General features: G+C 40.4%; 1 protein-coding gene, 9 non-coding genes and 4 pseudogenes across 10 annotated transcripts; 10 read left to right on the top strand and 4 right to left on the bottom strand.

The window, feature by feature from the left end:
• Positions 1-10,040: 10,040 nt before the first annotated feature.
• On the top strand, positions 10,041-10,149 carry LOC134329642 (5S ribosomal RNA; annotated as a pseudogene).
• An 8,364-nt stretch (positions 10,150-18,513) lies between these two features.
• On the top strand, positions 18,514-18,632 carry LOC134329754 (5S ribosomal RNA; annotated as a pseudogene).
• Positions 18,633-19,534: 902 nt separating this feature from the next.
• Positions 19,535-19,608, top strand: trnan-guu (transfer RNA asparagine (anticodon GUU)). Its single transcript has one exon. It is a non-coding gene; the product is annotated as a tRNA-Asn (tRNA).
• A 195-nt stretch (positions 19,609-19,803) lies between these two features.
• On the bottom strand, positions 19,804-19,876 carry trnak-cuu (transfer RNA lysine (anticodon CUU)). The gene has a single exon. It is a non-coding gene; the product is annotated as a tRNA-Lys (tRNA).
• A 644-nt stretch (positions 19,877-20,520) lies between these two features.
• trnai-aau (transfer RNA isoleucine (anticodon AAU)) lies at positions 20,521-20,594 on the top strand. The gene has a single exon. It is a non-coding gene; the product is annotated as a tRNA-Ile (tRNA).
• A 4,878-nt stretch (positions 20,595-25,472) lies between these two features.
• LOC134328907 (histone H3-like) lies at positions 25,473-25,993 on the bottom strand. The gene has a single exon (XM_063010148.1). It carries the CDS (start codon positions 25,986-25,988, stop codon positions 25,494-25,496), a length of 495 nt encoding a protein of 164 aa, XP_062866218.1. The 5' UTR covers positions 25,989-25,993; the 3' UTR covers positions 25,473-25,493.
• Positions 25,994-34,289: 8,296 nt separating this feature from the next.
• On the top strand, positions 34,290-34,362 carry trnam-cau (transfer RNA methionine (anticodon CAU)). Its single transcript has one exon. It is a non-coding gene; the product is annotated as a tRNA-Met (tRNA).
• Positions 34,363-34,901: 539 nt separating this feature from the next.
• On the top strand, positions 34,902-34,974 carry trnam-cau (transfer RNA methionine (anticodon CAU)). Its single transcript has one exon. It is a non-coding gene; the product is annotated as a tRNA-Met (tRNA).
• Positions 34,975-35,644: 670 nt separating this feature from the next.
• On the top strand, positions 35,645-35,717 carry trnam-cau (transfer RNA methionine (anticodon CAU)). The gene has a single exon. It is a non-coding gene; the product is annotated as a tRNA-Met (tRNA).
• A 542-nt stretch (positions 35,718-36,259) lies between these two features.
• Positions 36,260-36,332, top strand: trnam-cau (transfer RNA methionine (anticodon CAU)). Its single transcript has one exon. It is a non-coding gene; the product is annotated as a tRNA-Met (tRNA).
• Positions 36,333-36,585: 253 nt separating this feature from the next.
• Positions 36,586-36,658, top strand: trnam-cau (transfer RNA methionine (anticodon CAU)). The gene has a single exon. It is a non-coding gene; the product is annotated as a tRNA-Met (tRNA).
• Positions 36,659-36,910: 252 nt separating this feature from the next.
• trnam-cau (transfer RNA methionine (anticodon CAU)) lies at positions 36,911-36,983 on the top strand. Its single transcript has one exon. It is a non-coding gene; the product is annotated as a tRNA-Met (tRNA).
• A 14,157-nt stretch (positions 36,984-51,140) lies between these two features.
• On the bottom strand, positions 51,141-51,249 carry LOC134329767 (5S ribosomal RNA; annotated as a pseudogene).
• A 2,821-nt stretch (positions 51,250-54,070) lies between these two features.
• On the bottom strand, positions 54,071-54,179 carry LOC134329745 (5S ribosomal RNA; annotated as a pseudogene).
• Between the last annotated feature and the right edge of the window lie 927 nt (positions 54,180-55,106).

Raw genomic sequence — 55,106 nt, 5'->3', positions numbered from 1 at the left:
TCCAGAAGGCCATCATTGACACCCTCAAGCAAGAGGGTAAGACACAGAAAGAAATTTCTGAACGAATAGGCTGTTCCCAGAGTGCTGTATCAAGGCACCTCAGTGGGAAGTCTGTGGGAAGGAAAAAGTGTGGCAGAAAACGCTGCACAACGAGAAGAGGTGACCGGACCCTGAGGAAGATTGTGGAGAAGGGCCGATTCCAGACCTTGGGGGACCTGCGGAAGCAGTGGACTGAGTCTGGAGTAGAAACATCCAGAGCCACCGTGCACAGGCGTGTGCAGGAAATGGGCTACAGGTGCCGCATTCCCCAGGTCAAGCCACTTTTGAACCAGAAACAGCGGCAGAAGCGCCTGACCTGGGCTACAGAGAAGCAGCACTGGACTGTTGCTCAGTGGTCCAAAGTACTGTTTTCGGAAATCAAGGTGCCAGAGTCTGGAGGAAGACTGGGGAGAAGGAAATGCCAAAATGCCTGAAGTCCAGTGTCAAGTACCCACAGTCAGTGATGGTCTGGGGTGCCATGTCAGCTGCTGGTGTTGGTCCACTGTGTTTTATCAAGGGCAGGGTCAATGCAGCTAGCTATCAGGAGATTTTGGAGCACTTCATGCTTCCATCTGCTGAAAAGCTTTATGGAGATGAAGATTTCATTTTTCAGCACGACCTGGCACCTGCTCACAGTGCCAAAACCACTGGTGAATGGTTTACTGACCATGGTATTACTGTGCTCAATTGGCCTGCCAACTCTCCTGACCTGAACCCCATAGAGAATCTGTGGGATATTGTGAAGAGAAAGTTGAGAGACACAAGACCCAACACTCTGGATGAGCTTAAGGCCGCTATCGAAGCATCCTGGGCCTCCATAACACCTCAGCAGTGCCACAGGCTGATTGCCTCCATGCCACGCCGCATTGAAGCAGTCATTTCTGCAAAAGGATTCCCGACCAAGTATTGAGTGCATAACTGAACATAATTATTTGAAGGTTGACTTTTTTTGTATTAAAAACACTTTTCTTTTATTGGTCGGATGAAATATGCTAATTTTTTGAGATAGGAATTTTGGGTTTTCATGAGCTGTATGCCAAAATCATCAGTATTAAAACAATAAAAGACCTGAAATATTTCAGTTGGTGTGCAATGAATCTAAATATGAAAGTTTAATTTTTATCATTACATTATGGAAAATAATGAACTTTATCACAATATGCTAATTTTTTTAGAAGGACCTGTACTGGGAGAGAAGAGCGGACTGATCACACATGCTGCACAATTTGTAGCAGCTTGTCACAATCTGAGGGACAACCAGTGAGGCTGATCACAAATTATTATTGATTATTATTGATATTACAGTGCGTTTTTTATTTTTATTTTTTTTTTATTTTACCATATAATGTTATTTTTTTACAGTTCTCCAAAAGTGCCACAAGAAGGCAACATCTAAAAATTTTTTTACCACGGTCACAAGAAAACAGGCCACAAATAAACACAAGGCCAAAATTACAGTGGTCTGTCTACCTGCATGTGCTCTTAACATAGCCGTGTAGCTGTATTTACTTAGACAGAATAAGAGAACAACCAAACACAAAAACACGTGTCCCTCAGGCACGTAACAATATCATATCACTATTTTTTTTTTAATTCTCCAAAGGTGCCACAACAGGGCGACATTACAAATATTTTTTTTTTTACCATGATCACAAGATCTCATATTACCACATAATATTACTTGTTTTTGCAATTCTTTAAAAGTGCCAAAAGAGGGCTACATTAAAAGATTTTTTTTAACCCATTTGGTCACATGAACTCATTTGACCATATCATGTTAATTTTTTTTACAGTTTTCCAAAACTGCCACAAGACAGCGACATTACAAGACTTTTTTTTTTTTACCATGGTCAAAAGACCTCATATTACCACATCACAGCGCTTTTTTTTTTGCAATTCTCCAAAAGTGCCACAAGAGGGCGACATTACATTTTTTTTTTACCATGGTCACAAGAAAACTGGCCACAAATAATCAATTAATTAAAAAATAAAATTATACACTCTAGCTTTGTCTTTACATTTTCATTTTCAGCATTTAGCAGACGCTTTTATCCAAAGCGACTTACATTTTCCAGTCAAAGCAATTGAAGGTTAAGGGCCTTGCTCAAGAGCCCAACGGTGGCAGCCTGGCAGTGATGAGGTTTGAACCAGCAACCTTCTGCTTACTAGTCCAGTAGCTTAACCGTTAGGCTACAACTGCCCTTGAAATTCTTTTCTTTTTTTTTTATATCGAAAGTCCCGCCCCCAGTCACTCCACCATGTCTCTAATTGGTTGCAGTAGTGAACAGGCTCGTAACAATATCATATCACTATTTTTTTTTTACAATTCTTCAAAAGTGCCACAACAAGGTGACATTACAAAGATTTTTGTTTATTATGGTCACAAGATATTATTTTATTGCATTTCTCCAAAACTGCCACTAGAGGGCGACATTACAAGGATTTTTTTTTTTGTACCATGGTCGACACACCTCATATTACCATAATTAGTTTTTATAACAAATCTCTAAAAGTGCCACAAGAGGACGACATTTCAATTTTTTTTTTTATTATGGTCATAAGAAAATTGGCCACAAATAAGCACAAGGCTAAAATTACAGTGGTCTGTCTACCTGCATGTGCTCATAACATAGCCTTGTAGCTGTATTTACTTAACCAGTGCTTTGGAAGTATTCACTCTATCTTTGTCTTGACATTCTTTTCGTTACTTTTGTTATTCGTGCCGGTCTCTTGCGTTTTTTTTTTTTACTGGAAGCCCCGCCCCCAGTTACTCCACCATTTCCCTAATTGGTTGCAGTAAAGAACAGGCTGCAACCAATCAGCAGCCACTTGTACTGCTTATCTCCAGTCATTCCACAATGCCTCTCATTGGTTGCAGTGGAGAAAACGCTGCAACCAATCAGCAGACACTTGTACTGCAATAAAACAGAAAAAGAAAACAACCAAACACAAATACATGAAAACAGAAAAAAAAAAACGTGTCTCTCAGGCACGTAACAATATCATATCACTGTTTTTTTTTGCAGTTCTTCAAAAGTGCCACAACAGGGCGACATTACAAAGATTTTTGTTTACCAACATGGTCACATGATCTCATTTGACCACATCATATTACTTTTTAAAACAATTTTCCAAAAGTGCAACAGAAGAGTGACATTTCAATTTCTTTTTACCATAGTCACAACAAAACTGGCCACAAATAATCAATTAATCAAATAATAAAAGTACACACTCTTGCTTTATCTTTAAATTTTCATTTTTAGCATTTAGCAGATGCTTTTATATAAAGTGACTTACATTTTGCACTCTAAGCAATTGAGGGTTAAGGGCCTTGCTCAAGAGCCCAACGGTGGCAGCCTGGCAGTGATGAGGTTTTAACCATCAACCTTCTGCTTACTAGTCCAGTATCTTAACCGTTAGGCTACAACTGCCCTTGAAATTCTACATTCTTTTCTTTCTTTTTTATATCGAAAGTCCCGCCCCCAGTCACTCCACCATGTCTCTAATTGGTTGCAGTAGTGAACAGGCTCGTAACAATATCATATCACTATTTTTTTTTTACAATTCTTCAAAAGTGCCACAACAAGGTGACATTACAAAGATTTTTGTTTATTATGGTCACAAGATATTATTTTATTGCATTTCTCCAAAACTGCCACTAGAGGGCGACATTACAAGGATTTTTTTTTTTGTACCATGGTCGACACACCTCATATTACCATAATTAGTTTTTATAACAAATCTCTAAAAGTGCCACAAGAGGACGACATTTCAATTTTTTTTTTTATTATGGTCATAAGAAAATTGGCCACAAATAAGCACAAGGCTAAAATTACAGTGGTCTGTCTACCTGCATGTGCTCATAACATAGCCTTGTAGCTGTATTTACTTAACCAGTGCTTTGGAAGTATTCACTCTATCTTTGTCTTGACATTCTTTTCGTTACTTTTGTTATTCGTGCCGGTCTCTTGCGTTTTTTTTTTTTACTGGAAGCCCCGCCCCCAGTTACTCCACCATTTCCCTAATTGGTTGCAGTAAAGAACAGGCTGCAACCAATCAGCAGCCACTTGTACTGCTTATCTCCAGTCATTCCACAATGCCTCTCATTGGTTGCAGTGGAGAAAACGCTGCAACCAATCAGCAGACACTTGTACTGCAATAAAACAGAAAAAGAAAACAACCAAACACAAATACATGAAAACAGAAAAAAAAAAACGTGTCTCTCAGGCACGTAACAATATCATATCACTGTTTTTTTTTGCAGTTCTTCAAAAGTGCCACAACAGGGCGACATTACAAAGATTTTTGTTTACCAACATGGTCACATGATCTCATTTGACCACATCATATTACTTTTTAAAACAATTTTCCAAAAGTGCAACAGAAGAGTGACATTTCAATTTCTTTTTACCATAGTCACAACAAAACTGGCCACAAATAATCAATTAATCAAATAATAAAAGTACACACTCTTGCTTTATCTTTAAATTTTCATTTTTAGCATTTAGCAGATGCTTTTATATAAAGTGACTTACATTTTGCACTCTAAGCAATTGAGGGTTAAGGGCCTTGCTCAAGAGCCCAACGGTGGCAGCCTGGCAGTGATGAGGTTTTAACCATCAACCTTCTGCTTACTAGTCCAGTATCTTAACCGTTAGGCTACAACTGCCCTTGACATTCTTTTCTTTCTTTTTTTTTCATATTGAAAGTCCCGCCCCCAGTCACTCCACCATGTCTCTAATTGGTTGCAGTAAAGAACAGGCTCATAACAATATCATATCACTATTTTTTTTTTTTTGCAATTCTTCAAAAGTGCCTTAAGAGGGTGACATTAAAATATTATTTTTACCAATTTGGTCACATGAACTCATTTTACCATGTCATGTAAATTTTTTTTACAGTTTTCCAAAACTGCCACAAGAGGGCGACATTACAAAGATTTTTTTGTACCGCGGTCACAAGAAAACTGGCCACAAATAATCACAAGGTTAAAATTACAGTGGTCTGTCTACCTTCATGTGCTCATAACATAACCTTGTAGCTGTATTTACTGAACCAGTGCTTTAGAAGTACAGTGTATCACAAAAGTGAGTACACCCCTCACATTTCTGCAAATATTTCATTATATCTTTTCATGGGACAACACTATAGACATGAAACTTGGATATAACTTAGAGTAGTCAGTGTACAACTTGTATAGCAGTGTAGATTTACTGTCTTCTGAAAATAACTCAACACACAGCCATTAATGTCTAAATGGCTGGCAACATAAGTGAGTACACCCCACAGTGAACATGTCCAAATTGTTCCCAAAGTGTCAATATTTTGTGTGACCACCATTATTATCCAGCACTGCCTTAACCCTCCTGGGCATGGAATTCACCAGAGCTGCACAGGTTGCTACTGGAATCCTCTTCCACTCCTCCATGATGACATCACGGAGCTGGTGGATGTTAGTCACCTTGAACTCCTCCACCTTCCACTTGAGGATGTGCCACAGGTGCTCAATTGGGTTTAGTCCATCACCTTTACCTTCAGCTTCCTCAGCAAGGCAGTTGTCATCTTGGAGGTTGTGTTTGGGCTCGTTATCCTGTTGGAAAACTGCCATGAGGCCCAGTTTTCGAAGGGAGGGGATCATGCTCTGTTTCAGAATGTCACAGTACATGTTGGAATTCATGTTTCCCTCAATGAACTGCAGCTCCCCAGTGCCAGCAACACTCATGCAGCCCAAGACCATGATGCTACCACCACCATGCATGACTGTAGGCAAGATACAGTTGTCTTGGTACTTCTCACCAGGGCGCCGCCACACATGCTGGACACCATCTGAGCCAAACAAGTTTATCTTGGTCTCGTCAGACCACAGGGCATTCCAGTAATCCATGTTCTTGGACTGCTTATCTTCAGCAAACTGTTTGCGGGCTTTCTTGTGCGTCAGCTTCCTTCTGGGATGACGACCATGCAGACCGAGTTGATGCAGTGTGCGGCGTATGGTCTGAGCACTGACAGGCTGACCTCTCACGTCTTCAACCTCTGCAGCAATGCTGGCAGCACTCATGTGTCTATTTTTTAAAACCAACCTCTGGATATGACGCCGAACACGTGGACTCAACTTCTTTGGTCGACCCTGGCGAAGCCTGTTCCGAGTGGAACCTGTCCTGGAAAACCGCTGTATGACCTTGGCCACCATGCTGTAGCTCAGTTTCAGGGTGTTAGCAATCTTCTTATAGCCCAGGCCATCTTTGTGGAGAGCAACAATTCTATTTCTCACATTCTCAGAGAGTTCTTTGCCATGAGGTGCCATGTTGAATATCCAGTGGCCAGTATGAGAGAATTGTATCCAAAACACCAAATTTAACAGCCCTGCTCCCCATTTACACCTGGGACCTTGACACATGACACCATGGAGGGACAACGACACATTTGGGCACAATTTGGACATGTTCACTGTGGGGTGTACTCACTTATGTTGCAGCTATTTAGACATTAATGGCTGTGTGTTGAGTTATTTTCAGAAGACAGTAAATCTACACTGCTATACAAGTTGTACACTGACTACTCTAAGTTATATCCAAGTTTCATGTCTATAGTGTTGTCCCATGAAAAGATATAATGAAATATTTGCAGAAATGTGAGGGGTGTACTCATTTTTGTGATACACTGTATACACTCTATCTTTGTCTTGACATTCTATCCTTTTCTTTTTTTTAATCATGCCAGTCTCTTGCTGTTTTTTTTACTGGAAGCCCCGCCCCCAGTCACTCCACCATATCTCTCATTGGATGCAGTGGAGAAAACACTGCATCCAATCAGCAGCCACTTGTACTGCAAAAGGGCAGAAAGACAAAAAAAGGGAGAACAACCAAACACAAATACATGAAAACAGAAAAAAGGCACGTAACAATATCAAATCAATATTATTTTTTTTACAATTCCCCAAGTGCCACAACAGGGCGACATTACAAAGATTTTTTTTACCATGGTCACAAGATCTCATATTACCACATCATATTACTTTTTTGCAATTCTCCAAAAGTGCCACAAGAGGGCGACATTACAAGGATTTTTTTACCAACATGGTCACAAGATCTCATTTTACCAGATCATGTTAATTTTTTTAAAATTCCCCAAAAGTGCCACAACAGGGCGACATTACAAAGATTTCTTTTACCATGGTCAACAGACTTCATATTACCATATCATATTAGTTTTCATAACAATTCTCTAAAAACGCCACAAGAGGGCGACATCTCAATTTTGTTTTACCACGCTCACAAGAAAACTGGTGTCCACAAATAAACACAAGGCCAAAATTACAGTGCTCTGTCTACCTGCATGTGCTTATAACATAGCCCTGTAGCTTTATTTACTTAACCAGTGCTTTAGAAGTATAGACTCTATCTTTGTCTTGACTTTGTTTTCTTGTTTTTTATTGGAGAAAATGCTGCAACCAATCAGCAGCCACTTGTTTTTTTTTCTGTTTTCATGTATTTGTGTTTGGTTGTTCTCTCTTTCTGTCTTTCTGCCCTTTTTCAGTACGTGTCTCTCAGACATGTAACAATATCATATCACAAATTTTTTTTTTTTGCAGTTAGCCTACATCAGCAAATAAAACTTACCTTCACAGTGGTGTCTTTTAGTGGTGCTTTTTTCATTTCCTTTTAAAATCCGGAAATTGTGGAATGACTCCACCACACTGTTTCCAGTGCTTCCTGCTTCAGAGTCTAATCAAATATCATCAAGAGAGTACATGTCTGTTCAGACATCCAGTATTCCAAACTATATTTATACAGTGCAGTACAGTCTCGGTCTAATTTAAAAACACAAGTAATCTTTGAAACGTTACCTTCACTCATGCCACGCTTATCAGCATGGCACAAGAATTGGATGTCCTTGTCACATGAACTGCAGAACGTTGTTTGAGAATACAGGCTGAATCCACAAAATGGACAATACATTGCTCTGTAGGACAACAAATAAAGCATTATTAGGCAGGTACCCACTGTGGTTGGACATTTTAACAGAGGTCTAGTTAACAGACAATAGCCACTTAACATGAATGGTATAGCATGTTGTTCAACACCTCTGTTGACTGAACATAATCGATTATCTGTTTTACTAACGTTAAAAGTGATGTCGGTTACGACGTAGCTAGCTTCACAATAATAATAACGTTCGATGACAGTCTACATAACTATGTCCATATAAACACAGTGAACAACGTTGATCATTTGTAACAACATTTAACGACATTAATCACAGAATCATCATTAATCACATAGCGACAAAGTTATCACCTACTTTTCAAACTTGACTGCTGCTAGCTTCCGTTGTGGCTTAACTTTCATTGTGACTTAGCTTCCGTTGTGATCTATAGATCTATAGATCTATCTATCTATCTTTTTAGCAATTCTCAAAATGTGCCACAAGAGGGCGACATTGCAATATTTTTTTGTACCATGCTCTCAAGAAAACACAAGGCCAAAATTTCAGTGGTCTGTCTACCTGCATGTGCTCTTAACATAGCCTGTAGCCAGGGATGGACTGGCCATCGGGAGTGTCGGGAGTTTTCCCGGTGGGCCGCTCTGTATGTGGGCCGCTGAGGGAGTGAAAAATAAATTCTGTTTTAAATATTCCTGAATAATAATCCTGAAGTGTGCATTGGCCCACCACAGTATCCTCACTGCATGTCCATTGGCCAATCACAGAAATGTCCCTCCCCCAGGATAAACCGTAATCACAAGCACCGGTACAAAAACTATGAATGAGTGCGAGATGGAGAAAGGGTCGAAAATGCGTAAAGGAGGTGCAGAAAAAGCCCGTGATAAAAAGCTGCAAGCAGATGCAGAAAAGTGCAGGAAACTGGACAACCTGTCTGGCAGTGAGGAACTGCAGCATAGCCAAAGAGCAGAAAAGGAAAAGTTAGTGTTCAGTGACTCTGCTTCGTTAGTAACGCCGTTTAAGAAGAGACTGTGGGCCCATCTCAAATGTCGCCTATGCCCTACTTAGGGTACTTCCTAACAGTACAAAACATTTCTTTTAACAGTCACTGAATGATTAATAAGTAGTTATCTAAGCTACTGTTGGATATCAGGGGCTTTAAACCAGCCGTTTTAAGGACGATTTTTGTAAAAGTTCTATGATATCATGTCCAACATAGTGCACTACATAGGGCGGTGGATATAATTTGAGATGGTACCATTAGTCTCTGCTGTTCAGAAAAAGTAAACACTATCTTGTCCTCTATAATACAGAAAGGAAAATGCAGTTGTTCAGGACTTTTAGAGTGATTATGTTCATAGCGCACATGGTTAATTTCCCTTGTCAACATATAAAGTATTTATTTCTTTGCTCATCGGAGCAATGCACTAATTTGGAACAAACGTGAATCACGTGTGAATAAAAGTGCGAAAAAAGCATATTTACCAGTGTTAAAGGTTTAATGAAAGGACAGGATGGGGAAATCCAATAGAACCATTTAAGAAATTGTAAATTTTATGTGTGTGATAGATGGATAGAACTATTAATTTTAAAGGAAAGTGTTAAAAATATATATATTTGTTTGTAGTTATTTTTTTATTATTTTAATTTTTATTATAGTGAGTTATTAACTTTAGTGGTAAGATAGATGAAAACTATTAATATCAATCATCTAACATTTGATTAGGGGGTGATATGTGTGGCGCAATGTGCTTGTAGTGGGCTGGTCAAGAAAAAAGTCCAGGGCTGAATTTTGTTCCCAGTCCAGCCCTGCCTGTAGCTGTAGCATTAAGGCGCTTTTTACTTAAACAAAAGTATCAAGTGAAGGACCAAAGCAATTCATTCATTTATAGACGGTGGTGTTTATGCTGTTACGCTTTAACCTATAAACAGTTTTACAGGAAAAGAAATGATGTCTAAAATAACAAAAAACACGACAACAAATAATCTAAACATACTGAAGTGAAAGGCTGATATTCAGATGGACGTCTTTAAAAGGGAAACTATTAGTAGCATTTTTCACTTATGGCCACACCACCCTGAGAACGCCCGATCTCGGAAGCTAAGCAGGGTCGGGCCTGGTTAGTACTTGGATGGGAGACCGCCTGGGAATACCAGGTGCTGGAAGCTTTTATTTTATCCTCACACATCTTTACTTCAACCTCCTGCTAAAGGAGCCGAACATTTTCTTTTTTTCTTCATCATCAAAGCAATACGTGAAGAAAAAGGCCAGCTGTCACTTTCATTCTGAGTAAAACACTTATCCATCCTGGCTGTACGAAAGGAAATTATTTTGTCAACATAACTTTAAAAAAATTAACGAATAACTTTGTTTTCCTGCTTTTAAAATGTAAACGAAAAACCAAATTAGGATTTTTAGCATTTTAGTGACTTTAAAAATGAAGTTCAAAATTATGTCCAGACATCATCCCCATCTAGTGGTGCTAGAAATAAGTTACATCTTGTAGATGTGGTATAGATTTGTGACATTATTGTTATTATTTATTTATTTATTTATTTATTATTACTGTCTTTTTAATTATTTGTTGTTGTGTCTGTTTACATAAAAGTCTCAAGTGGAGGACCAAAGCACTTCATTCATTTATAGACGGTGGTGTTTATGCTGTTACGCTTTAACCTGTAAACAGTTTTCAAAAAAGAAATGATTTAAATATCAACAAACACGACAACAAATAATCAAAAATATAACAACAACAATAAAAAATAAGTGAATAATACACTGCTCACAAAAATTAGGGGATATTTCAAAATGAATATGAAGCAATAAAAAAAAAGAATCATTCGATTTTTTTTTTAAACAAGAACATCAGAAAAGCAAACGACGATTTGGACACGATGATTGTCAGGCTGCAGACTGAACCGTGACTCATCAGAGAAGAGGACAGTTGACCACTCATCACAGGTCCAATGACGATGCTCATCAGCCCACCTTCTACGTGTTCTACGGTGTTCATTCAGCAGATAACTGAATGCATACCATTGGTCACCGGACATGCAGTCCAACATGATGGAGCCGATTTTGTATGGTCTGGGTGCATATCCATCGTCTAGTGGCAGCAAGAAACTGTCCCTGCAGCTCTGTTTCATTGCTGCGCCTGTTCCTTCTTGCCAATAAGGTCAAGTAGTGGTCATCTCTTGCTGTTGTGTGTGTCTGTCGCCTGTGTTTGACCACCTTCAAGACGTCCTATGGCTCTCCAGGCTTCGCAGTTGGGCAAATCGTGTTGCAGGGGCATTGCAAGGGCTGGGAAATTGCAGGATGTGCACTTTTAAGATCAGGGAACGTGCAGATACTCCAGTACTTCCAGCCTTTTTTATAGTGCATTTTCACCAATGAAATAAAAGTTGGTTTGCATGATCGAACAACTTTCTTTGACTTTTTGACTCGTTTGCTTTTCTGATTTTCTTGTTTAATAAAAAAAAATCAAATGCTTCTTTTTTTTATTGCTTCATATTCATTTTGAAATATCCCCTAATTTTTGTGAGCAGTAGATAGATAGATAGATAGATAGATAGATAGATAGATAGATAGATAGATAGATACGTACGTACGTACGTACGTCTCCAGTAGTTTAACAAAGAAGAGAAACTAATACAAATAAAGTAAGTAAATAAGGTGCATTTATACAGCATATGGTATGCAACAAAAAAAAGTATGTGCAAATTGTGCATCTTGCAGTATTGTATCTATTCTTATGAACAATATTTAAAAATATATCAGAATAAATTTAGAGATAAGGATATTGCTATAGTTTTAAATATATACAATGTAACGGTTATTGGTATATATATATATATATATATATATATATAATACAGTGTATCACAAAAGTGAGTACACCCCTCACATTTCAGCAGATATTTAAGTATATCTTTTCATGGGACAACACTGACAAAATGACACTTTGACACAATGAAAAGTAGTCTGTGTGCAGCTTATATAACAGTGTAAATTTATTCTTCCCTCAAAATAACTCAATATACAGCCATTAATGTCTAAACCACCGGCAACAAAAGTGAGTACACCCCTTAGTGAAAGTTCCTGAAGTGTCAATATTTTGTGTGGCCACCATTATTTCCCAGAACTGCCTTAACTCTCCTGGGCATGGAGTTTACCAGAGCTTCACAGGTTGCCACTGGAATGCTTTTCCACTCCTCCGTGACGACATCACGGAGCTGGCGGATATTCGAGACTTTGCGCTCCTCCACCTTCTGCTTGAGGATGCCCCAAAGATGTTCTATTGGGTTTAGGTCTGGAGACATGCTTGGCCAGTCCATCACCTTTACCCTCAGCCTCTTCAATAAAGCAGTGGTCGTCTTAGAGGTGTGTTTGGGGTCATTATCATGCTGGAACACTGCCCTGCGACCCAGTTTCCGGAGGGAGGGGATCATGCTCTGCTTCAGTATTTCACAGTACATATTGGAGTTCATGTGTCCCTCAATGAAATGTAACTCCCCAACACCTGCTGCACTCATGCAGCCCCAGACCATGGCATTCCCACCACCATGCTTGACTGTAGGCATGACACACTTATCTTTGTACTCCTCACCTGATTGCTGCCACACATGCTTGACACCATCTGAACCAAACAAATTAATCTTGGTCTCATCAGACCATAGGACATGGTTCCAGTAATCCATGTCCTTTGTTGACATGTCTTCAGCAAACTGTTTGCGGGCTTTCTTGTGTAGAGACTTCAGAAGAGGCTTCCTTCTGAGGTGACAGCCAGGCAGACCAATTTGATGTAGTGTGCGGCGTATGGTCTGAGCACTGACAGGCTGACCCCCCACCTTTTCAATCTCTGCAGCAATGCTGACAGCACTCCTGTGCCTATCTTTCAAAGACAGCAGTTGGATGTGACACTGAGCACGTGCACTCAGCTTCTTTGGACGACCAACGCGAGGTCTGTTCTGAGTGGACCCTGCTCTTTTAAAACGCTGGATGATCTTGGCCACTGTGCTGCAGCTCAGTTTCAGGGTGTTGGCAATCTTCTTGTAGCCTTGGCCATCTTCATGTAGCGCAACAATTCGTCTTTTAAGATCCTCAGAGAGTTCTTTGCCATGAGGTGCCATGTTGGAACTTTCAGTGACCAGTATGAGAGAGTGTGAGAGCTGTACTACTAAATTGAACACACCTGCTCCCTATGCACACCTGAGACCTAGTAACACTAACGAGTCACATGACATTTTGGAGGGAAAATGACAAGCAGTGCTCAATTTGTACATTTAGGGGTGTAGTCTCTTAGGGGTGTACTCACTTTTGTTGCCGGTGGTTTAGACATTAATGGCTGTATATTGAGTTATTTTGAGGGAAGAATAAATTTACACTGTTATATAAGCTGCACACAGACTACTTTTCATTGTGTCAAAGTGTCATTTTGTCAGTGTTGTCCCATGAAAAGATATACTTAAATATCTGCAGAAATGTGAGGGGTGTACTAACTTTTGTGATACACTGTATATATATAATATCTCTCTCTCTTTCTCTCTCTCTCTCTCTCTCTCTCTCTCTCTCTCTCTCTCTCTCTCTCTCTCTCTCTCTCTCTCTATATGGGGTCAGAAAGTATTTAGTCAGCCACTGATTGTGCAGGTTCTCCTACTTAGAAAGATGAGAGAGGTCTGTAATTTTCATCATAGGTACACTTCAACTATGAGAGACAAAATGAGAAAAAATGTAGGATTTTTAAAGAATTTTTTTGTAAATTATGGTGGAAAATAAGTATTTGGTCAACTGTCAAGTCAGCAGTCTTCCCCATGATTGTGTAGCCTACAGAACTTGACTGAGAGACCATTTAAAGGCGTTTGCAGGTGTTTTGAGTTAATGAGCTGATTAGAGTGTGGCACCAGGTGTCTTCAATATTGTACCTTGTCACAATATTCTAATTTTCTGAGATACTGAATTTGGGGTTTTCATTAGTTGTCAGTTATAATCATCAACATTAAAAGAAATAAACATTTGAAATATATCAGTCTGTGTGCAATGAATGAATATAATATACAAGTTTCACTTTTTGAATGGAATTACTGAAATAAATCAACTTTTTCATGATATGCTAATTTTATGTCCAGCACCTGTATATATACTGTATATACAGTATATATGAAATTTCATGATGGGGACCCCTGCCCTAGAGCAACTCACTCAATTTTAGAAAGTGAATCCTACATTTAATAAAATGTTCAATAAACAGATTAAGTAGTTTTTTTAATCAAATTCTATTTATAGTTCACATGAAAAGAATACATGTCAAAATAAATACATACCATGTTGTCCTCTTGTTTATCCTCTTGTTTATCCTCTTGTTTATCCTCTTGTTTATCCTCTTGTTTATCCTCTTGTTTGTCCATTCTCTGTAAAGTTTAGTACACATTTGAAATATCAGTAAAATTATTTTGCTTCAGGTCAACAAACAAACATAAAAAAAAAACCCAGATGAACCTAAATGTAAGTGCGTGTTATCACAGAGCTCATGGTGCACTTTACCCTCCCCCACCCCACTTAGTTACACGCGGGAATCTAAATTTTAGGAACACCTGAATTTAAAGGTATCCAGTACAAAACCATCACTGACTGTAGACTCAAACTGCTAAAACACATGATTACATTCACACCTGTGTGTGTTTTATCTACATTTAAACCCTCATTTGTTTAAATACCAAGTCATGCACACAGCAAAATCGCCAGTGTTGAATTTCCAGAGTTACAGACTTCAGAGTTGTGTAGTGTTGATTTCAGAGTTGATGTACAACCCCTGGCAAAAATTATGGAATCACCACTCTTGAAAGATGTTCTTTCAATTGTTTAATTTTGTAGAAAAAAAATAAATCACAGACATGCCACAAAACTATCATTTCTCAAACTGTCAACCCTCTGGCATTAAGAAACAATACAAAAAGAAACAAATATAATAGTTGTGGTCAGTCACAATTGCTTTTTTTTAGATCAAGTAGAGGAAAAAAATATGGAATCACTCAAATCTGAGGAAAAAATTATGGAATCATTAGAAAACACTGCACCATTATTACTTTGTTGCACCACCTCTGGCTTTTATAATGGTTTAAACTCTCTGAGGCATGGAGTTGACTAATGACAAACAGTATTCTTCATCAATCTGCCTTCAACTGTCTCTTGCTGTTGCCAGATCAGCTTTGCAGGTTGGAACCTTGTCATTGACCATTTTCTTCAATTTCCACCAGAGATTTTCAAATGGATGGAGATCTGGACTATTTGCAGGCCATGCCATTGACATTATATGTTTTCTTGAAGGAAAGTTTTCACGTCCTTTGCCCTATGGCAAGATGCATTATCATCTTGAAAAATGAAGTCATCATCACCAAACATCCTTTCAACTGATGGAATAAGAAAAGGGTCCAAAATTTCAATGTGGACTTTGGCATTTATTGAAGACCATCTCCCCTGTGCCTTTACCCGACATGCAGGCCCATATCATCAACAACTGTGGAAATTAACATGTTTTCTTTAGGCAGTTATCTTCATAAATTTCATTGGACAGACACCAAACAAAAGTTCCAGCATCATCACCTTGCCCAATGCAGATTTGCGATTCATCACTGAAGATCACTTTTATCCAGTCACCCACAGTCCACGATTGCTTTTCTTTAGCCTACTTTAACCTTGTTCTTTTCTTTTTAGGTGTTAATGATGGCTTTTGTTTGGCTTTTCTGTATGTAAATCCCATTTCTTTTAGGTGATTTCTTACAGTTCAGTCACAGACATTGACTCCACTTTCCGGCCACTTGTTTCTCATTTGTTTTGTTGTGCATTTTCTGTTTTCAAGACATATTGCTTTAAGTTTTCTATCTTGATGCTTTGATGTCTTACTTGGTCTACCAGTATGCTTCCCTTTTACAACCTTCCCATTTTGTTTGTACTTGGTCCAGATTTTAAACACAGCTTACTGGGAACAACCAACATCTTTTGCGACATTCCACAATGATTTATCTTCTTGAAGGAGTTTTATAATCCTCTCATTTGTTTCAACTGACATATCTTGTGTTGGAACCATGATTCATGACAATCTGCTTTGTGCAACAGCTCTCCGAGGTGTAAGCACTCTTTTTAAACTGAAGAATAATTAGCAAATCTAATCTGCTGCAGATGTTTTGCTGCAAATTACAGAGTGATTCCATAATTTTTTCCTCAGATTTGAGTGATTCCATATTTTTTTCCTCTACTTGATCTAAAAAAAAGCAATTGTGACTGACCACAACTATTATATTTGTTTCTTTTTTTTATTGTTTCTTAATGCCAGAAGGTTGACATTTTGAAAAATGATAGTTTTGTGGCATGTCTGTGATTTATTTTTTTTCTACAAAATTAAACAATTGACAGAACATCTTCCAAGAGTGGTGATTCCATAATTTTTGCCAGAGGTTGTAGATGTAAAGTCAGAGACGATCGCTCATCTATTGCTGCTTTTTTTAGTTGGTCATCTTCTAGACCTTCATCAGTGGTCACAGGACACTGCCCACGGGGCGCTGTTGGTTGGATATTTTTGGTTGGTGGACGATTCTCAGTCCAGCACTGATTGAGGTGTTTAAAAACTCCAGCAGCACTGCTGTGTCTGATCCACTCATACCAGCACAACACACACTAACACACCACCACCATGTCAGTGTCACTGCAGTGCTGAGAATGATCCACCACCTAAATAATACCTGCTCTGTGGAGGTCCTGATCATTGAAGAACAGGGTGAAAGGGGCTAACAAAGCATGTAGAGAACCAGATAGACTACAGTCAGTAATTGTTGAACTACAAAGTGCTTCTACATTGAGTGTGTAAAACAGTTTTTGCTGTTTCTCACGTTTTGTGAATCTGGCAGTTGTTTAACATTCATTTCATGATGAATAGACCACTTGAATGGTGTTAAAAAGACTTGAAATAAAATCTTTTTACATTTAACTTAAAATGGATTTTTTTTTTACTTTCTTTTGTAACGTGATTTGAACTGAACAGCATATATATTTGCTACCCCATTGCTGCCAGCTTGACACTGATAAATTCTGTAATGACTTTAAGTCTTGATAACCTGCTATAATAAACATACGAATAAAAAAAAATTAAAGTTTCTCCTCGCATTTACAACAAATATGTTTTTTTGGAGAAAGACATGTTAATACTGTAACATCAAATTAATCAATTGACAGGAAAATTTATGATGGTCTGACATAACATTTGATAATGAATAAAAGATAACTTATTGATATATTGGCAAACAAAACTTTTTTACACTTTATCAAAAGATTGAGGGTAAATTGCTAATATATTCAGTCAGATATGTTAAGTTTGTTTTGTGTTTTATTAGGATTTTAACATCATGTTTTACACTTTGGTTACATTCACGACAGAAACGCTAGTTACTCATTACACAAGATTCATCAGTTCAAGTTTTAATATCAAACAGTCATACACAATTCAGTATCTCCAATTCACCTCACTTGCACATCTATGGACTGTGGGAGGAAACCGAAGCATCCGGAGGAAATCCACACAGATACAGGGAGAACATGCAAACTCCACATAGAAAGAACCCCGACCGCTCCACCTGGGAATTGAACACACACACATACATTATATATATATACTGGCTGGTTAGCTCAGTTGGTTAGAGTGTGGTGCTAATGACGCCAATGTTGTGGGTTTGATCCCCGTATGGGCCACACACCCCTTAATGATTAATGGTAGCATGGCTGAGAGAGAGTCAGGTGAGCATGTTCTGTGTTTCAGGACTTTCTAACCTGAGTAATTTGATCTCTGAAAGTGAGAATATCACCCTGTTTTTCTGGCTTCATTTCACCTAATGAACGTGGCATGACCTTTATAAATGCTTACAATCAATTTTGAAAATGGCAAAAATAAATAAATAAATAAATAAAAAGAGAACTGCTGTGTAATTTAGTGAATTATTGCACTGCACATGGCAGAAGACTAAAAGAAATGTAGACCGTGTAGAATAAAAGTATTAGGAAAGTATGAGGTTAAAAGCATCAGCTTTTATTTATTCTTAAATCATAACAGTTGACCAGATAAAACATGAAATATCTTGAGTTCATAGGAATAAGAATCAGTGTAAATGTAAGAAACTCTGTGTCTGTTTTATTGGCATTTTATTGAGCAAAACTCATGAGAGTTTAACAAGACGTGGTGCTTTTAAAGATGTGAATTTTCCTAGATTTCCCTAAACACCATAAATCTTTCCTTCTGACTTATTATTATTTCATTATTATTTATTATTTTTTTTAATTAATATTAACATAAAGAGTAAAACCCTAACAAGACCACTATTTATCAATAAACACAATTCATTAGCCATCCTTTTAAGATGTGTGTTTACATAAACAACACCTGACATTTAATGAACCTAAACAATGTTAAGGTTTTAATTACTTATTTATTTATTTATAAGGCTGAACGACGGACGTCTATAAGAAGCAGCTTGTTTACAGCGTCTCTCTCTTACAGCCACACCACCCTGAGAACACGTGATCTCGTCCGATCTCGGAAGCTAAGCAGGGTCGGGCCTGGTTAGTAGTTGGATGGGAGACCGCCTGGGAATACCAGGAGCTGGAAGCTTTTATCCACACACACCCACCTTCACTCCAAACCTCCTGTTACACACTGACCCAGCGGCTTTTTCTTCATCAAAGCTACACAATGACACAAAGATCAGCTCAAACTTTCATTCTTACTACAGTAAAACACATTCAACTGACTTTTAAAGTGAAGTTGAACATGTTGTACAGACATCGTCTCCATCTAGTGGTGCTAGAAATAATTTACAGCTTGTTGCTTGGGTACAGATTTTATAATATATAAAAATTAAAGAGTGTTTATGGCTCTTTTGTCCCAAGTGTTTTTGTAACGTGTTGTAGACCTGCAATGGCGACTGTTTTTGGTATACAGGAAAGAAAAGGCCGAATGCATGTGATAAAGTGCTATATGGCAACAAAGCACTGTATAAATATTGGACAGAACACATGATGGGTTATTTTACCTTGTTGGGTTGTGCAGTTTAACCATTGTGCTGAGTTGTGAGGTTCTTTTTACCATGGGTCAACTATGTAACTTTACTTTTTTTTAAATGAAAGGTTTACATTGCTGTGTTCAGGATTTCCACTTTAGTGATATTTAATGTTAATAGCTGTTCTGATCTAAATGCTGCTGCCTTTGACCTTTAAAACTGAGTAATTTCTGAGATCATTAAAATAAGTGAAATGTTTATTTTGTAATTTGGTTTTATATTATTTGTACAAACATTTGTTTTATGCAACTTTAAACCTGTAATAATAGATGAAAAATTTAAATGTGTCTTTATTTGCTTTAATTAAGCTAAAGTTTTTAACAGGGACAAAAATGACAGTTTATGTAGCAGGGCTGGACACGTAAGTAAAATGTTATACTGTTTATTAGCATGAAGTAAACATTAGCAAGTCATGTGACTCATGTGTACCGTCATGTGAAAGAGCTATGCGCGTGTCTCTGTGGCGCAATCGGTTAGCGCGTTCGGCTGTTAACCGAAAGGTTGGTGGTTCGAGTCCACCCAGGGACGAGTGTCTTTTATTGCACAACCTGCCTGTTGATCAAACGGATATGAGACACAACAACAATGTGTAGTCCCACAGAATAGTGGAAATAAGTAACTGAAAACATCCAGTAAACAACAGTCCTACAAGCACAAATATCCACCTGATAAGTCACTGGAGACCGGCTGTTTTGGTTTCTGTAGATGTTAAATGAAGATACTCGCCCAACGTGGGGCTCGAACCCACGACCCTGAGATTAAGAGTCTCATGCTCTACCGACTGAGCTAGCCGGGCTTATGCAGCAGGTCAGCTCATTTTAATCCACTAACATCACGACCAGATTAAGAACTAATTCACAGTTTACAAACAAACACAATTCAGAATAAGCAACAGAAACAGACACAGATTTACTGTCACTTTTAAACTACACAATTACTGAACCCGCTCCACTATGCTTTACACCTCTGTGTATATTATCTGGAAACAGATGCTCTTCATATAGAAATATACTTTACATTTGCTTGTAAATTAAAATATCAATTCAGGTTGTTTTTAGTTCAATTGAAAAAATATTAACAGTAGCTCAACTTCCTAAAACCCAGAATCTACATGTATAAATCCTACATTCAATCCACAAAGTTCACAAACTACATGATATTATGAGTGAAAACTTGATGTTTGGAGCCTCTCTGGTGTGCAGGCTGGTACTGTGTATCAGCACTACTTACTGTGTGCAGGACCTGAGTCGTATCTGCTCCACTCACTGGTTGGTGACATTAAACTCAGTCAAGAACTTTAAGAAATATATAGTTTAGATAGTTCACACATATAAGAACCCACAAAACCTCTTAGATGTGTATTAAGAAAGTCTGTTTCAGCTGTTGATTTGGGTCAGTGTAGAATTATGTACAAGGATCTAAAGAGAGAACAGATGTACTGGCCGGTTAGCTCAGTTGGTTAGAGCGTGGTGCTAATAACGCCAAGGTCGCGGGTTCGATCCCCGTACGGGCCACACCCACTTTTGGACTTACACTAACAAACAAGTGATCCTTCTCTAACTAGCAGGTCCTATTAACCTGGACTTCAAACATTGTCTCTGACAGTGTGAGATTTTTTTTACTGCCCCTCTCATTCAGGTCAGAAACATGCCATTATCTCAATTTACCAAACTTAATGACCCTTCTGTAAATGGTTTAATGTGCACACTGCTGCTACTGGCTTGTTTTTCTTTTCTACAATGTAAGTTCAGACCTTCAGGTTCATGTTATTTGAGATTTCTACATAGATTTCTTCCTCATGTGCAGAAAGACGCAGTTCAGTTTGAGAAGCTCGCAGTGTGAGAGCGAGTGAGTCTGCGCGTTCAAATGAATCAAACGAGTCGATTCCTTAATGAATTCTTTAAGTCAAACGACAGGAATAGACTCGAAAGAGTCGATTCACTAATTTGATTGTACTCAGCAATGAGCAGTTGGAAGCTGAGGGAGTCGATTCTTTTTGATGAAGTCAACATTTGATATGTTATACACAATACTTAAAAGAGTCGGATCACTATCGTTAGCTGTCATTTAAAAATACAAAGACATTGCTGTCAATCAACTAGAATTACCGTGTCGGATTTATTTGTAAATAAATCCTAATACAGGACATGCTCTTATTCACACACTTGTTTGTTCTTCTCGTTTTGTCACGCAAGAAAAAGTTTTGGTGCACGTACAAATAAACTATATCGCACAGGACAATAGTCTGTGTTATTATTTAAGGTTACTCATCTCAGCTGCACTACCATTTACTTTAAAGAATAGTTTCATTCATGGTGATCTCTCGTTAATTTAAACTTTACAAACTGCAGCCATGTGATTTTAAAATTAACAAACAGTATGTAGAACAAGTTTAACCTATAGATCAGTCCATTACACTAACAACACATTGGGGGAACAGATTTACCTGGAGAATATGGTTCCCCACATGTATATCACTGTATGTGTAATTATAAAACACTACAGTGATGCTGGTGATGTATTTAACTGTTGTCATTATGTAGAACAAGTTTAACCTATAGATCAGTCCATTACACTAGCAACACAGGGGGGAACACATTTACCTGGAGACCTGGGGAATATGGTTCCCCACATGTATATCACTGTGTGTGTAATTATAAAACACTACAGTGATGCTGGTGATGTATTTAACTGTTGTCATTATGTAGAACAAGTTTAACCTATGAAACAGTCCATTAAACTAACAACACAGGGGGGGAACACATTTACGAGACCTGGGGAATATGGTTCCCCACATGTATATCACTGTGTGTGTAATTATAAAACACTACAGTGATGCTGGTGATGTATTTAACTGTTGTCATTATGTAGAACAAGTTTAACCTATAGATCAGTCCATTACACTAGCAACACAGGGGGGAACACATTTACCTGGAGGCCTGGGGAATATGGTTCCCCACATGTATATCACTGTGTGTGTATTCATTAAATGGTGGAGAAGGTACACAAACCATGTAGTTAAAGTAGAGATATCCAAGGTAAAATATTACTCCAGTAATAGTAAAAATACTCTTTACCTCCACTTGAGTAAAAGTACTTAAGTATTTACCTTCAAATGTACTTAAGTATAAAAGTAAAAGTAGCATGATTTATTATGGCTCTAATGTTTTATGATCATTTCTGTAACAAGACTCTTGATTAATCAACTTTTAGGTGAAAAGACTTGTGTCATTTATTAATCTGACACTAATGTTTATTAAAATTATCATAAGAACAAAACACTGATTGGTGTGATCGCTTCACGCTTCCTTTATTTTGACAATGTTATATTTTTATTCACACATAAACCAAAAGGAACCACAGATTGTTCAGAATGTAGTGGAGAAAAAAGTAAAACATTTGACTACCAAATGTGGTGAAGTTAAAGTAAAAACTCACCCAACTAGTTACATTTACTTAGTTACTGTCCACCACTGCTAATGTATGCCTTAATGCAGGAGCAATATATTAATTATTTTAGTAATTAAGGTACAAGTGTCATCAGTTATTCATGAGATTCATACAGGTCATCAGGATGACCATCACAAATATTACCTCATGTCATGTTTGTGGTGCTTAAACTGAAAAGTGGTGCTTAAATATTCCTTCTTTAATTTTATGTTCTGTTGTGGATTAAATAACTAAAGATTTGTTATGAAATCACTGAAAATACTTGCTAAGTAGTTGAAAATGTACAACGGTTCCCTATGAGTGTCGCCACTCTGTTCTCTCTACTGCTCTGGATACACTTAAAACATCGTCCTGTTATTATTGTTAGGATTTAAGTTTTGATTAAGCTGACAGTGTAATGGTCAACTATTATCATTAAACAGCATTAAGTGGCTCCATTTATATGCATTCTGAGCAAGCGTTGTTCAATTGTTTTATTTAGACACAATGCTGCGCAGCTTATACTGATGGCTTTTAGTCTTTACGTATCATTTGCAGATATTAAATTATCTGTTTTTTTGTGCCTCATGTGTGACATTCTCATTGGACTATATGTCCATGTTTAGTGATGATGCTGATGATGATGATGATGTCATAATGTCATAATTACAGAAGAAGAAGAGCAAGAATAAAAAATCACAGGATTGATAGCCTAAAACAAGAACTAATACAACAGAAAAAAAAGCCCTACTACTACTACTGCTAGTGCTTATGATTATTATTCCACATATGGTGTGGTGCTTGGAAAAGTTAAAAAAAATAAATACATAACCATACAATAATAATAATAATAATTTAACCCTTGTATTGTGTTAGAAAGCTGCCCACATCTTTAGTGTTAGCGGGTCAAATTTGACCCGATTTAAAACAGCCTCAAAAAATACTCAAAAACAATAGTTATCATCCAATGTTGTTTCTCACCTGATAGATAACTTAGTTTGTATTTAAATCCATGTAAACACTGTTTTTAATTTTATTTTTTTGGCTCCATAAACTTTTCATCTCACAATATACCTCATTTTCAATAAAAAAAGCTGTTTAAATACATTGTAGTGAATTTCCTATAGTGAAGAAACAATGTAAGGATATTATCTGAGTCTAACAGACTAATATCAGAGCACACTGAGCAAATATTGTTTGTATTATTTTTTTTTTATCTAAACATTATTATCTACTGTATAGTGACATCAGTGCTGCTATGGGTCAATTTTGACCCGTATAGATTTTTTCCCTTTTTCATAAAACCAACTTTATTTTACTCAGAACAGCAGGTGTAAATTGAAAATTAAACTATAAATTGAACATAAAAACAATATTTTGTGTGTGTGCATGTGTGTGTGTGCATGTGTGTGTTGTTTACATGCATATATCACAGTATGTGATTGTTTTAGTGTGCTCCTTGCAGATGTGTTTCTTACATGTGTGGCAAGTGGTGCTAGTTTTTCTGTCCTTTTCTGTCAAGAAATGTTGAGATCTTTTTTGTATGTTTATATTCGGCCTATTTCTGCCCTGCAGGCGATGGTCTGTGTTTTCCTTTGGACTTATAAAATCATTCTACAGAAATCAACATGCAGGGTTTCTGTTGGATGTTTGTCCCATTTAATAGAACTGGGAAAATTGAGTGGACTCCATACTTCACTCCCGTACAGTGCAACAGGCTGTATCACACTAACAAATAATTTACTCCATTGAGGTGGGAATGTCAATGTTATAAATCTCCTTCTGATTGTGTACAGGCCTCTGCCAGCTTTTTCCTTTAGTGCATTCACTGCCATGCTGAAACTCCCTGATGCAGTAATGAGTACAGCTGTGGTCTAGTGGTTAGGGTACTGGACTAGTAATCAGAAGGTTGCTGGTTCAAGCCCCACCACTGCCAGGTTGCTGCTGTTGGGCCCTTGAGCAAGGTCCTTAACCCTCAATTGCTCAGATTGTATACTGTAACTGTACGTCGCTTTGGATAAAGGCGTCTGCTAAATGCTGAAAATGTAAATGTAATGATGAGACCAAGGTAAGTGTACTGCATTGTGTGCTCCAGGGCAGTGCTGACCATGGTAAACTGGTGCCATGTATTCCTGGGTTATCTTAATTTGGGTTAGATACATGTTTAGGTTTTCCTAATTAGGGTTAAAAACCTGTTGGGGTTATCATAGTTTAGGTTAGAAATAACTTGGGGTTATCCTAATTAGGGTTAGAAGGAAGTTGGGCTTAAATTGGACTCAACAGATATCATCTGTGCTGCCTAGGAACACAAGGCGCACCTGGAGGTGAAGAACCACACCTGGGTCCTCATGCCTTCAGATCAGGTAGCGAGCACAATGAGTGCCAGCCTGAGTGTGAGTGCCAGCCGGAGAACCTGCAAACGGAGACAAAACCCCGTCAGAAATGGGAGTCGGTGCTGCGGGACTCAGAGGACAAAGGTTAGGGTTACACACACACACAGTGGCGGCTCAAACACATGAATTACCAAATTAGAAAAGGCATCATTGTGAATACGGTTGTTTTATTACCATTATTACAATAACCAGTCTTATGGTAAACATTCAATATTCTGCTTATGCCTTATGCGTTACTCTACTACTCATAACGACTATATTACTCTTATTAACTCAATGCTTTATAGAACCCCATAAACATACACCACTATAAACATTATTAATCATGTGTTATAAGACACCACCTGCCAATCTTTAATCTGCTGTACTTATGTAACCGTGTTAACCATCTCTACACACACAAAAAAACACTTTAAACAGTTTTTCCTAATATTTATAACTGATAAATATAACTAAATTATAACTCGGAACACGCACACACAATGGAATAATTAATAAATAAAAAAAGTTATGAAAAGTGCCCATTTCAGTGGAAGCATGTAAGTGGCTCTTAAAAGAGCCTTTGGGGATAACTGGATGGAGTGGGTTCGTTTAAGCTCGCTCTCCGCGAATACGGCGGGCCAGCTGGATGTCCTTAGGCATGATGGTCACCCTCTTGGCATGGATGGCGCACAGGTTGGTGTCCTCGAACAGGCCGACCAGGTAAGCCTCACTGGCCTCCTGCAGAGCCATGACGGCAGAACTCTGGAAGCGCAGATCGGTCTTAAAGTCCTGAGCGATCTCTCTAACCAGGCGCTGGAAGGGCAGCTTGCGGATGAGCAGCTCAGTGGACTTCTGATAACGGCGGATTTCACGCAGAGCCACGGTACCTGGCCTGTAACGGTGAGGTTTCTTCACACCGCCAGTAGCCGGGGCGCTCTTGCGGGCAGCCTTAGTGGCGAGCTGCTTCCTCGGCGCTTTACCACCGGTGGATTTACGAGCGGTCTGCTTGGTTCTTGCCATCGCGTCTGGAACTCCGCACTTCACCAACTGTAGGACAGAATATGTTAGCCCGCCCAACACGCTCTTGAGCCGATCCGCGCTCATTGGGCGTCTTGATGAAGCACTTTTCTCATTGGACGATCGTGCTTACATCAAATGTCGCTTACTGGTCGGCGTTCTGCTGCTGCCTCGTTTCAGAAAACACAGTATTTCCTCCATGCTGTTGGCGGGATTTATAATACTTTCCTTTTGTTTCTTTGTGCTTTTAAAACACAGCCTACAATCGCATTTAAAGTATATACCTTTCTAAAAAAATATTCTTGATTAGTTCGTTAATTTTGCTTATTATTGTTATTATTAGTATTATTGTAATTTTTGTTCCATGTGTTCTACACAAACACGTTTGTTGCACCACTTTTAATCGTCTAAATTGTTGGTTTTGCTACTGCAAGTGATATATACTGTATAAATATATATATGTAAAGATAAATAGAAAGGGAAAAAATAAATCGTACAAATTACCTCCTTCCAATGAACAATGCACACTGAACTTTGACCTGTGAAGAGAAAGAGAAACAAAGAACATATACACAAACACAGGGGTTGAGGAAGGATGAGAGGGACTGACAGTAGAAGACAGAAGCCCTGTGTAGGTCTAACTGCGAAACTCATCTCCTTCGCTAGAATGCCAAGACTGAAAACAGTTTCGATTGCCAACTAAACAAAATCTTCTACCTTGGCACTCAGGAGCCATGCATGCAATCTTTGTTTTATTTTCTTTTTTGAATTTTTTGTAGCAAAGCCAGCAATTTCTTGATACTTGCTCTATCTGAGGAATGTGGGTGACGTAAAACGATGAGGCTGCCTTCTTGGGGCTCTTGGTGGCTTTTTTAGAGGCAGCAGCGGGTTTCTTGGCCTTCTTGGGGGACTTCTTAGCTGCGGGCTTCTTGGCTGTTACCTTCTTGGGTTTCTTTGCGGCCTTTTTCACTTTAGGAGCGGCGGCTTTTTTGGCCGCGGGTTTCTTCGCCTCGATCTGCTTCTTGTTGAGCTTGAAAGAGCCTGATGCGCCGGTGCCCTTGGTCTGCACCAGGATGTTCTTGGTCACCAGGCTTTTGACGGCGAGTTTGACGCGGGAGTTGTTCTTCTCCACGTCGTATCCACCTGCAGACAGAGCTTTCTTCAGGGCGGCCAGGGACACGCCGCTCCTCTCCTTGGAAGCGGAAACAGCTTTGACGATCAGCTCGCCGACGCTGGGACCCGCTTTCTTGGGTTTGGCCGCGGTCTTCTTTTTAGGAGCCTTGGCGGGGGCCGAGCTGGCCGGTGCTGGAGCTTCTTCTACCATCGTTGTTGGAGCTAAAACGGCGCTAAGAAAGAGCGAGTGAAGCGCTGTGCTCTGTTGTACAGAGACTCCTCCCTCTTACGAGAGGGGGCGGGGCTTTATAGCACACATGAGAACTGTGTAGACTCAACTCGGCCAGCGCAGCGTCTGTGTGCTTCCGTGACACATGCGCACTTGTGTTTTCTCATGGCAAATAATGATTAAAATACAAGTCCTGATATAAAATGCGAGATAATAAAGTGCACGTCGGCCGAACATAAGCTCTCTCGTTCATGTAAAAGCCCGCAAAGGGAACCTAACGATGCTCTGTTTCCTTGTGTTCTGCTAAAACAGCACACCGCTCCTGATGCGTAAAGCGACGCAGCGCACATTTCACATCTTATTACACGTAAAAATATGCTGAGGAAACCCGATCTTCTTGTAGACACAGACTGAAAAGGATAAACCAGACCTTGGTGTTTTCCACATGCATTTATAAGCGGATGTGAGCTTCATTTTCTACTAGAAAAATAGGCTGTTTAGTGCGAAGTAAAACACAGCTACCAAGCAGGACTAGGTCGAGTCCAGGGTGCTTAACTGTCATAGCTGAAAGAACAAATGGAAAAAATAATAATAAACATAATAATTTAGAATAATGATGAAGATAATAAGAAGAATATTACAATACACTGACATTTATTTCTGTTAGTTCTACTCATTTGTGCTGTAAGTTCTACAGAACATCCCCGTGTCAGCTTTAAGTTCACATATACTGACTCACATTTTTAAAACAACACATGGATCTCTATCTCTCTCACACACACGCACACACACACACCTGTAAAAGCTAGCAACAAACACAAGCATTGTCCATGTATATATTACACATTTTTAAACACTATTTAACCCACAGGTTTTATTTACCTTCAATAAAAACTCCTACACCGCTGCAGGTGTTTTAGTTGTACATTTTTCCCCCTAACTTGTCTCTAATGCTACTTTCACAAGCACTGAAAGGTTTCTAAAGCATTTTGTTTGTTTTATTCCAATTTAACTTAAATTTTATCATACACTGCTCTATTCTCCCACTCTGTCTTATATCCTAGTATGGGTTATTTTTTGGGCTACATTGTCATGTTTCTTTGTCCCACCTAATTGTACAATACATTTTACATGTTTAAAACTGCAAAATTATTAAAATTACACTTTAGTTGCAGAAAAAAATCATGTGTAATACATCAAATCAATTGTGGACCAATTTACTGAGGAAAAGCTACAGTGGCCAAGAAGTGCAAAACAATTTAACATTTTAGAAAACAAATTTACAAGAGCTGAAACACTTTTACCAATGCCGAAACAAATTTACAAACGGCCGATCTGACGGAAAGGGTAGGTACAATACACAGGAAGTGCTCATTGCTTACCTGTTGCCAATCAAACTGTTTTGCAGGGATGAAGTGAACGGAGTTTGTGATGGTAACGCTAAACAATAGTGATGTGCAGATGAAGCCACATTAAAGCTTTTGAAGTTTTTCCTGATTGTGCTGAAAATAGCTGAGTGGGGGAGGAGGGGGGTGGTTATAGGGTTGCACCTATACAAAATATAACGTGTCTTACACCGTCATGAGAACATTATCAATATGTTTTATTTAGGGTGTTTAACAAATATTATTGTCATTCTTTATAATAATAAGTCAGATCCATATTTTAGGCAAAACAAGGCACTCTGCCCACTGCGCTACTCATACAGCGGTGTATTAAACAGGTTGTTATGCTGATAAACCTGCTCACACACACCGTTACTAAGAATTAAAGCGAATACTTAATATAATAACCAAACGCTTTCTAATTTCCACGGTAGCAGCAGTATCCTTCTGTTTCATACAAAGCTCATCCTGTATCAGTTCAATACGGAACGTGGCGTTTAGTCTCCAAATAAAGAACGATTCTGTATTTTACGGGGTGGTTGGTAACCCTACACTCTAAAAAGAAATGTGTTAAAAACGACACACACTATGTGGAATTTCAACACGTGAGGAGTGTGCTCAGGGACGACACATACTGTATGTTGTGTATATATATACAGTGTATCACAAAAGTGAGTACACCCCTCACATTTCTGCAAATATTTCATTATATCTTTTCATGGGACAACACTATAGACATGAAACTTGGATATAACTTAGAGTAGTCAGTGTACAGCTTGTATAGCAGTGTAGATTTACTGTCTTCTGAAAATAACTCAACACACAGCCATTAATGTCTAAATAGCTGGCAACATAAGTGAGTACACCCCACAGTGAACATGTCCAAATTGTGCCCAAAGTGTCAATAGTAGGTGGTATAGGTGGTTTAGACATTAATGGCTGTATATTGAGTTATTTTGAGGGAAGAATAAATTTACACTGTTATATAAGCTGCACACAGACTACTTTTCATTGTGTCAAAGTGTCATTTTGTCAGTGTTGTCCCATGAAAAGATATACTTAAATATCTGCAGAAATGTGAGGGGTGTACTCACTTTTGTGATACACTGTATATATATATATATATATATATATATTAAAGCAATAAGCCACGAGAGGCCGTGCGTTACTGCAATTTTATCACGGGGATGACGTTTTCGGCACGACGCGTAGCGAAGTGTGTGTGTGTGTGTGAATGAATGAAGCCCCAGCTCGTTAGCTGCATTAAACTCATGGCTAATTGTAATGCAGTCACCATTTTGTGAATCCACATGTGCATGTTAATAAATGTATTTGCAAATTATTTGTACATTGACATGTAGTAAGTCATGTCAGTTTAATGAGAGTTAACTCAGTTTTAGTTTCACATTTCTTACCAGTGTTGGAAGTGAGAAATATCTCAGGAAAACATTGTTCATGAGTTGTATATTATAATATATATATGATGTTATGATTTTGGAACATTATAATAGACATGTAGTCTATTGTACAGTATATTATATGAGTGCTATGTATAATAGACATGTATCATAGACATCCTTTAAAAGGGTATTGTATTTTTTGTTTCTTTGTTATATAAGTGTAACAAATATACTTTTGCATCTGACGTTGAGAATTGTAGCTAAAATGTTTGAGTACTGTAGCTAAGATGTGAGTAAATGGTTTATGTATTTGTTCATTCATTCCAGTAAAAGTTCTAACTGAGAAAACATCAGGGGTAAAACACATGTGTATTTGTGTAAGCGTAATTGTGTGTCAGAATCTAAGTGTGGATGTATATATGAGTGTGTGTGCATGTGAGTTTGTTGGTGTGCATGTCTATGTATACGTGTGTGAGCGTGTCTATGTATACGTGTGTGAGCATGTGTATGTGTGCATGTCTATGTATACGTGTGTCTATTGTGTGTGTGTTTGTGTATGAGTGTGCAGTTGCAGAGAGAGGTGTTCAGGCCCAGTGAGCTCAGCTGTCCAATCAGATGCTGAGGAATGATGGTGTTGAATGCTGAGCTGAAGTTAAACAGCATCCTAACATACAGATGTGTCATTTCTGTCCACATGTGTTAGAGCCAGATGAGGTGTGGTGGCTATGGCATCATCTGTTGAGCGGTTGGTATGATACATGAACTGCAGTGGGTCCATTGAGGGGGACAGCGGGGTCTTAACATGCTTAATGACGAGTTTCTCAAAGCACTTCATGACAAGAGGTGTGAGAGCTACAGGACGATAGTGGTTGAGGCAGGACACTGACCACTTCTTTAACAAAGGCACGATGATGGTTTGTGGCACTATTCTGTATTCATCCATTCATAGTCTGTTTTACCAAAGCTTTATCTTGGTCAGGGTTGCAGTGGGTCTGGTAACCATTGGAGAATGAGCTGAGTGAGATTGTGTAGTTAATTGTTTATTATTTGTGTTTTTGCTGTTTTTGGTTCGACCTAAATCTATTTTAAGTGATTGTTTAAATCTAGTGTGTGGTGCAGAGGTCTGGGAACAATTTGTGGTTCCAGAAACTTTTTACTTATAAATTCTCACACTAACAGATATTTGATCAATTATAAACTAGCTGAACTAACAAAATATTTGTGTCGTGGCTCTGTAGCTCTTTCAGTTCATGTGATTTGTTAATCATTTTGTCTCTGAGAACTTGAGGAATCTTCTTCACATTCACAGTGATTGTTACATGAAACTACATTGAAACCAGGTGTTATTTACACAATAACCTTTATTTTTATTTAAGGTCTTTCACACACACACACACACACACAGCCTTCTTTCTATAATCTTCATCCACGCAGATGCCTGTAGAATAAACACACAAGAAATTACATTACAGAAACACAAAATACAATCAATATTTTAATAGCTTCATGTTATTACTTCTACTTATCCTAATTATATTAGCATTACAATCTTTATTAGCATTCTCTGTGATCTAGACCATATTACAAGATCTTTTAGTTCTAACTTATTAAGTCTGTTTCATTCTTACTAACCCTAACCTCATACTGTTCTCTGTAAACCACTCATGCTGAAGGATTTCTTTAAGGCTGAGACGTTTTTCAGGCTGTTTCTCCAGACACCTACTTATCAGATGGTATGCCTTTGATGTACCAGTTTAGTTACTGTGCCTAATCTAAGCCTTTGATGTACCAGTTTAGTTACTGTGCCTAATCTAAGCCTTTGATGTACCAGTTTAGTTACTGTGCCTAATCTAAGCCTTTGATGTACCAGTTTAGTTACTGTGCCTAATCTAAGCCTTTGATGTACCAGTTTAGTTACTGTGCCTAATCTAAGCCTTTGATGTACCAGTTTAGTTACTGTGCCTAATATAAGCCTTTGATGTACCAGTTTAGTTACTGTGCCTAATCTAAGCCTTTGATGTACCAGTTTAGTTACTGTGCCTAATCTAAGCCTTTGATGTACCAGTTTAGTTATTAGTTACTGTGCCTAATATAAGCCTTTGATGTACCAGTTTAGTTACTGTGCCTAATCTAAGCCTTTGATGTACCAGTTTAGTTACTGTGCCTAATCTAAGCCTTTGATGTACCAGTTTAGTTACTGTGCCTAATCTAAGCCTTTGATGTACCAGTTTAGTTACTGTGCCTAATGTAAGCCTTTGATGTACCAGTTTAGTTACTGTGCCTAATCTAAGCCTTTGATGTACCAGTTTAGTTACTGTGCCTAATCTAAGCCTTTGATGTACCAGTTTAGTTACTGTGCCTAATCTAAGCCTTTGATGTACCAGTTTAGTTACTGTGCCTAATCTAAGCCTTTGATGTACCAGTTTAGTTACTAGGGGTGTAACGATACACTCTGCTCACGATTTGATTCGATTCATGATACTGAGTTCACGATTCGATTTTCTCACGATTTTTTTAAAAGTGTAAACAGTGCAAAACAATGCACATTTTCTTGTACATTTTTTAAACAAAAAAAATGAACTTCAGTCCCTTGCAATTAAAGGTAATGACCAAGAACAGAGTACTTTACTGTAACCTAACAGGTTTACCAAATTTAAGTTACTTATTGCCATCTTAAATTGAAAATCAAAGTAATCAAACAAGCTCATTGAGCTGAGCTGAGTCTTTAAACAAATTTTCTTTGTTGCTTGAACTAATGTATTAACAAATGACATGTAAAATGAATTAGTAATGTAAAAAAAACATTGTATCAAATGTTTATTATTTAAATGGCTTTATTTATATACTCAACATGGAACAGAGTGCTACAACAATAAATTATAAAATACAAAAACAAAGACCCATCTCAATTAGACCAAAAGGTCTGATTGTGTATATTACTTGTAAATTTGCATCTAGAGTGAAAGAACACATCAACAAAGCATCACTCAACAAAATATGAATGAAAATGTGCAAAAGGAAAATCAGCATCCAGGTGACGGTATTTGTAAGTATTTAGTGAAGATTGGCATTCAGAAAAACCGAGCTCATCTTTGAGGGGTTGATCCTGTTTCTCCTTTCTGTTATGATCTGCCCTGTTTTGGAAAAGATTCTCTCTGAGGGGACAGATGTTGCTACAATACACAGTGACATGTATAAGATGTGGGTCTCAGTGGGTCTGAACTTCTCTGTTAAAGTGGTTCCTCGTGTCCAAACTTTACTGTTTCCTGTCACTCATTTTCCTCACCTTTCCAGCGTGTAATGTCTGGCTACGTAAAGCGCAATGTAAAACTTCATCAAGTGCTCTCTGTCTTTCTCTCTCTTTCACTCCCTCCTGTTCATGTGCACGCTGTCCGTGTGTGTGTGTGTGTGTGTGTATGTAACCCCGCCCCTCCTGCTCAGTGTAAACACACAAACGTCACCACGCATCTTGACCAATTACGTGCGGCTTTAACGAAAAAAAACCCCCCAGAAAAACAAACATTTTAAAGAGCCGACTCTTAGAGCCGGATTGTTCGCGACCGACCCATCACTAATAAATTACAGAACGCACGTGCACTCGTACAATCGCGCAGATGTCCACGATGCACATCGCTACATTTTTGCATCGCGAAATCGTAAAACGATGTATCGTTATACCCCTATTAGTTACTGTGCCTAATCTAAGCCCAGTTTGCAGACTGGTTTTATGTCATTTTAGTGACTTTCATCAGCACTGTAAAAAGAACAGGTAATGAACATACACTTACAGACAGAAGGGTGTGAGTTTGATTCTCATCCAGTTTTTGATGCTTACATTTAGGTCATGAGTTTGATCCTCTCACTGGGCAAGACCTTTGAGGGACCAGTTTAGTTGCTGAGCTTAATCTAAGCCCAACACTGTAAATTGAACAATTAGAGAGCCTTCTTACAGTCAGAAGGGTGTGAGTTTGATTCTCATCCAGTTCTTGATGCTTACATTTAGGTCGTGAGTTCAAGGCAAGGCCTTTGAGGGACCAGTTGAGTTACTGTGCCTAATCTAAGCCCAGTTAGCAGACTGGTTTCATGTCATTTAGTGACTTTCATCAGCACTGTAAATAGAACAGGTAGTAAACATTCATTTACAGTCAGAAAGGTGTGAGTTTGATTCTCATCCAGTTTTTGATGCTTAGATTTAGATTCTACTTTTCAATATTATATTCAATTTAATATTAGATTCAGATGTCTCCACGTGTCTTTTTCAGCCTCGTTAGCGCAGTCAGTAGCGCGTCAGTCTCATAATCTGAAGATCGTGAGTTCGATCCTCACATGGGGCAAGGCCTTTGAGGGACCAGTTTAGTGACTGTGCCTAATCTAAGCCCAGTTAGCAGACTGGTTTCATGTCATTTAGTGACTTTCATCAGCACTGTAAATAGAACAGGTAAACATTCATTTACAGTCAGAAGGGTGTGAGTTTGATTCTCATCTTGTTCTTGATGCTTACATTTAGATTCTGCTTTTCAAAAATGTGCTTAAACTTCAGCCAATGAAACGGTCAGATTCAGATGTCTCCACATGCCTTTGTCAGCCACGTTAGCGCAGTAGGTAGCGCGTCAGTCTCATAACCTGAAGGTAGTGAGTTGGATCCTCACACGGGGCAAGGACTTTGAGGGACCAGTGTAGTTGAAGACTGGTTTCATGTCATTTAGTGACTTTCATCAGCACTGTAAATAGAACAGGTAGTAAACATTCATTTACAGTCAGAAGGGTGTGAGGTTGATTCTCATCCATTTTTTGATGCTTAGATTTAGATTCTGCTTTTCAATATTATATTCAATTTAATATTATATTCAGATGTCTCCACATAACTTTGTCAGCCTCGTTAGCGCAGTAGGTAGCGCGTCAGTCTCATAATCTGAAGGTCGTGAGCTCAATCCTCACACGGGGCAAGGCCTTTGAGGGACCAGTTTAGTTGCAGACTGGTTTTATGTCATTTAGTGACTTTCATCAGCACTGTAAATAGAACAGGTGGTGAACATACAGTCAGAAGGGTGTGAGTTTGATTCCATTTTTTTATGCTTAGATTTAGATTCTGCATTTCAATATTTAAATTTATTATCTAAACTACAACTACAAAAACTGCCAGATTCAGTCTAAACATGTTGCTGTCAGCCTCGTTAGTGCAGTAGATAGCACGTCAGTCTCATAACCTCATAGATTCTGCTTTTAAAAATGTGCCTAAACTTCAGCCAATGAAACGGTCGGATTCAGATGTCTCCACATGCCTTTGTCAGCCACGTTAGTGCAGGAGGTAGTGCGTCAGTCTCATAATCTGAAGGTCGTGAGTTCGATCCTCACACGGGGCAAGGCCTTTGAGGGACCAGTTTAGTTACTGTGCCTAACCTAAGCCCAGTTAGCAGACTGGTTTCACGTCATTTAGTGACTTTCATCAGCACTGTAAATAGAACAGGTAGTAAACATTCATTTACAGTCAGAAGGGTCTGAGTTTGATTCTCATCTTGTTCTTGATGCTTACATTTAGATTCTGCTTTTCAAAAATGTGCTTAAACTTCAGCCAATGAAACGGTCAGATTCAGATGTCTCCACATGTCTCTGTCAGCCTCGTTAGCGCAGTAGGTAGTGCGTCAGTCTCATAATCTGAAGGTCGTGAGTTTGATCCTCACACGGGGCAAGGACTTTGAGGGACCAGTTTAGTTGCAGACTGGTTTTATGTCATTTAGTGACTTTCATCAGCACTGTAAATAGAACAGGTGGTGAACATACAATTACAGTCAGAAGGGTGTGAGTTTGATTCCATTTTTTTATGCTTAGATTTAGATTCTGCATTTCAATATTTAAATTTATTATCTAAACTACAACTACAAAAACTGCCAGATTCAGTCTAGACATGTTGCTGTCAGCCTCGTTAGCGCAGTAGGTAGTGTGTCAGTCTCATAATCTGAAGGTTGTAAGTTCGATCTTCCCACGGGGCAAGGCCTTTGAGGGACCAGTTGAGTTACTGTGCCTAATCTAAGCCCAGTTAACAGACTGGTTTCATGTCATTTAGTGACTTTTACCAGCACTGTAAATAGAACAGGTAGTAAACATTAATTTACAGTCAGAAGGGTGTGAGTTTGATTCTCATCCAGTTTTTGATGCTTAGATTTGGATTCTGCTTTTCAATATTATATTCAATTTAATATTATATTCAGATGTCTCCACATGACTTTGTCAGCCTCGTTAGCGCAGTAGGTAGCGCGTCAGTCTCATAATCTGAAGGTCGTGAGTTCAATCCTCACATGGGGCAAGGCCTTTGAGGGACCAGTTTAGTTACTGTGCCTAACCTAAGCCCAGTTAGCAGACTGGTTTCATGTCATTTAGTGACTTTCATCAGCACTGTAAATAGAACAGGTAGTAAATATTCATTTACAGTCAGAAGGGTGTGAGTTTGATTCTCATCTTGTTCTTGATGCTTACATTTAGATTCTGCTTTTCAAAAATGTGCTTAAACTTCAGCCAATGAAACGGTCAGATTCAGATGTCTCCACATGTCTCTGTCAGCCTCATTAGCGCAGTAGGTAGTGCGTCAGTCTCATAATCTGAAGGTCGTGAGTTCGATCCTCACACGGGGCAAGTCTTTGAGGGACCAGTTTAGTTACTGTGCCTAACCTAAGCCCAGTTAGCAGACTGGTTTCATGTCATTCAGTGACTTTTACCAGCACTGTAAATAGAACAGGTAGTGAACATACACTTACAGTCAGAAGGGTGTGAGTTTAATTCTCATCTTGTTTTTGATGCTTACATTTAGATTCTGCTTTTCAATATTGTGCCTAAACTTCAGCCAATGAAATGGTCAGATTCAGATGTCTCCACATGTCTCTGTCAGCCTCGTTAGCGCAGTAGGTAGCGTGTCAGTCTCATAATCTGAAGGTCGTGAGTTCGATCCTCACACGGGGCAAGGCCTTTGAGGGACCAGTTTAGTTGCAGACTAAACTTAGTTGCAGGTTTTATGTCATTTAGTAACTTTCATCAGCACTGTAAATAGAACAGGTGGTGAACATACAGTCAGAAGGGTGTGAGTTTGATTCCATTTTTTTATGCTTAGATTTAGATTCTGCATTTCAATATTTAAATTTATTATCTAAACTACAACTACAAAAACTGCCAGATTCAGTCTAAACATGTTGCTGTCAGCCTCGTTAGTGCAGTAAGTAGCGTGTCAGTCTCATAACCTGAAGGTCATGAGTTCGATCCTCACATGGGGCAAGGCCAGTTTAGTTAGTGTGCCTAATCCAAGCCCATTTAGCAGACTTTCATCAGCACTGTAAATAGAACAGGGAGTGAACATTCTTACATTCAGAAGGATGTGAGATTTAAAGAATCAGTTTTTTGCCTTGTTTTGATTCACTCATGCGTGATAGAAAGCGTGCAGCACAGCGTTTTTATTTCTTTCTGGATCAATAAAGTATCTATCTATCTATGGAGGACGAAAAATTACACGTATAAATAAATAAATGCACAAATAAATAATGCAATAAATAAATAAATAAACTAATAAATACATTTTCGTCATGAAAAAGGACATATTTAAATAAATGGCTTGAATCTATTTCTATATTTCCATACATCCGATTTTATTGACTACTTTCTGTTTGGTCTGGAAAGAGTAACTGATGGTTTAGTTCAGCTCAGTGCTGATATGGATGTGGACATTGACCTAACTGTGTTAGACAGTCTTCAAGAAGTCGCCCGCCAACTTCACATTCTCTCAGAGACAGAGGAAGCGAACGTTGGACGTCCATCCTACATTTTACCTCCGCATATAATCAGCCACTTTGGGGTGTTTTGGAGAAGCGAGTCAGGAAACGTTTTCCTCCACCAGCATCACGTAGTGACCTGGCCACTATCCTGCAAGAAGAATGGCTTAAAATCCCTCTGACCACTGTGCAGGACTTGTATATGTCATTTCCAAGACGAATTTACGCTGTATTGGCCGCAAAAGGAGGCCCTACACCATACTAATAAATTATTGTGGTCTAAAACCAGGTGTTTCAGTTCTTTTGTCCAACCCCTGTATGTATAGAGCAATCTAAAAAGTTAGAAATTCAGACTTCTTTTATGAAAAAAGTGTATTTGTTTGTATACAGACCGCTATTTTAAGATCAATACAATGAAATTAACAAATCAAATTGTTATCAAGTGCCACCCATATTGTTATGAAGAACAATTACTCTAGTACTCATGCAAGGACGGATTAAGGATAGTCTGGGCCCCTGGGCAAAGAGTTGTAAATTCAAATTTATCATGGTTTTGAGCATTTTACTTACTTACTTTTTCTGTTATGAATGATTTGTATTGTATCAATTCATCTGCCAGGCTCATGTTCAGATCTGAAGGATATGCTGCAGCGAGTGAGTTAGCCTTTAAAGTAAGCTCACTGTTGGACATATTGTCAGGCATGAAAAGAACATCAAATAGCTCAGTTAAGTGTGTGTATGCATTCAAACGGTGGTTGAGACAGGACACAAGTTTGTCAATGACAACATTGAAAGTTTCGATCCAAAACTTGTCCTTTCCGTTGAATGCTACACCTGGCTCTGCACTATCATCAGACATAATTTTGCGCTTCTTTGTACGCTGGAGGTCATGCCTGTACTCTTGGGAGACAGCAGTGGTGACATTTAAAGCTGCCCCTTCAAACACCTCAAAGTTATCTCTCTGTGCTGCCACAAAGTCTCGTAAAGACAAGAGAAGTTGTGTAGCTGTACATATATCAATATCATGCTTCTGCAGCTGCAGGCTTGTGGCTTGGAACCTCTGTAGTATTGTGTCCCAGAAGTATGCCATGAAGGCCATCTCCAACGTGTCCAATTTGTCACAGAGTGCAGAGGCTTCACTTCGAGTTACACATTTCTCCTCCATATCTTTAGACATATCATTCAATGCCTCTCTCAGTTGTGCATAATATTTCCAAAGAGCCTTAGTTGACTCAGCTCGTGCGCTCCATCGAGTACCTGACAGTGATTTCAGTGTGAGTTTGATATCAGTATCACGGAAAACCTTTCCCCACCTGTGTGTAGATGATGCACAAAATGTGTACATTGCCTGTACAAAGTCAAAAAAACGTCCAGCTTCTGGGCTACTGTCAACTGCATTGACACCAACTAAATTCAGTGAATGTGCTGCACAGGGGACATAACAAATCAAAGGGTTTCTTTGTTTAAGATGAGCTTGGACTCCATTGTACTTTCCCGACATGTTACTTGCATTATCATATGACTGGCCCCTACAGTTGGATAAGTCTAGGCCCAGATTCTCCACCATAGCAATGACACACTCTTAATTCAGATAAAACTGAGGTTTTACTTGTTGGCTCTAAAGCTGCAAGAGACAAGTTGTCTAACCTGGTGCTAAACTTAAACACGTTATCTGTTACTCCCAGCCCAGATGTAAAAAACTTAGGTGTCACAATAGATTCAGATCTCTCATTTGATGCACACGTTAATAATATTACTAGAGTTGCTTTCTATCATTTGCGTAACATTTCTAAAATAAGAAATATACTATCTGTTAATGACGCTGAAAAACTGATCCATGCGTTTATAACTTCTCGGTTAGATTATTGTAATGCTCTTCTAACAGGATGCTCTGGTAGATCCATAAACAAACTCCAGTTAGTTCAAAATGCAGCAGCTCGAGTGCTAACTAGAACTAAAAAATTTGACCATATTACTCCTGTTCTATCATCTCTACACTGGCTGCCAGTTAAATTTCGCATTGATTACAAAATACTTTTACTAACTTATAAAGCGCTACATGGTCTGGCTCCACAGTATCTGAGAGAGTTTATTAATTACTACAACCCAGCACGTCCACTTCGTTCACAAGATGCAGGGTTACTTATAGTTCCTAAAATTAAAAAGACCACAGCTGGTGGAAGAGCGTTTTCTTACAAAGCTCCACAACTTTGGAATAATCTTCCTGCCTCTGTTCGGGATTCGGACACAGTCTCAATGTTTAAGTCTAGACTGAAAACATATTTATTTTCTCAGGCTTTTGATTAGTATAGACAAAGGCGCAGAGCTTGGGGGTTCTAGGTCATAGAAACTTGTGGTGATCAGGGATGTTGGGTTGCTGTCGTCCTGCCTCTCTTGTCCGATCACTCAGGTTTGATGACGGTGGGGAGATGGGCGCTGATGTCCTGTGAAAGCCTTCATGACCTTGTTACCTGCTCGCTCTCCCTTTTAGTTATGCTGTAATAATTAGGGCTGCCGGAGTCTAAAACTCTCTGTAAAACTGTTTGTCAACTAGCATTGTACATTATTAACTACATTCTCTGTTGTTTTACCCCGAGGGCATTCTGATGGAAACCTGTTTACCCGCCGAGGTTAAGGATTAAAGTCGAGACTGCCGGGACAACGATGCTGCTCCTGTCAGATGTGACGGGTCTGGAGTAATTGCAACGACAAGAAATCACTACAGACTTTATTGAAGACTAGAGCGGATAACAACTCTATTATTATTTAATTGTTTATTTATCTATTTATTACCAGTTATGACTTTTAGATCATTTAATTCTGTGTTTGTATGATTTGTGTAAATCGTGTATTTATTTAAAGTATCCTCCAGGCCACCCAAGAAGGATGGGCCCTGCTGAGTCTGGTTCCTCTCAAGGTTTCTTCCTGTAATTTTCAGGGAGTTTTTCCTTGCCACAGTCGCCCTCGGCTTGCTCAACAGGGGTTTTTGTATCTGTTGGTCCTGGATTTTGTAAAGTTGCTTTGAGACAATGTATATTGTAAAAAGCGCTATATAAATAAAGTTGACTTGACTTGACTTGACACTCTGCCAAACTGTCCCCACTATGGTTTTCAATAGGCTCAAAAGCTAGAAAACGCTCAACTACATGTCCGTCATTATTAACAAACCTGAAAATAAAAGTAAGTTGGTCCACATGAGCAAGGTCTGGAGTGGAGTCAACTATAACAGAGAAGTATTTTGATTCTTTGATCTCATTAACAATTGCCTGCTTTGTTCTCTGTCCCATCAAATGGATAAATTCTTCACACACTGTCGATGATAAGTAGGACACAGAACCTTTTCCCTTAAGAGGAAGAGTTCTATAATGCCCAAAAAATTACCATTGTGGGCTGATCCTAATAGCTCATCATCTCCCCTGAAAGCAAGTCCCCTCTCCCCCAAAAACTGGATGACTGCAACAACTCTTTTCAAAACTTCCCGCCAGTATTGTCTTTCTGCATCAACTTGTTTGACAATACCAGAATAAATTGTTGCTGTGCCTCTGGAGCGATTATATAATGCTAGCATGCAAGCCCTATGCTCCACACTCCCCTCATGCTCACCAATCCGCTCTGAATGTTTCCAGTCAGAAAATCCATGAACAAAAGTATTGTGCTTACTGGAAAACAGTTTGCAAGCAAAACAATACACACAGCCAGTTGAAGGAGAGTAAAGTAGCCACTGCCTAGTCACAGTTTGCCCGTTGGGTAGAGAGCAACTGAGTAGAGCATTTGTAAAGCGCCTACTGGTACCCCCAATGCCTCTATCCCTGACTGAGGCTGGGTACTTAGCACTTCTGTTTTGAAATGCAGCTTCTCCTCTACTAACAAGAATCGACTTGGCTTGGTCGGTAATGGTACTGGGCCATAAAGCAGGGTCGTTGACCGTTTCACACCAGGAATTGTGGTCCTTGCCCTCCTCGTTTGAAAAACGACACTCACACGATGCAGCTGGCTGGTCTGATTGTGGGTCTGACACACCTGCAACTTTCCTTTCATGGTCTTTCTGCTGCTGGTCTGTGGTAGCCTGGCAGGGCTGGCATTCCTGCTCTGCACCTGACTAGGTCTGCAAAGGTACATAGTCACTGACAGGTGACACTAAGCCAGTGGTGATCACATCTTTATTGCTAGAACTCTGATCACTGCTAACATTAGCAATACTTGTCTCACTCATATCCAGCGGTTTCTCAAAGAAGTTTGAGATCAAAGGAACGCTTTTCAGGAAATCTGCCTGATTTGCTTCCTTAATCTTTTTTGCTTTTCTTTTTGAGGCACCACTTTTTTGTTTGGGATCCATGTTATTAATGGCAAGTGTTTCTTCAGATGCAAATATAGACGCTTGTCTTGCAAATTCCTATTCCTATCCAATACTTACTATGTTGTTTCTATGTTGTATGTTCAGGAAAAAAATACAATCACAAAATTGTAGAACCAGATACAATATGTAATAAAAAAAGGCTGACCTATAACTATTTAGCTATAAATTGTTATTGTAAATGTATTGTATGTATGTACTAATATTATAAAGCTTACACTTCTACTATTATTAATAATGTAATATGCAAATAACAATAAGCTTTTAAAAAAGCTGTGAGTTGCTAGTTAGCAACGTTACACTAGCCTTGAAAAAGGCTGTGAACCTTTCAAAGTTTAATATATTATATATAGTAATATAATTTTATATCATGTAATATAATATTGTGGCGTTTGCGAAGAAGAGACGGAGTCGCGAGTTGACATGACAACAGGATCAGCTCTTTATTGTTTACACGGATTAAGACACGTGTGAACACACACCCAATTCCCCGCTATTGCAGCCACGTTATTCCTAGCCCCGTGCTACACAGTCACGGTAGGTTTTAGATTCAACATGTAATTAAACAAATACACTATGCGCAAACTAACATCATTAAACAGAACACCAAACAACATAAACAAACCCCATAAACATGTACACAAAGAACGCAACAGTTATTAACACCGCGGCCGCGAGTCCCTCTGGGTAACGCTCGCTCCGCCCTCCCCCCTAATCCACAGTGGCGGACGCCACACAGCCCCCCTCCCAAAAGTCAACCGTCCCGGTGACTCACTCAACCCCCAACAAAATCCCGAAACCTGCACGGCGGTCTCCGTTCGCGCCGCGGTCTATCCACCACGGCCTCAGGGCGTTCTGGAGCCGGTACTGTAACTGCCACATTCGAACTCCGCTCAGTGTCTGGTACCTTGGGCCTGTACGGGGCCAACCGATCACGATGCACCACCATACGCCTTCTCCCCCAACAAATACGGTAGACCACCTCCCCTAAACGACCCTTCACGGTGCAGGGCCCGACCCACGCGGACTGTAGCTTTGGGCAACGACCTTTCTTACGGCGAGGGTTGTGCAGCCAGACCTCGGTGCCAGGCATGAGAGGCTCCCCGACACAGCGCATATCGTAGGCCCGCTTCTGCTTCACCCCTGCATCCGCCTGATGTGTCCTGGCCAGCTTGTGCACTCTTTGCAAACGGGACATGAGCTCTGAGACAAAGATTGGTCCCGGTACAACACCACTTTCCCCATCCGGAGGTGCCCCAAAAACTAGATCCACAGGTGTCCGTAGCTCTCGCCCAAACATTAACATGGCTGGAGTGAACCCTGTCGTCTCTTGAACGGCCGAGCGGCACGCGAGAAGTACCACAGGCAATTGCTTGTCCCAATCCCGCTGGTTCTCTGCGGTCACTACGGCTAATTGCGTGGCCAAAGTCCTATTAAAGCGTTCCACTAGGCCGTCGCTCTGTGGATGAAGTGGGGTTGTCCGGGTCTTGCGCACCCCAAGCCGGCGACAGACTTCACTCATCACCTCGGACTCAAAGTTCCGGCCCTGGTCGCTGTGTAGTTCTTCAGGGACTCCAAAGCGGCAGAAAAACTCCCCTACCAGCCGCTCTGCTGTTGTGTTTGCACTTTGGTCCGGCACAGCATAGGCCTCCGGCCACTTGGTGAAGTAGTCCATGGCCACAAGCACATAGCGGTTCCCCGAGTCTGTCACCGGAAACGGCCCCAAGATGTCCACAGCCACTCTCTCCATCGGTGCACCTGACCGCATGGGTTGAAGCGGGGCCCTTGCTCGCTGTGGCGGCCCCTTCTTTGCCGTGCACGTGTCGCAGCAATGAACAAACAGCTCAACATCAGTACGACAGCCAGGCCAGTAAAACCGCTGCCGCAGTCGCCTCAGAGTCTTGGTGACCCCAAAGTGCCCCGAGCCCGGTGTACCATGCATGACCCGCAGTACCAACGTTCTCAGGGTGCGTGGGACAACAGTCTGTACAACCCGGCCCCCTGGTACCGGTTCTTCCCAAACCCGGCACAAAAGTCCTTTTTCGAGCCTAAGACTGTCCCAGTTCGAGCGCAAGGCCTTCGCCACTGGTCCGTGCGGTAATATCTCGGCCCAATCTGGTCGGTGTGATGCGTCCAGCCCCTGTAATGCCCAGGCGAGCTCTGGGTCAGACATCTGTGCCAGTCTAAAATCCTCAAGAGACATCTGTTGGAGACAAAGAACCGGTGGGTCCGCCACTGTCACGGCTGCACACTGTCCAACATATCTGTCCTCCGCGCGCAAACAGTAGCGGCAGTCAGTGTCCACACAAGGCCGACGGGATAAGGCGTCTGCGTTGCCATGCCGCTGGCCAGCCCGATGTTCGATCCGGAAACTGTACTCTTGCAGCCTGGCAATCCATCTCGCCAGCTGCCCCTCTGGTTCCCGGAATCTCATCAGCCACATGAGCGATGCATGGTCCGACCGCAACACAAAGGGTACTCCGTACAGGTAATGGCGGAAATGCCTCAGGCCAGCAACAACAGCCAGCAGCTCCCGACGTGTCACGCAATAGTTCCGCTCTGCTTTGTTCAGACGCCGGCTGAAGTAGGCGATGACACGCTCGGCTCCATCCTGCAACTGGGACAGTACAGCCCCCAGCCCATGGTTACTGGCGTCGGTGTCCACAATGAAACCCTCACCCGGCCTCGGGTATGCCAGGATCGGTGCGTTACACAGCCGCTGCCGCAGAGAACAGAATGCATGATCGGCGTCCTCCGACCACCGGAATTTAACCCCACCCCCGGTCAGATGGTGCAAAGGAGCCGCGATGTCTGCGAAGCCTTTCACAAACCGCCTGTAGTAAGACGCGAGGCCCAGGAAGCTCCGCAGCTCCCTGAGGTTCCTGGGGGTCGGCCAGTCCTGCACAGCCTCCGTCTTCCCAGGGTCTGTCTCAATACCCGCCCCACTGACAACATGCCCAAGGAAGTTCACGCGCCGCTGAAGGAAAGAGCACTTCCCGGGGTGCAGCTTCAGATTGGCCGCTTGGATCGCTGTCAGGACTAGTTCTAGATTAAACATGGCCCCGTCGAACTCTACTGCGTGCACGAGTACGTCGTCCAAATACACCACATACTTGTCACGGGGGATGTCTGCCAGGACCCGATCCATTAGGCGCTCAAACGTGGCCGGGGCATTGCAAAGTCCAAAGGGAAGGACGTTAAAATGCCATAGCTCCGTTCCCAACGTGAAGGCGGTCTTTTCCTTGGCACCTGGGGCTAAAGGCACCTGCCAATACCCACTGCGTAGATCCAGAGAGCTAAACCACGCAGAACCCGACAGTCGGTCGAGTGCATCATCAATCCGCGGGAGTGGGTAGGAGTCCATTTTGGTCACAGCATTCAACCTGCGATAGTCAACGCAGAATCTCCAGCTCCCATCCTTCTTCTTGGCTAGCACCACCGGAGACATCCAGGGGCTGTGTGATGGCTCGATGACTCCGGAGGCTACCATCGCCCGGATCTGTTGCTCGGCCGCCAGTCGTTTCGCCAGGGGAAGACGGTGTGGTCTGAGACGAATCGGGGGGGCGTCGCCCGTGTTGATGTCGTGCTGCGCCAACCCGGTCCTGGTGCAGTCCTGTTCCGAAGCTGCGAAGACCCCTGCAAAACGCTCCAACAGGTCCCACAGCCGCTGTTTCTGCACCTCCGAAAGGCCTGCACCACTGCGTTGCCATAGGTCACGCAGCGCTTGGGTGTTGGGGGACTCCTCTGGCCCCCTTGGTGGTCCGCCCGTGTCGGGGGACCCTGCCGGGAACTGTGTGTTCGAGCAGTCCCACACCATAACCCCATCACAAACCTTAACGGTTAACCCATTCAGTTGCACGGTTCCCCTGTCAAAGTTGATTATAGCGCCCAAGCACCCCAAAAAATCCGCCCCTAAGATGCACGAGTCTTTGATGGGACATAACCAGAAATCATGAGTTACCGGCCCACCCCCGAAATCGACCGCAAGTGCTCGGCAACCCAGTAATCCAACACGGTCGCCGGTGACCGTCGACAGTTCAGTTGGGACCTGCTTCTATTTCGCCATGTCCCCTGCCATGTCTGTTGGTACCCCCAGCCCTGGTATTCCAACACGGTCGCCGGTGACCGCCGACAGTTCAAATTGGCCCCCGATGTCCGGTACAACTCCCGGTCGGATCAGCGACACCGACGACCCGGTGTCCACGAGCGCCATGACCGGAGTCCCATTAATTAAACATTCTACATATGGGCCGCTACGTCCGCCGACCCTGGCCGACGAAAACCAGGAGGGATTGACAGGTGGGTCAGGAGCCACCACGCCCCTCATTGGGCGGCTCCTGGGTCGTTTCCCGCAGGGCTAGCAGTGGGGCACTGGGTGGCTCTATGTCCACGCTCACCACACAGCCAGCACCCCTGTTGCCGAGGCGCAGACCTGGCTACTGTTGTCGACTGGCGAGCATGGCTCAAAAAGATAAGCTCTACGCGTTCTGCTTCCTTGACTGCCGCTCCCAGGGAACTTGGAGCTGCTAGTTGCACATGCTTCTGTAGCTCATGCGGGGCCAGTGCATTTATGAAGTAATCCAGAGCTAGCTCCCGTTGCACGGAACGTGGGAATGTCGGGTACGCTTGCCGCACCAACAGCGCCACCTCGGACGCCAGCACACTGATCCGCTCACCATGGCGACGTCGTCTTGCCGCCAACAGCTGCTTTGCCGCCGGTTCCGCCGGGTACCGCCCGAAACGGCTCCGCAGGGCCGCCGTCAGCTCAGCCAAATTACCCCGGCACTCTGGGGGAAGCTCCACCAGAACCCTCAGAGCCTCTCCTTGCAGCGCGAGGCAGAGATGAGCCGCCGTGTCGCCGTCCGTCCATCCGGAGCGGGCCGCGACGATCTCCAGCTGGGCCTCATACGCCTCCCAATCCGCTCCACCGTCGTAGCTGGGGAGACGAAGCTGCGCCGCCACTGGTGATACTGCTGCTGCCTCCGCTGTTGTCACCACCGGACTCGGCCGAAGCTGGCTTGATCCATCCGGTTCGAAAGAGAGCTGTTTCCTGGTCTTCGCCGTGCCGTCTTTTCGCCGTGCGCCAGAGAAACCATCTATTTGCCGTTGAAGAAACTTTATTTCTTCAGCAATTACCCCCACGTCATCTAGAGGGCAATGCGATCCCACTTCTGACACCAAATGTGGCGTTTGCGAAGAAGAGACGGAGTCGCGAGTTGACATGACAACAGGATCAGCTCTTTATTGTTTACACGGATTAAGACACGTGTGAACACACACCCAATTCCCCGCTATTGCAGCCACGTTATTCCTAGCCCCGTGCTACACAGTCACGGTAGGTTTTAGATTCAACATGTAATTAAACAAATACACTATGCGCAAACTAACATCATTAAACAGAACACCAAACAACATAAACAAACCCCATAAACATGTACACAAAGAACGCAACAGTTATTAACACCGCGGCCGCGAGTCCCTCTGGGTAACGCTCGCTCCGCCCTCCCCCCTAATCCACAGTGGCGGACGCCACAATATAATATAATATATAGGCCTTTGAAAAGACTATGAAAAGAATGTAACAGAATATATGCAATATAGTATAGTATAATATAATATAAAAATATTTATATATATTATAAAATAATACAATGCAGTATAAAGGGCAATGAGCCTTTAAAAAGGCTGTTGGTTGCTGATCTGGTAATAGCAAGGTAAAAGTTGTAGTAAAAGCACAGAGCAAGTTCGCAAGCTGAACTGTCTGAATGGTGAGGAGTTTTGATACTGGCAGGGGGTTTTATATAGATCTTGCATATTCACTTGGAAGTTCTCGCAACACCTGATTGGCTCAGCCCCCGTGGGAATTTAGGGCAATGTAACAATTTTTCACCACTGAGTGAGAGAGTGGGGGAGGGGCAGCCACTATCTACTACAAAAAATGCTGTTTTGTGTGTGTGTGTGAGAGAGAGAGGCATGGAGAGGGAGACAGGGGGAAGGTTTTGAATATATTAAAAATGCTGTGTTAATGATATTAAATCAAGTTTAATTATTGTCGAGACCCCTTCACACTGCCTTGAAACATGTCAAGTCATGTCAAACTGTCATTGAATAACAAGCTGAATAAAATATGTTTTCCAATAAATAATCCTCAAACAAAATATCAGGGTTACACGCATACGCAGCCACAGCTACTACAACAAAACCACTTGCTGTTTCATCATCTGTCACCAAACCAAAATTGTGCTACTCAGTAAAATTAGCTTGCAGTTCTGTTGTATGAAAAGGCACTTTTCCTTTCATGCATTCCTTTAGAGCTAGAGTGACCACTGGTCTCTTTACTGTTGTTTATTAAAGGGGAAACATGAAACTAGTCAAATGGCTTGTTGTTTTCACATAAGTGAAATCACACCCTTGGCCAAATTCACTAAATTTAATCGGTGTCAAAGTTAGCATTCATCAGACAAATTGCTTGTCTTAAATTTAAATAATTGCTAAATTGCTAAATTAATTTGTGTCTCTGCGCTTAAGAGAAATTGAACATAATAATTTTGAAACAATACAAATTCAGAAACATTAAGTAAGGGCCTGAATTCGCATATTTGCAACAAAACGTCTGTTATGAAATATGGTAGCTTGCCTGGCAATTTGTAGGTCCCTAGAAAGTCAAGGAGCCATGGTAAACGACTTCTATGGAAGTCAAGGGCCCCATAGCAGGGGCCCTCGTGATCAAGGGCCCTCTAACGGTATGCCCTGCTTTTCTCTAGGGCCCCCTGGTAGGGGCTCTCATAACCAGGGCCCTCTAAAAATATGCCCCCCTCTTTCCTAGGACCCCTAACAGCCAGAAGTCGAAGTCAGAGCAGTGCCACAACACCTCATCCATTTTCATAAGGGGCCCAAAAGCATTGCTAGGGCCCAAAAGCATGGCTAGGGCCCCCAAGATGCCCTGGGGTCAAAGTCCCTAATAGTCAGAGGATCCTTAAAATGGAGGGCCCTCGGACATAAAAATATATTGTATCATAAATGTTGATAGGCATCGCAAAATGTTTTGGGCCAGGGCCCCCCCCCGGGGCCCCCTGACCTCAAGGGCCCCTGGGCGCTGGCCCCACTGGCCCGGTCAGTAATCCAGCCATGCCTTTCACGTGTATTACCGAGTGGAGAAATCAAGTGAAACTTTCAAAAGTCAGAGAACTTGTTTTTTATGCAAACTTGCCCTAAATGCTGCAGTTGTGCACTTTTTTGTAAATTTTACTAAAATTGTTTGTGTTTTTTAATGATTTTTATGCTTGAAATGTAATGTAATGTGTTAAACAACTGATGATACAAACTTTATTTATTTGCAATTATTTAAAACTGTTTTTTTGCCAATTGGAATTTATCTCTCTCTAGATGCGGCCGTTTTTCAGCCCTTGTCCCGCCCCTTTACAAACCCACAGCCAATCGTGAGTAAAGGAGCCAGACCAGGTGATAGCAGAGCTGATATTTAAAATTAAGAGCTGGAGATCTTAGCACTGCTGTGTTAGGATGTGTAAGTACCAATTTAAACACGTTTATAAATGTACTTGGTTTTAGACTTTTAACAAACACACCTACAAAAACATTAATGCCGTTTCTGATGAATGCGATGCTTTGCCACTTCTGCGTCTTTAGTGTAATACGTCTGTAAATGCTTGGTGTAGAGGACTACCTGATCTATTTAGTATTAATCAGCTAATCAATGGCCACTGTATTTTTACTAGGAATGCAGACGTTGGTGTGGTGTGGTTGTGTTTAATAATAGTAACTAAATTAAAAATCTTTTAAGTGACTTTTAAAGTGCAGTTTAAAATCATGTACAGAAATCATTCCCATCTAGTGGTGCTAGAAATAATTTACATCTTGTTGATGGGATTGTAATATTATTTTACAATTACTAAAGCAATAAGCCACGAGAGGCCGTGCATTACTGTGATTTTAGCACGGGGATGACGTTTTTGGTACGACGCGAAGCGGAGTGCCTAAAACTTCTTTCCCCGTGCTAAAATCATAACAGTAATGCACGGTCTCCAGTGGCTTATTGCTTTTATAAAACGGCGGTCAACATAAAATATAATAAATACAACAATGTTTAATTCATAAATGTATTTATTGTGTATAAACTTACAATAAAGCATTGTTCCGCGACGCAAAATAGTTCGATTAAAAGTGTTGCTAGGCAACATGAGGGCGAAAATAACATTAATTTTTTCTATTCAGTGGCGTATTAATATGGAATGATGTGAGGTGGTCATAGGTGTGCGTTTATCGGGGATTTTACAACAGCTTCGAACGCGGCTCAGCCAATCAGATTTTAGGACCGGAACTATCCGTTTTATAAATTAGTTTTTTGTACATTTATTATTTGTTATTTTAAACATAATTTCTGTTCTTCGGTTAAAAGTAAACAAAAGTCTCACATGAAAGAACAAAACGATTCATTCATTTATAGACGATGGTGTTTATACTTTTACACTTTAACCTATGAACAGTTTTCAAAAAAGAAATTGTTTAAAATAACAACAAACACAACAACAAATAATCAAAAATACAACGACGACGATGCAAAATAAATCATAATAAAACATAATAATGTCATAAATCTTTACCCCATCAACGAGATGTAACTTATTTCTAGCACCACTAGATGGGGATGATGTCTGTACATAATTATAAACTCCACTTTCAAATTCACTTAAACGTTAAATATTTTAATTCGGCTTTTCAGTAAAGTTAATAATAAATGCAATTCAGGGAAACGTTAGATTTTCTAAAGCAGGAAAACAAAGTAATTCGTTGATTTTTTTTTTAGTTATATTTACAAAATAATTTCCTTTCGTACAGCCAGGATGGATAGGTGCTTTACTTTACTCAGAATGAAAGTGTCAGCTGGCCTTTTTCTTCACGTATTGCTCTGATGATGAAGAAAAAAAGAAAATGTTCGGTTCCTTTGGCAGGAGGTTGAAGTAAAGATGTGTGAGGATAAAATAAAAGCTTACAGCACCTGGTATTCCCAGGCGGTCTCCCATCCAAGAACTAACCAGGCCCGACCCTGCTTAGCTTCCGAGATCGGGCGTTCTCAGGGTGGTGTGGCCGTAAGCGAGAGACACTGCAAATAGTTTCCCTTTTATAGTCGTCCATCATTCAGTCTTCCACTTCACGAGGTTTTAATATTTTGTTGTCAGTTTTTTTTTTTAACTGTTCATAAATTGAAGCGTAACAGCATAAACACCACCGTCTATAAATGAAGGAATTGCTTTGGTCCTCCACTTAAGACTTTTGTTGAAGTAAACAGCGCCTTAAACATGACGAGCTTGATTAGTTTATAAAGGTTCCCCCGTCCCAAGTGTTTTTAGGTAAAATGTTGCAGGCATGAAATGACGACTTTTCTGGTAAATAGGAAAGAAAAGCTGAATGCTGCTGATTTGTTGTGATGTTTTGAAGAAAATGGAGGTGGAAAAGGGTTTAGCAGCTGAGCGGTGCACTGTAACAAATTTCTGTAGTTTTTACAGTATTACCCCAGCTAACAATTTTTGGTTCCCAGAACGTTCTGGGAACGTTAGTTTTTGGTTCCCAGAACGTTCTGGGAACGGATCATTTTGGTTGCCCTTTGGTTCCCCAGGAAAGTTTTCTTTACGGAAATAGAACGTTCCCGTTTGGTTGTGCATTATAGTTCTGGGAACGTTCCCCTAACGTTCCCGTAACCTTAACATTATTGAAACCTTTAAGGGAACCTTGTACTAACCTTTAAATGATTGAAAACTTTAGACAACCTTGCAATAACACTCCGGTAACCTAGTACCCAGCTAGTCTTGTAATTGTGGCCCACTTCTGGCGCAGCTCCTGCCAGCCGAGCCTGCCGCATCTGGTTCAGTGCCGGCAGCCCGTGTCGGCTCTGACTCTTTTTGAATGACTGCCCAGAATCGGGCCAAATACACTGACCCAAATCCAGATGCCAGATCTCCACCGACTCTCCCATAACTGGGCCGGAATAGCCCCCAAAGCACTATGATACCATTTATTTACCGTTTTCTTCTCCTTTCACATCCTCATAGATAAAATAGTAGATTTATGCTACAGATTAACTACAGCTTGTGCAGCAGAAAGTATTTTATTCAGATATGGTATGGTAGAGACCCTGACCTCAAGGGCCCCTGGGCGCTGGCCCCACTGGCCCGGTCAGTAATCCAGCCATGCCTTTCACGTGTATTACCGAGTGGAGAAATCAAGTGAAACTTTCAAAAGTCAGAGAACTTGTTTTTTATGCAAACTTACCCTAAATGCTGCAGTTGTGCACTTTTTTGTAAATTTTACTAAAATTGTTTATGTGTTTTTTAATGATTTTTATGCTTGAAATGTAATGTAATGTGTTAAACAACTGATGATACAAACTTTATTTATTTGCAATTATTTAAAACTATTTTTTGTTGAACTATTGTTATTAAAATATACTTGTTGTCAATTCGTATACTTTTGCAATAAATCTTTTTTTCTCATTTAAGTGTTGTTTGATTAAGGCAAGGTAGCAAATGTGCATGATTGTTCATCATTGATATTATTATCGAGGTACCCAGTAGCGCCATAATGCGCCACGAGAGCCATAATTCCCATCAGTAATGCCTGGCTTGTTTTTCTTTCTAAATATCTGTGCAAATTTTAGGTTTGGCCCATATTTTGTCCAGGAGTGTGGACCAATCAAATTACACCCTAATCCAGTCGTAGCCAATTGGAATTTATCTCTCTCTAGATGCGGCCGTTTTTCAGCCCTTGTCCCGCCCCTTTACAAACCCACAGCCAATCGTGAGTAAAGGAGCCAGACCAGGTGATAGCAGAGCTGATATTTAAAATGAAGAGCTGGAGATCTTAGCACTGCTGTGTTAGGATGTGTAAGTACCAATTTAAACACGTTTATAAATGTACTTGGTTTTAGACTTTTAACAAACACACCTACAAAAACATTAATGCCGTTTCTGATGAATGCAATGCTTTACCACTTCTGCGTCTTTACTGTAATACGTCTGTAAATGCTTGGTGTAGAGGACTACCTGATCTATTTAGTATTAATCAGCTAATCAATGGCCACTGTATTTTTACTAGGAATGCAGACGTTGGTGTGGTGTCGTTGTGTTTAATAATAGTAACTAAATTAAACATCTTTTAAGTGACTTTTAAAGTGGAGTTTAAAATCATGTACAGAAATCATTCCCATCTAGTGGTGCTAGAAATAATTTACATCTTGTTGATGGGATTGTAATATTATTTTACAATTACATTTGTTTTTTGTACATTTATTATTTGTTATTTTAAACATAATTTCTGTTCTTCGGTTAAAAGTAAACAAAAGTCTCACATGAAAGACCAAAACGATTCATTCATTTATAGACGGTAGTGTTTATACTTTTACACTTTAACCTATGAACAGTTTTCAAAAAAGAAATTGTTTAAAATAACAACAAACACATCGACAAATAATCAAAAATACAACAACGACGATGCAAAATAAATCATAATAAAACATAATAATGTCATAAATCTTTACCCCATCAACAAGATGTAACTTATTTCTAGCACCACTAGATGGGGATGATGTCTGTACATAATTATGAACTCCACTTTAAAATTCATTTAAACGTTAAATATTTTAATTCGGCTTTTCAGTAAAGTTAATAATAAATGCAATTCAGGGAAACGTTAGATTTTCTAAAGCAGGAAAACAAAGTAATTCGTTGATTTTTTTTTTAGTTATATTGACAAAATAATTTCCTTTCGTACAGCCAGGATGGATAGGTGCTTTACTTTACTCAGAATGAAAGTGTCAGCTGGCCTTTTTCTTCACGTATTGCTCTGATGATGAAGAAAAAAAGAAAATGTTCGGTTCCTTTGGCAGGAGGTTGAAGTAAAGATGTGTGAGGATAAAATAAAAGCTTACAGCACCTGGTATTCCCAGGCGGTCTCCCATCCAAGTACTAACCAGGCCCGACCCTGCTTAGCTTCCGAGATCGGGCGTTCTCAGGGTGGTGTGGCCGTAAGCGAGAGACGCTGCAAATAGTTTCCCTTTTATAGTCGTCCATCATTCAGTCTTCCACTTCACGAGGTTTTAATATTTTGTTGTCAGTTTTTTTTTTTTAACTGTTCATAAGTTGAAGCGTAACAGCATAAACACCACCGTCTATAAATGAATGAATTGCTTTGGTCCTCCACTTAAGACTTTTGTTGAAGTAAACAGCGCCTTAAATATGACGAGCTTGATTAGTTTATAAAGGTTCCCCCGTCCCAAGTGTTTTTAGGTAAAATGTTGCAGGCATGAAATGACGACTTTTCTGGTAAATAGGAAAGAAAAGCTGAATGCTGCTGATTTGTTGTGATGTTTTGAAGAAAATGGAGGTGAAAAAGGGTTTAGCAGCTGAGCCCCAGCTAACAATTTTTGGTTCCCAGAACGTTCCGGGAACATTAGTTTTTGGTTCCCAGAACGTTCTGGGAACGGATCATTTTGGTTGCCCTTTGGTTCCCCAGGAAAGTTTTCTTTACGGAAATAGAACGTTCCCGTTTGGTTGTGCATTATAGTTGTGGGAACGTTTATCTAACGTTCCCGTAACCTTAAAATTATTGAAACCTTAAGGGAACCTTGTACTAACCTTTAAATTATTGAAACCTTAAGGGAACCTTGTACTAACCTTTAAATTATTGAAAACTTTAGACAACCTTGCAATAACACTCCGGTAACACCAGCAGACCGTGTCGGCTCTGACTCTTTTTGAATGACTGCCCAGAATCAGGCCAAATACACTGGCCCAAATCCAGATGCCAGATCTCCACCGACTCTCCCATAACTGGGCCGGAATAGCCCCCGAAACACTACGATACCATTTATTTACCGTTTTCTTCTCCTTTCACATCCTCATAGATAAAATAGTAGATTTATGCTACAGATTAACTACAGATTGTGCAGCAGAAAGTA

Source organism: Trichomycterus rosablanca, chromosome 15 (genome assembly GCF_030014385.1).
Source record: "Trichomycterus rosablanca isolate fTriRos1 chromosome 15, fTriRos1.hap1, whole genome shotgun sequence".
Classification (NCBI taxonomy): Eukaryota; Metazoa; Chordata; class Actinopteri; order Siluriformes; family Trichomycteridae; genus Trichomycterus; species Trichomycterus rosablanca.
This window is presented reverse-complemented; position numbering and strand designations above follow the sequence as displayed.

Coding starts and splice junctions, on each gene's coding strand:
- LOC134328907 (XM_063010148.1), bottom strand. CDS start 25,988: ATGAGCGCGGATCGGCTCAAGAGCGTGTTGGGCGGGCTAACATATTCT.